Consider the following 71855-nt stretch of genomic DNA (forward strand, 5'->3'; position numbering starts at 1 on the left):
TAGTTTGTGACTAACTGTTTAACTCCAGCAAGGATCTATATACACTTCAAAGGATTGATTAAGCAAAGAGTTGCAATAACTTGTTGTCAGTTTGATTTAATGTCACAGTGTCAGTGGTCATATAACAACCAGTCTATTACACAATATTAAGACAACCAGCCAAATATTGCTATTGTTTTGGGCTATTTGGGTCATAAAGGTTTAGCGCATGGGTCACTTTAGGTTCCAGGCCACATGTAGAAGCTCTCTGAGGTTTCCTCCACTTAGAGAGTTTCTACTCTCCACAGTCACTATCGTATCTTTTTGGGAACTGTTGTGTTGCTCTATAACTGTGTAAGCCCTCGACTGCACAATGTCGATAATATGTGTAATCTAACACATTTGGACCATATGGTGGAGCGGTTCGGGATCTGTTCCAAAATAGCATCGTTCCCCCAGTGCCTTGGTTTTATTTCGCTGCTCGTCGTTCGGTTAGGATTGTGAGTGTGCATGTGTGCGCGCTCCTCCTCCTCAGTCACTCACCCACCGGTCACCGGAGAGAGAGAGAGAGAGAGAGGGAGACGCACCGGGAGCCGCAGGGAGAAAATGACCGTGGAGAGAATATTCGACGAGCTCGGACATTTCAACAGGTACCAAACGTTTCTACTCGTCTGCAGAGTCGTGACGTTTCCACGTTTCCCTTGATCCGTGCGCGAGTTGCGTTGTTTTTGTCATTTTGTGGCACCATCAACAAACCGTTAACTTCCCAAAGTCCGAACTTGCGATTGGGGAAACGAACTGTAAGAGTTCCTGTCCCCAGTTACACTTTATTCACTGTGACTGTTTTGATAATAAAATTATCTTCGGTCCGATGAAAAGTTTCTACAGAAGGCAATGCTTTTAAAACGTTAAATTCTTTTAATGTTTTTTACATATTTTTTCACAATAAAAGCACACGTTAAATGAATTGAGTTTCGTGTGCAGTCAGTTCTCTATAAAAAATAGTGGAGGAGGATGTACTCCAACATTTCACTCGAGCAAAAGTACAAGTTAAGAGATCAAATTGTACAGAACTAAAAGTAAAAGTAATTGCAGAGTAAATAAATATACTCAAGGGAAGTACAGATATATGAATAACGTATGACCAATGAACAATATATCAAAGTTACAACCACTAGAGGCAGTTTTACATCCTTTATTTGGTTAATTAAAAGTTGCATTTTACTTTTCTTTACAAGTAAAATGTTCACTCTCTCTCTCTCTCTCTCTCTCTCTCTCTCTCTCTCTCTCTCTCTCTCTCTCTCTCTCTCTCTCTCTCTCTCCACTCTTTCCACATACCTCTCTTATCTCCTTCTCTTCTCTCACCCCATCTGGTTGAGGCAGGTTGTGGCCTCCCACTTTTTGACTTATCTGTCATATATTAGACCGCGATCATCTCTCTCTGAATTTTAGGTCAGAATTTTTTTAATGTATTCTCCTCTCCAGATTTCAGGCATGTCTGTATTTTGCAGCAGTCTTCCAGGCCACCGCCTGTGGGATCCACTACCTGGCGTCAGTTTTCCTGGTGGAAACCCCAAACTTTGTGTGCAGTGGGCCCAGCAACATCACGGATGTCCTGTATGGTAACCTGTCAGGATCGAGTCTGGAGGATTTCCTGCCGGACTTCAAATCAAGGACTGGGGTCATGGTGGTCAGGACGGCTGAAGGGGAACAGTGGGAGCTCAGCCGATGCCACTCTGCCCAGCGCATCGACCCAATTGGCTTCACATATGACTTTGATGGAATCAAAACAGTGACAGCCTGTGATGGAAACTTTGTTTACGACCACACTGAAGTCGAACAAAGTGTTGTGACGGAGTGGGACTTGGTATGTGATAAAGAATGGCTGCCCAAGCTGTGCCAGCCCACCTTCATGATGGGGGTGCTGATCGGAGCGTTGGTGTTTGGGGACCTCGCTGACAGGTAAGCCAAGATGAGGGGGGGGGGGACTTCTTGTTGAGTAAGAATTAATGCATGATGAGTGATATCATGTGGGACTCATCGAGAGAGTTTCTCCGTACAGCAAAGTTATTTTCATATGTGCGTGAAAACAAAAGCACATGTTCTCTGACTGTGGCTGAGATAGTACTATGCTATGTTCATATCCACATGGAGGCTTCAGGAGACATGTTGGCACTTCTGCCTCAACATCAAACGAGACACGCCCCTCTCAGATTCTTAGTGGTCGGTGTTTGAGTGCAAGACTTGAGTGCACGCTCACAGGCCTGGAGGTGTGGTAAAGGCATGATGAGAGTTAAAGGATGAACGGCTGGGGTGGATGAGGGGTTATTATTATTCACTGCTTGTTTCGGTCATACTGTATTTTATATTGTTTTCTGTCAGTTGGGGAAGCAAAAAATAAAGATCACACTCGTCTTTTTCACTGTTTTCTGATGTTTTGTAAAATGTATCATCTAATTGAGAAAACAATTGGTAGATTGATTGATATCGATTGATAATAACCTATTATAAAGGTGAACTTTGTTGGTCTGAGGACTTTTATGTACAGAGTGGAACTGCAGCAGCAACTCGATGTACGAGTTTTCCTCTGTTTCTCTCTTTCACCCTGGTCTTTCTCCCTGAACGTGTCTCTCTCCTCCAGAGTTGGCCGTGTGAAGATTCTGATGTGCACCAGCATCTGTCAGTTTGGGTTCGGAGTGGCTGTTGCGTTCTCTGGAAACTACTATTTCTTCATGGCAGTCCGTTTCCTCCTTGCTATGGTGAGTATGGCACGTCTCCCTGAGAAGGTGCATTTCTTTTTAACCTTTGTATGCCATGAATGAATAATCTATCAAGTTGTCACTCATATGAGATTAATGCAGTTCCAGACAAGGACTTAAAGGTTCAGTGTGTAGAATTTAGTGACACCTAGTGGTTAGGTATCATGTTGCAGCTGAATACCCCTCACCTCACACTACCCTTCCATTCATGAAGGAGAACCTGTGGTAGCCTTCAGTTGTCATAAATAAAAACAAAAGGTGTTTAGTTTGTCCAGTCTGGGCTACTGTTAAAAAACAAGGCGGCCTCCTTATAAAGTATTTATCTATAAAGGCCCATTCTAGGGTAAAGAAAGAAACAATTTGTACAATTTAGATGAAACCCACCAGTGAAAAACATCAATAGGATGATATTATGTATAATAGATTAGCCGATAGCCAATAGATTCCTTTCACCTAAAGCTCACACACGAGACCTTTAAGCTGAATCCAATGTGAACGTGCACTTTGCGAGGGTTTTAAGTGACAGTCTATTAATGTATACATGTTGAAGGAAGTCTATAAAAGCTCACAGGGAGTGAACTATTTTCCACTTTGGGCTTGTAAACAAATATTCTTCTTCATGTTCTCTATGTCCCCAGTGTGTGGATGTTTCACTGCGAAATAGTTTCTCAGCCAGTTGCTAATGTTCTCTATGAATATATTAGGAGCCTCCCCCTGTTAGTCATATTACAGTGAAGCCAACATTCAAACCAAAGCAGCATGTTCGCTCCAGCTGGGTATAAAAAGAATATGAGAAGAACTTTGCAGCTCTAACTATACAGTATATAGATATATATATATATATATATTTATATACTGAATTTCCTTTCCTCCTCTGTACTTGACAGAGTAGTGACTGTCTGATAATGTCTTATCCGAGACACCATTCATTTCTAACAAGGAAATGACCGAAAGCAACAGCTTGCTCATGTTTTTCAGGCCTTAAAGTATATAAAATAATTAAGCATCAAAACTTGAAGGCAAGACAACCATAAGGAATAGAGCGAGTAAAGCAAGCAGTGAGTCTTGGAGTAGTTTAGTGTGTTTGTTGTTGTTGTTTTATTCACTGGGTTCATGAGATCTGTGCTCAAGAGACCGTTTCACTACAGTTACAAGGCTGCGTGGCAGTGGAGTTGAGCTCACAGAGACCCTACAGTCCGTCCTCTGTTTCACTTCCCGCTCCGCCTTCTCCCCCCCTCCCCAATCCTCCTCAGCTACAGCTGTTGTTTGTCTCACAGTCAGATGCTCAGATGGTGAAGGCTCGTTCTGCACAGCCACACTCAACACAGGGCAGAAGTCTGTTTTATAATCAGGGTGATAAAGTGTAATCGTTGACGTAAACATTATACTTTGATTAAAAGTTTTCTCTTTTTAAGAAGCACTGAAGCTGTTTACTTTTAAGTTGCAGATATATCAACATATAACTGCTGTAAATACACGTCTCTGTTTTATTTGCAATTCCGACTGTATACTGTGTGTTAGCTCGATATCACAAGCATTTATATTCCTTTCCATCTTTGCTCTGGGCAGGTGTCCAGTGGCTACCTCGTGGTGGTGTTCGTCTACGTTACCGAATTCACCGGCATCAAGGTACGCACATGGACCTCCATGCACGTGCACGCAGCCTTTGCAGTTGGGGTCATGGTGGTGGCTCTGACTGGTTACCTGGTGCGGGTCTGGTGGATCTACCAGATCGTCCTCTCTACCTGCACCTCGCCCTTCCTGCTCTTCTGCTGGAAGTTCCCTGAGACGCCCTTCTACCTGATGGCCAAGGGCCGTTACAGGGACGCCCAGACGCTGCTGGACAAGATAGCCCGCTTCAATGGCCTGGAGTGCAGCCTGAAGGCTGAGGAGCTGCTGGAGCCGGAGGAGAGGGAGAATGGCACAGCTCTGCTGGAGCAGGAGGAAGGGAAGCAGCCGGCGAAGAAGCTGTCCATCCTGGACCTGTTTCGAAACTGGAGGATGGCGGGCCGTACGTGCACAGTGTGGGCGATCTGGTTCATCGGCAGTCTGGGCTACTACGTTTTCTCTTTAGGATCCGTCAACTTAGGAGGAAACCAATACATGAACCTCTTCCTTGCTGGTAAGTGACAGAATCCTGCTGAGGTCAAGGAATAGTGGAACACATTTTGAGACTGTAGACAACTAGCATACTATGCATATTGGTGGGCCTATGCCAAAACCAAGATCAAAGAGTAAAAATAAATTCTGATGCCATTTTTAACTGGAAAAAAGTTGTTCCTAGTCTTTTTTCCTCATAATTTTTTCACAATATTACTATTTAATTCTTGAAATCTTTTTTACTCCTTTGATTGGCCCTAATATTCTGTAATAAAAACAGATATAATTGGTATTTTGAAACCTTGGACATTTTCACTGTCAATTTTAATATATAATATTTCTTATATTTGTACACCATAAACACATTTTGGTAATACATTTGTTACTATGTAATGTGTGAGGAATTCCAGAATTTATATTAATCATATAATTTAATGTGCTTCCTTTAACACCCAACCAGTAGGGCCATTTATAATCCTCACCCTTTTTCCTCGAAAGATTCAGCTGAGCTCAGAGATTTACTATCTGGTTATTTAAGTCCCACTATATTGAATATCACTGGGTCAGTGTACCAGAGCCATGATAAGCTCTGACTGGGAGCTGCTCTGATTGGCTGTTTTCAGGTGCAGTGGAGCTCCCCTCTTATCTGGTTGGTTGTTTTGCAATGGACAGGATCGGAAGGAAGAAGACTTGTGCCCCATCCCTGCTCCTGGCGGGGGTCGCTTGTATGCTCATCATTGTGGTTCCCCCTGTATGTACAAAGAGCAAGTGTGTCTCTGTGTATTTGTTTTTGTGTGTGTCTCTGTGTGTGTGTATCCACATTTGTTGCATCCTATGAAGCATATTTCAAAAGTGTTTGTCTTCTGGGGTTATAAATCTATTAATTTCAACATTTTAGGTTGATGTAAAAAAAATCATACATTTGAGTTTCAAGAGAAACGTTCTTTGAACAATAATTAAAACTAGGGCTAAGTTAGCTCTGCTCAAAGTCGGGTTGAGTAACAGCAGGTACTTAGGGTCCAAGTAAATAAGACCTTTGACCTCGAAAGCTGTTTCTGAACAGAGCGGTCAACGAGCTTGACCTGAAAAATCGAGGCATGTAGACAGTGAAAACAGCAGAGGCAGCGTCTGAGTGTAGTCACTCCTGTGGGCTGCTTCAGGAAGAGAAGACACACAATCCAACCTAACCCCCTCTACAGAATTTACACACGAGCGCAGAGTGTATGTGACTTCCTTTGGTATATAATGTGTTCAGCTTCACTTCACTGACTGAGTAGAAAACTGTACATGAAAGTGTTTGTTGACAGTTTCACATACGACACACTGCATTTTACAGTCAGCAACTTGTTAGCTTAGCATTAAACAAAGACCGTAAATATTGGCTCTGCCCAAAGGAAACCAAATCCACTTGCCTCCACATTTATCAACGTGTTATTTGCACTTTGTTTTCCCGCAGGACATCAAGTGGCTGGCCATCGTTCTCAGCATGACGGGGAAGTTTGCCATCGCCATCGCCTTTGGTCTCATCTATCTGTACACGTGTGAGCTCTATCCAACCATTATCAGGTAAGAAAGAACACAATCAACACACATACATAGAATATGTCTGTAAAAAGTGTTTTGTTCTTTATGGATGTTTTAACAAACAGTGGTTGACCTTCTCCCTCCAGGTCTCTGGCAGTGGGTAGTGGCAGTATGATGTGCCGCGTCGGCAGTGTGGTAGCCCCCTTCTGTGTGTACCTGGCTGAAGTCTGGGTCTACCTACCTCAGGTATACTTATTCTCTTGTGGCTGGTAGTATTTAATTACCGGATTTCCCCATTCAATGTCGGCCTAGTGCCCTGATCCTATGTCTCACATTTCATCTACAAAGGTATCCTGGCAAACAATTAATTTAAATCTTTCTCCATGGCCTCTCTGTAGCTCATCGTGGGAATCCTTGCATTTATTATCGGAGTGCTCACATTGCTGTTGCCTGAGACCTTGGGCAAACCTCTAACAACCACCTTGGAGGAGGCAGAAGCTCTGGGGTCTAAGAAAAAGGACGGGATGGAGATGAACCAATTTGAGGCCAAGGCCTGAGCTGCACACTGCTGGAGACAGACGCACCTCCGTGAAGAAGCTTCAGGGAAACAGAATGAAAGGAAGAGAGAGAAAAAGATGGCTGCAAAAGGTGAAACAGTAACACCGCTGATATTTTGGATTATTAGAAGAACAATTTAAGAAGAGCAAGCGTTTATCAGAACTCTCGAAATGATCCTTCATCGAAACTGTCAATCAAGAAGTCATCCAGATTATACCAAATGCTGCATAGTGATATGTTTACCTGTTATATTGCATCACATCCTGTATATTATATTATCACAATAAACATAATAGCACGTTTTGTTCTCTTATCAAAAAAGTGCCTTACTGTTTATATTAAAGTCCCTTTTTGTCATTTTGTCAACTTGTATTTGAATCTCAGGGCTTTCATTTCAAGATGTCACTGTGAAAATATGAAGGTGTTTTAACTTTACACTCTGTTTGATATGAGTGTAAGTCAGTGTCCTAGTTTCCATGAAATCGAGATGCTGGGCATATGGAAGGAAAAAGAATCTGAAGTAATGTATGAGTCAAGGTGTGTTCTCCAAATGTTTGGACCGAAGACGGGAATGAACCACAACAGTTGGGAGATGTATCCACCTGCTTTGCAATATTGTGGTACAGTACAAGGATGTTTTTGTTTCATATCAGACCATTACGTGATCTGAACTTAGCGAGAACTAAAAAAGTTCTGTGATAAGGTGAAAAGTCACAAAATCAATCAATACTATGATTTTTGTTTGTATGTTTAGTCAGTATTATTTTTTTCTGAATAAATATGGTGGCTAAAACTGACGTTGTTGAGTCCCTCTTTCTCCTAAAGTGAAAAATGGAGGGGTTACCCTGATGGTTGAAAAATATGGATTCTATTTAGAACAACCCACAATTACAGACAGCTTCCTATTCACCAGCGGAGTAATAATAGCTTCTTCTGCACCAGCCAGCACATGAACTGGCAGTTTCGACTCAACCCCTTAACCCTGAACCTGATTCCAAACATAACCCTAAACATAGCCTTAACTCATGCCCTAATCATAGCCTAACCGTAACCCTGACCCAAACCTGATTAGACCCTATAGCAGTCACTCATCACTGATTATTTCGGGTAATAACTTATGTCTTAGAGCTGCAAAAACACTGCACTCAGTTAAGTTCAACAGAACTTGACAATCTATTGACTGCAACCTAAGTACTTTTTTTTTTCTTCACTTAAGCTTTCCTGCATAAGTGGGAAAAGGACGCCGCCTGCTGGACATCTTCAGGAATAGCATGGGAAAAAAAACTGATTCAATAATAAGTCACATTTGTCTATATAAATAAAGAATGACATAAGAGGATAGCTTTGTGCAGCCTGCATTCCTATTTTCTATCATAGAGATTGAGCTACGGCTTATATAACATCTGCCTCGAGCAAAGAATTCCAGGACTGAGGCCACAACATCCTATCTGCTCAGCACAGATCGCATAAAACTGCATTAAACATTATTGAATAACAGCTGTTTTGCATTATGTGTCTTCCAGACTGGAGAGGTAAGATGAGGCGAGGTTGTGTGTGGAGAGACAGGCTGCTGCAGGGAAGAGAGAGCTGCGTGTCCTGCATCATGTCTGTGAGTAGGGACACGTGTGTAACTTTAAGATGAGGCACAAATGGCCAAACACACATTCATCCATCAACAAATCATCCTCACGGGGACATTAGCTGCAATGGTTAAAGGACATTTATTTTGAAGGCTGTAAAATGATCGACTGCATTAGTTGTTAACCAGATTTCAGCTGTTGTTATAAACCCATTAAAATGCCAATAATCGGTTCATAGCCGCCAGAAACCAAAGATACAGTTCATAAAGTTATTAAACATTTTTTTATCTTTCCTTCCTGAGAATCTTATCTGGAATGCAAATGAATACAAAATAATAAATTAAACTGGCAAAAAAAAAAAGAGGAAACACTGAACACACACACCAGGACAATGAAAAAGGTACAGACAATGGAGGATTAGGATGGTATAGTGAAATACGACTATCACATACTAGCTTATGGTTACTGTTCCTCTGCATGTGATGAAAGAACACGCACTCTGACTAGCTGCTAGCTGGGACTGGTGACACAGACAGAGAGACGTAATCCAGTTTTGTGACCAAATCCTTCGTTTTGCTGCAGAATCCCAGGAAAAGTCCTCTCAGAGATGGAAAAGTGGAGTGTTTGTAATGCATCGCAGTAGGAACACTGCTATTTGGCAAGCTCAATCTTTCAAACTTTGGATTAAAACTAATTGCACTCCATAAATGCCTTTTTGTTGTGTTATATTAGCCTATATTTTCAACTAATGACCCAAGTAACAGATCTATGTTAAAATACGCTGCTGGTTTGGTCAAACTCAATCAGTCATGCACGCTTTGTTGGAATTCTTTGAATTCATAATCGAGTGCTCGCTGTTTAACCCTCATTTGTACCTAATATTTAAAAAAAAATTATAAACCAATACTGTAACAACAGACACGGAGCTTCCTCTCACACCGTTGCTGTAACTCTCGACAAGGTTTGGCACTTTCATCCGTCCTGGACGACTAATATACATACAAGACTTTTGGCACTTTCTTTTGTATTCAAGGACACAATTCCCAGCTCCTAGGACGTGAATCCGTTGGTGAAGTAAGATCCTCCTTCTTGGGCGCTGTCTCTGAAGTCCGCTCGTACAGTAAACACCCCAGCGACCGACATGTAGAACATTTATCCGTCAACATTTTGCTCTAATCTCTCCTGGAGATCAGGTTTTTTTGTTTAATTTCATGTAAACACACCCAAAGAAACGTTTATTACAAAATTTGAGTCAAGCAGAATGAGCTTAACGTTATTTCCCCATTGTCCTTGGTCAATTTTTTAAATAGAGCATTTTGTCCTTCCAATAACTCGACCCCACAGTCCTCAGTGCTGAGCCTGCCGTGATAGGAGCCCGTTGCAGATGGAAAACACATCGTCAAAAAAACCCGGGAGCGCCAGGATCCGCACACCCCTAAACACCACCTCACTTTAACATGGGATTACTCAAAGACGGGGGGAACGCTCCCCTTCGCTTTCAGGCGGCCTCCAGCTGTCTCTAGCCAATTCTAGCCAATCAGCTTTATTTATTTATCCTGGCTACGATCACCGATCATCGAACAGCCCCTTAGGTATGGACCAGCCAACTGTTGGCGTCCTCGAGGTCCGTTTCCAGCTCCTCATCTTCATCCAGAGGCTCTGGGGTCCGGAGGGCCAGCTCCCGTAGGAAAGTGGGTGAGTAGGCGGCGGGCTGGGAGACGGACTTGAGGCCAATTTTCTTCTTCGTCAGGTGGAATTCATCCCGGATGAAGTTGTAGAACTCGTACTCGTAGCGCATGCGGTGGTACAGGACCTGCAGGGCCTCCAGGGTGGGCGTGTGTTTACGCACCGTGCCTGTCATGTTCCCCATCTTCTTGTAGTCTGCACAATGAAGGTAGAGGAAGTCAGAGATGTAAATATTCATTTTTTTAAGATATAATACAGTTAACACCTAAAATTTCATAGCGATACTTTGAAAAAAAGGTATTTTCGATTGCAAGTGTACCTGGGCTCTTGTAAATGTTGAGCACTCCAGTAAAGTAATGAGGTAAGAGCCTCTCCAGCATGAGCAGAACATCCTCCAGCTCCTCCAGGATCCCCACCAGGAGGTAGTTCTCCAGAACGTTCTGTTTGGCCCGTTCCAGAGCCCACACCCCCGGCTCCCTGGTGGAAGAAGACGAGAAGAGAGTGAGAGGCCGAAAAGCAAAGACATATAGACAGAAGACGACCTTTATAGAGGAGACATCAAATCTTTGGCTATCACCAAATTACCCCGACGTCTCAGGGAGCAAAACAAAGGTAGTAACCGTACCTGCATTGTGGATGCTGTCCACAGAAGTAGGGGATGATGTAGAAAACTCTGGGGTTGGAGCACTCCGGGTAATTCTCTAGAATGCACACGTTGATGTCCTGGAAGCAGAAGAATACATACAAATTATTTAATTAAATGCTTTATGCCTTCCTTTCAGTGTTTTCCATATTCATTTGTCCTTCTGACATTTTACTGAGTAGTCTTATTTTATTATTGTACATTTTATTTTGTAAATACTTAAATCAGCATCCATTAGATTTTTTTTTATCTGTCTTTTACTCAGCAGAGTTAAGCATTTTCATAGTTTTTCATATTCATATTATTCTGTTTTTATTACCTAACTACTTTTTTTACTGAATTTCCCCAGATGATTGTATTAGTGCCGCCATAAAGCGTCTTCTCTCAAGGAAGACAAATCTCAATGAGAATTGCAATGATTTGCTTCTGCCACTAGAGTGAGCTCTTCCCTAGCTCCTCCGTGAACTCAAATTCCTCATTGGTCTCATCAGAGGAACCCCAGTCCTGAACAACATCCTGTGCTCAGAGATAAACTCACATCAACAGCCCTCAGAGGCTGATTCCAAAGCAGAACAAATTAGTGTTTGGGTTCAACTGGAGGATTTAATGAAGGCCACGAGTTCAGGGCTGAGAACCCTTCTCTGAATGTGGTCGCCATTAAATAATGAAAAGGGGAAAATAACACAGAGGAAAGATTAAAAGCACTCTTGCAGGGGTGAAGCAGGCCGTGCACCGAGGGTTGCGGAACCAGAAGTCAAATCCAAGTCAGGTGACGTAAGCTTTATGGATGGAAAACAAGTCCTGAGCAACAAAACACTGCGAGAAAGCATGACTCACACACAGGGGCGCTCGCAGACACACTAAAGGCTTAAGTTTAGATACAGTACCCTCGCACAGTAGCAGCATGTTACAACCATGAGGCAGAAGGCGTTGACAGGCATGTGAAAGTGAACAGAATCTTGAAGTGGAAGTGAAGTGAAAGTGAAAGGATTACATCAGAGCGTGCCCTTTAGATTCATGCGCCGATAAGTCTGTAACGACAGAGCGATTTGTCAGAGGCGGCGCTGAGGCCAGCGTGGTCCATCACAGAGATTAAGTCGAGTCAGACAGGACCAGGGGCCCAGACCTTCCCGGGGGACGCAGACTGGGCTGAGACGTGAGGGGCCTGCGGGGCCGACACTGGGAACCAGGGGACGGAGCTGTGAGAGAGGCCTCACAGACAGGAGCGTAAACACGGCTTAAACGGCAAGACACCCCGTGTATATGAGAATGCATTGTCTTGGATTGTGTAGCGTAAAGTAGGCTACCATCATCTGATGTTAACACAAGCATAAGATAAGATAAGATGCATTTATTCGTCCCAAACACATGCACAGTCATACTCATGCAGGTAGGGAAATTTAATCTCTGCTTTTGACCCATCTTGTGCAGTACACACAGAGCAGTGAGCAGCCGCGTACAGCGCTCGGGGAGCAGATGTTGGGGGAGTAAGGTGCCTTGCTCAGGGGCACTAGACACGGTAGGGAGACTCTTGGATTTTTGGACAGATCAATCCAGGTTCGTCTTTTGTTGTCTGTTCGTGGAGTCGAACCAGAGACCTTCCCTGCCCATAGTCCAAGTTTCTGCCACTAGACCACCGCCTCTCTCTAAGCATTGGATGATGATAAAGAATAATGTTATGCTTTGTTTGTTCGAAGACAAAAAAACTACACAGAAACTGTGAATGACATTAATCAGTTCTTTTTTCCCTGCAGCCGAACACTGTGGAACAATCGTGTCTCTGATTCAGCGGCTGTGGGGTTTGATTGAACTTTACGTCCGAGCCGCAGGATGCACGGGGAGCCGGACTTACTGCTGATGAGTGGAGCCAACCACTGGAAAGCTCTTCAAAAGAAACCACAACAAAACCCCAGAGGAACCTTTAGAACACTGTGCAGAACTGCGCTTTTGTTCGTGTGTACGGGTCGTGTCCGGACTCGCGATGCGTTTGCCACGGCTTTTCTCGGATTCATAATTTCCAGAGCACTTTGTTGTACTTCTTGTCTTTCGTTAATCAAAGAATGGTGGAGTCAGTGGAATCCAGCGTTGTAAGTTATCAGAGCATCTTCCTGCCCTGCAGTTAGCAGTGTTCTCTTTGTGGTGACTGTTGGATTTCTTTAAAATATACACAAAACTTTTCCAGCCGTGTGAGAAAAGATAAAACACTTGCAGAGATTTCAAAAGAAACTCGAGTTACAGTTGTTGAAGTGTTGTGCGTTTGAAGTTCGCTCCTACATTCAACTCTACACTCCCTAAAAGTCTAGTCGGCTACAAACAGACACAGCGAATAGACTCCGAAAAGCCCTTTTCAACCCAATGAAGCATGACACAAAAAGCTCCTAAGAAATTCATTAGGAGCCAAATTGGAAACCGAAAAAGAAACAAGGCAGTAGAGACTCAGAAAAGGGACCAGGAAGTGACACGTGTGACGCCGCTCCCCTTCACGATTGGCTCGCAGCCAGGAAGTCCCTCCTCCGCCTCGCCGCCACGACACTTGAAACCTGCTGCCTCCACGTTTAGGGGACCTCTGGGAAACCGGCCACAACTCATTTATAAACATCTACGTCCCAATCGGAAAAAAAACCCGCAAAGACAATTGGCAGTTTCTTTAGAAAGGCCCATTAGTATTTAGAGGAGAGCTCCTGTGTGCACACTCAGGCTCATTGTTCCTATTCTTACTGTGGATTACTGAGCAGTCCCAGAGACTGAAGCTAAATAATCTCCGCAGCGGCCTCCTGGTCCGCTCCATGGATTGTGTGCATGAATTAAATCAGGAGTAATTGATGATGTGAACCTTTCCCATGGGACGCTTTGACTCGGCTTCCATCAGGGAGCATGGGAGTAGCAGACCTCGGTCAGATCCCTTTCAAACCGGCAGTAAATGTTTTCTTTTTGCCACTTGGGAACGGTCGGAAAAGGAGCTGTAAACACATCACGGGCACATTTTCACCTTTTAAATGAATCTTTTCATCGAGTGAGCAAACTGTGACAGCATCCAGCAGTCACAGATCATTCCTTTGGAGGGGGAGTATGGCCACTAGAGGAGATGAAGCCCATTCACTCTCCTTTCAGCTGCTGTGTGATAGATAACCTTCTCCTCCTGCAGTTTGGAACTGGACAGGTAGAAAGTTTAGCTTGATTTATAGGTTAACTTAAACTTAGGTTTAATGTTGGGCTCTAGGGGCGGCTGTGGCTGAGGGGTAGAGTGTTTGTCCTCCAACCTGAAGGTCAGCAGTTCGATCCCCAGTCTGACCCATCTGCATGCCGAAGTGTCCTTGGGCAAGATGCTGAACCCTGAATGCCCCCCCCCCATAGAATAACAAAGTGCTGCGAATAGATGCACTGTGTGAATGTGTGTGTGAATGGGTGAATGTAAAACTTTACTGTAAAGCGCTTTGAGTGGTCATCAAGACTAGAAAAGCGCTATATACAAAATACAAAACCATTTACCATTTTAGGTGGACGACAATGTTACAATGTTATTTAGCAAAGAATGTATATGATGGGGTTGTGATGTTATTATATATGATTGCAGATGTGTGTTTATTTAGATTTTGCACATTCAAATTATAAGGCCAGGGTGGAGTTGGCATGTTTTTCTGGTCTCGGCGTGTTTTTTTTTCCGGCTTCCTAACACAGTCCAAGGACATGCAGATCGGGGTTAGGTTCCTTGGAGACACTAGGTGTGAATGACAGTTGTTTGTCTCTGTTGACAATATGATAGACGGCGGCCCTGCCTCTAGCTCAATGTCAGCTGGGGATCGGCTTCAGCTCCCCCCTTAACCCTAGAGGGTAAGCTGTGTAGATATTGGGTGGATTTTAAGATGGATGGATGGATGGATGGATATTGTATTCAAGTTGATCCTATATAAAGATGCGGATGTTGAGCTTGTTTGTTGGACGTGTGGACTAAATGTGTGTTTTTGCTCTTTACTGTGTTGTTTTGTTTAATATACAGTTGTGGATTCCTCTTGTCAAAGTGGGTAATGTTGAGAAATTTCACTTAAGTATGATGTAAAATTTTAAAGCTTCGTTGAGCTGCAGGCATGAGTCAGGCGACCTTTACGTCACATCGTCAACACCTGATTATACGCAACCGTGTTGTTGTCGGTTGCACCTCGGGCGATTCCCTTTGTGACTGACTCCCCTCCTTATGGTTTCCAAAGTGGAGGCATGTAGGGACACGGCCAATGCCAGTAAAGCCTCTATTCTATGTGTGTGAGTGTGTGGATGTGTCATTGTCAATGTCAGTTTAGCCGAGAGACGATGATTTTCACCTGCCGTGGGAATCTCACCTGATCGGACCTGCGTTGTTTTTTTTTTACCGTGAGAACTAATCTCCAGTCGAGGCACTGGATTGATTTGAGCGTGCACATTCATGATAACACACACATGCACACATTGTACTAGCTGAGGGAAAGTAAATACAGACTTAACTCTGCAAATAAAGCGACCAGAGAAGTCTGGGTTGGCATTTTTTAAACCGGCTGCATGCCCGGAATAAAAATAATTTAAGTCTTTAAGTGACACTCCATGCATGTGCTCAGTTACATGTGAGAGTATACTTAGAACACTCTGCATTCAAGTGTCCAGTGCATGCCTCTGTGTAGCGTAGTGTATGCGTGTGTGTGTGTGTGTGTAAAAAGGGGTGTGGGGACCGACGGAAAATCCAAGCTGACCACAGGAATGTCTCAGCAACACGTGCATCAGGTTCCCTCGGCCCCGGCTGGAGAACTGACAGTGTTCTTTCATTGACACCTCACATATTCACCCACTGCAGGGCAGGAAGGGCTAATGCACACCAGGCAGGGGACACATCCGAGAGCAGCCTGAGCTCTGTTCACACCCCAGGAGCCTCCTGCTGATGCACACACCCGTTGTAGAAAGGCTATTCTTGTGAGGACATTCACTCCTGGCTGTAAAATCTTGATCATGGAATGGGTGTCAGTGTATTGTTTTGCTTTGTCAAATTGTTTTGGCTGAAACTGAACTAAACTCGCTGCTTTCTAAAAAACGCAGAGTAAGGAGGTTCCCAGCATCTGAGTTAGTTTTGGTCCAGATCCACATGAGGGGCTGGATCCATGAAATCTCTCCCCCTTTGCTTAGAATTTAAATTAATGGCTCTTTTCTTACATTTTGAGTAAAACAATCTGGCATATTTAGTCGACTGATATGAGTGTGTGCAATTTGGTGCAACATGATTAAATTTAAGTGGACTGTTGGGCCTTTGCAGAGGTTTGCTTGTTATTCACACATTCTATTACATATAAAATCCTGAATAGGCTTTTTACACTATAATGTGTCCGTGACTCTATTTGCTGATTTTTTTACCTGGAGTTATTGTGTCAGTGATGTTTTCTGCAGTTTTGGGTGTATATATTTCTAAGTAGCTGTATAACTATGCAGATGCTAGGCTGGTACATTCTTGCAGCCACTGTTTACATTTGATTTAGCCCATAACTGGAGCTGTTTAGCTGATTAGGTTGTTGCTGATGTTGCTATTAGCGAGTGGATTTAAATAAAAGAGACGGGGGAACAAGGCGAAAACACTTGAGTGACTCAAGGGGGGAAAACATCACATCCTGTTTTCTAACTTTCTGAACTAAACCAAGCAAATAGGTCATTGGTTTGGAAAGCTTTGGGTTTTTAACCCTGTCCAGAGCATGTGGTCCTCATAAGTACAGGAGACACACACACAGACACACACACAGACGCACACACACAGGTAAGCCAGTCTACAGCCACACGGCCCTCTCTTGCCCCCTTTAACTCTAGCGAGGGGCCCCCGTGGTCTGCATACTTTAATAACTCAACTCACATGGTCCAAAAGTCCAAAGGAAAGCAGTGCAATACTTAATTACACCCAGTCAGACTCAAGCCAGTATGACATTCTGGCCACGGCCTCCTGAGCTCTCAGGGTCTCTGGACTGGGGGAGGAATGCTGAGGAGTGGAGTTCACCATAACAATCTGGACCAGGTATTGATAGAATCATCTTTTTAGTGCCGTGATATATTTTTAGAAACTGTGTGATTTCATCCAATGTATTCTTATCCAAACTGTAGCTGTTTGTCAGTCTTAAGCTCATTCGATTATAGGAAACTACAAAAAGACATTTCACTTCATGTCCCGGCTGAGGCTCAGTTTATGAAAGCACTCGGACCGGAGCCAAAGCAGATACGTATTCAAAGCACCGTTACTGGCTCTGTCATAAAGTAACTGCAGCTCTTTTAAACACTGCAAACGCATTACTGTTTCCAACCATAAACAACCGTGGCATTGATTTCATTAATGTCCATATGAGAGTACATTTTCTGGAGGGCACTGGGACTGAGATGAAAAGCAGATAAAGGCTGAAGGATAGAATGTAAGTTGGACTCTTTAGATAGAAGTTTATTATTTCCCTCTTGGCATCACAGCATGGTGACCACATGTGGGGCTGTATCAAAGCCACAGTGCACAGCGTGGAGTAGAGTTTCATTGTAACTTCTATGGTTTTGCAAATGGTTAGGGTGGACGACATGACAGCTAATGGTATGTTTACAAAATTTCTGGATAGTGGGGGGAAGTGGAGACATGTCATCCATCTTTATATACATCTATCTATCTTAGGGCCTCACTGCTATTTAAATCTAAAAGTTATTAAGCTGTTTAAATTACAAGACTAGACATGACTTGTCATCTATATCTCACTCTCTGAAACTGTGTTTTAAATCTCTACATGATTTTGTCAAATGAAAAATACATCTGCTCGGCAAAATAAACCAGATCGATCAAAAGACGGAGACAATAATGAAGTGATGCCTGAAAACAAAAGGTCTCACCAGGTATCTCTCATCATCCTTCATCCCGGGCGTGCGGATGAGGTGGTTCTGCTCGCCCCTCCAGTCACCAAAGCGGCGGAAGAAGTAGTTGGAGAGGAACCGGTTGATGGGATCCCGGATTATGTTGATATAGACGGGCTGCTCTATCCTGAACCTGACGGAGGCCAATGAAAACGTACGTTAACACCGTCCGCACGTATGAAACTACGTATAACATGAATGGCACTAGGAGTCTATTTGTTTACTGCACCTGGTGAAGTTGAGGAAGTGAACATGCCGTGTGTAGAGGAACGGCTGAGGGATATTGCTGATGTTCTTCATGAGATCCACCTGAAAGTAGACACACACACACACACACACACACACACACACACACACACACACACACACACACACACACACACACACACACACACACACACACACACACACACACAAACACACACAGGAATCACATGATTAGAGAGATAAAAAACCATCCCTTGAATTCAATCAAAATGCACAAGATCTCTTACACTCATGACTCATTTTCTCACCAAGCTCCATAAATGAATCCTTGGGAAATCAGTGAAATGTCCCCCCCAAAAAAATTAAAGGGGTGATAAACAAAATCCTGAATCCGCCCCCTGATCCTGATTTTGACCAGAATATCAGGTTTTCTTTCCTGACCCATAACACATCTTTCCACCAAGTTCGGTAGTAATTTTTACAGTAGTTTTTGTGTAACCTTGCTTACAAACTAACAAACGTACAATCCCACAAACAAACAAATTGACAAAGAGCTGCTGTAGGTGTCGTCAAATAGAAACAAAGATAAACACGTCGAGTCGCAGCGCTTGATTGTTTGAAATGAGGAGGTGGATAGAAAGTCCTTTGGCTGTAGATTAACCTGGCGCCTTGATTCGATTAGAATAATAATCCCACATCGCAGGCTGGCCTCGCCACAATTTCCATCTTTGCCTTGAGTGCAAAAACTTCGTAAAGTAATATTATTGTTCTGCTCATCTGGCAATACTCATCACCACAGCTCGTTTCCCCTCAGTCATGTCACACACAGGAAAGCCAACATTTAGAATTCCGTTATTCCAACGCCGTGTCCCAAAAAACCTTCTGCGTGGAGAGACGGGCCGACGGCGGCCAAAGCAAACGTGAGATATCGCAGCAGTGCCACATGCAGGTTCAACAGAGCCTCAGCTGGATGTGTAGGTGGTGAGGGCGAGGGAGAGAGTCTGGTTATTCCAGGGGAAACAACGAGATGTGACAAATCAAAGGGATTCATTGATGTAACCTGTCTTTTGGTAAATTGGCTGTTCTTTACACAAACAAAGACACAACAAGTCTTCCTCTCTGTCTTTCTTTCTTTCTTTTCTTCTTTTTAATTTGAAGTCAAGAGTAAATCCTGGAAATGAGGTAAAAACGTTAAAAATAGGGGCATTACTTACAGACAGCATCTTTAAAATACCAGAATCACTCAATGATTCCACCGTAAACTCTTCCTGATCGCTGCCCAGCTTTCTTTCATTTCCCTTGGTACCTGATTCTGTGCTATAACCTGTTGAATCCCTCTCTGTGTAGTCTAGAGACCTCTCTGGCCAAAGCCATTGATCCGCAGAGGAACCTCTTTGAATGTGCTGCTCTTAGAAAACCGTGCACAGGCACCTGTTACGTCACAGCCGGACTATTTGGACAGCAGCAGTAATATGTGTACTTGTTTATGTACACAGTTAATCTGAGGCCCCAGTCAGATTCAAGCTTCACACCGCCCCCCCACCCTCCTCTATAAACTCAGTAGATTTCCACTCGCTCAGCTTCCACTTTCTGTGGATGTCTCCTGCTGTACAGTATAAATTCTGAAACTTTCATTAGCGCCGACCCGATTTATTCCACCACTCCGGGTCCCACAGTATATACACTCTCTCTGTATCAATCCATTTTAAAAGAGGTTTATATTGAGAAAAAACTCTCACCCTTGACCGTTAGTCGAGACCAATTAGCCAAGAGCTAACCTCTGATGTCCCCTACACCCCCCCCCCCCCCCCCCTCCCCACACCCAGGTTGACGTCAAGACGCTGTGCACATTGGGATCATTTGATGCATGTGTGTGTGTTTGTGTGTTTTTTCTAACCCACCCCTCCCCTCTGGTCAGTCTGGCCAGCCCCCCCCTCTCATTGACCAAGCAGAGCTGCAGGGAGACAGAGGGCAAGTGGTGCAGGACAGTCTGAGATTCCAGGCATACCTGCCACCGACCCGACCCCTGCCCCCCTCCGCCCCACCACCACCGCTTCCTGAGCCCCCGCGGTGTCCTCACAGGGTTTATAAAGGGAACCGGAGGAAGAGCTACCACCGCAGAACACCATGACCCTGCATTCAACTTTGTTTCTGCGACTTGCATTGAGAAACGAATGGGAGCCTGAACAATCAGGACCTGTAGGGACAAATATGGCAGTCAGATCACGGGGCTGTGTCCACGGGTTGAGCTCGTGCCCTCTGGCGGCGACAGCAAACATTTGATCTATTGCTAAAGACAATGATGATGAATTGTTTGTCGCTTGTGTCCTCTCTGCTGCACGTGTTAAACCCGGAACTGCCCAACTTGTGCTGGAGGGTACCACCGGATTATGAACAAGGGTTCCAGGGGGAAGGCACCAATTATGGTAGAGTTGGAGGGGGGGGATTGAGTGTCATTGGAAAAAGTTTGTTTTAATTGGTTTTGAGGTGTATCTTCCTATTTGAAAATTGATTATTAATTAAAAAAATGTTGGTAGGACCCAGCCAATATAAAGGAGGAGGCTGGAGGTTCTAATGGGGAGAAGTGGTCTTACCTTCCTTGAATAGAGTCGAGTCAGGAAGACTGCAAGGGCCTAACTGTTAAAGGGGCATCGCCTATAATGCAGAGGTTTTTTGTGTGTGTGTTTCACCAAGTCTACTTTTTACTTTTGTAGTTTTGTTACCAGTATAATTTTTTATTTTTCCATCTGTCTTTATTTTCTTCCAAAATCAGGTCTGTACTCTACATATTGCTGCACAGGGAATTAAGTTGGAATCGAAAAATAAATATACTTGGACTGAATAAGTGGGTTTGTCTCAGTGTTTGGGCCACGACCGCTTGTGCCAACCCTACAGACTCCAAGAGGATCATTCCGGATATTAGAGATAACTGATAAACTTCCCTCCAGCTCCAAATCAAATATCTGGTAAGTGACCAAAAGCAAACAGCCTCATGAGGCCTTTTTCTGACTCCGGAAAGAAAAGTTCCAAAAAATGTCTGGAGCAACTTACTCTTAAGAATCATTTCTGGAAAATGTCCAGACCTCAGTGCGTGTCTATTTTAGTGAAGCTGCTGAGATGCTTCTGGGTAGGAACTTATTCCAGTATTTGCTTGTATGGGCCCAGACACTTTTTGGTGTTGGGTGTTTGTGTATCTGTGGCTGAGTGATGCAGACGTACACATGGTCCACGGCTGCACTGCATCTGTCTGCTGGTTCGTGTTTTTGGAGGCCACAGAATCCCACATCAACACGGACATACCAACAATCAAGATGCTGTCTTTCTGTCTCTGAGGGTCTTTCAGGAAACGTCTTAAACTTCTCCAGCCCACTAAAGCCCCGGGGCTGAGAGGTACAGATGGGTCACTATACTATAAGTCTCCCATTTGCAGGAGTTCTGCAAAGTTCCAAGACGTTCCAGGGGGCCAACTCCTCTTTTTGGCAAACCACAAACAAGACATCAACCCCCGGGCAAAACCCATTAGCGGGACAACTGGGAGAGCTGGCAGGAAAGATGGTCCACTAACTGTACCCCTGAGCCATAACCACGGCTGATGAGAACAGCATTTCTAAACTTAGGTGACGTCTGGATCTGCATAAGTCAACAAGCGGAGAACTACATGGAGACAGAATACAGAATCACTCACAGACACCAGCACAGACGTACACTCTTTAAACCGAGCCCCCTTGCACAGACACTGGAATGCACACTGTTCCTGAGGAGCTCTGCTTGGGACCATTCACAGAGATGTTGTATGTCCAGAAAATGAATGTGTCTAATGGTGTCCTGCGCCCTGTGTGTGCAGCCAGCGATTCAGGGGTTTTGATGAATGGGCAAACAAGTAGCTGTTTCAATATTGACTCTTAACATTTACATCAAATCGGTCGGTAATGGCCTGCACATATTTAGCTCCTGCTGACCGTTCACAGACTGTGTGAAGCAGCGGCGGCTTATCCCACAAGGATCCTGTCAGTGTAGCGTGATGTGAGGATGTGAGTCATCGCTGCCGTGCTCCCACACAAACACACAGTTAGTCACTTTCTCACCCCGGTGATGCAGAAGCAGTTGCATTAATGGGAAACGTCATAGACAGGAGTGTAAGTGAGGAAACAATCGTCAGATGTTACCCAAGCAGTTACACACAGTTTGGTTAGTTTTTTGTATTTGACAACAAATCTGAGGAACACTTTGGTTTTAAGTTTACTAATCTATGTGATGCGAGGTTAGAGATATAACTCACAAATATATAAAATCGTTAAATCCGCATTTCCTCAACCAACTCCAACCAATGATGGACAGTTTAGACCAATTTGTGCAGATAATAAAAGACAATAAGTTGGAACATTATTGTTTTTAAAATTGCACAGTATGAGAATGTTTAATATTTGCTTTGAACTGATTATACAGTATTTCAAGAGGCCATGGTTCTCGGGATTATACTTCCAAACCTCAACCTCCTCGCTGGCAAAGTTTGAATGGTCAACATTTAATCTTCCTTATTGTGGTGTTTACTCTAATGTCAGCAAAAGGCCTGAACCTGGATCATCTGGTCATGTAGGCATCAACACACACACACACACACACACACACATACACACACACACACACACACACGCAAACACACACAGAATCTTCTCCCAATGCAGTCGAAAAATCCTTCACTTCCGTTTTCTATGTTTATTTAATGAATGTAAAAAATAAATTCTTTGAGGTTTGTGGGATGAGTCAGAAGAGAAAGATTAAGAGTCACATTAGCATTTGCGTTGGCATTCCCATGGGCAATTCTTCTAGCTCTTTTTTTTTTACACTAAAGCAGTTCTCCCTCTGTGAAGCCAACGCTCATGCCCTCCAGATACTCCAGGAAATAATAAAGGAGGCTCCTCTTCCTTTAGCCTTTTTTTCAACCTGAATGAAAGACAAACAGTAACGAGTGGCTGCTGCTGTCGTGTTCACTGCAACCGCAGAGTTAAGAGCACAACAGAAATCGAACATGCTTTTTCCCTACATACGCTAAGTGTTACCTTCAGTTGTCATCTGCTTTAAATCTGAGTGTTAAAATGAAAGTTCAGAGGTGTTAGCCCGGCTGAGCGTTATTATAGGTTTTATAGAGACGATGAATGTCAACTCGGAGAGACAACGAGAGTCCAGGGCTTTTGGCGATAAAGGCAGACGGAGGTGTAAACAAAAACATGTGATTTCCACAGCTGACTTTAAACGTCACATCCTCTTAGTCTTTGAACTGTTACATCCAACAGTCGCGCCCCCGCTCCTGAGCTGTACCTGTTCATGTTTCGTGAGGCGCGTTTTATTGTGGATGTCGGAGGAGACCAGGTTGAACTGGTGTTTCTCAGCCAGTAGCCTCAGTAAGATGACCACCGTCCGGCTGCCGCACTTCCCCACGCGGTTATAGACCACCTGGCTGGGGAACGGGAGGACCTGCAAACACACGAACACGCAAACATGTTACATTAATATTACTGAAGTGCATTATTATCATTGTGCATTTTTGAACACAGGAACAGTGGAGTCACAAAGTGTTGGAAGGGAAACAAAGAGGAAAAAAGCGAGGTTAAAAACTGTAATGCCTCTTTCTTTGGCCTTTGACCTCTGCAAAAGGTCTCTCAGGGGCTGCACTCTGTTGACCTGACTACATACACCCCCCCAACACACACACACACACACACACATACACACACACACACACACACACACACACACACACAGAGACACAAACGGCATGCATGCTCTCATCTTCTCTGCTCCTCTCAGCTCCATGAGTCAGAGTCTGTGATGACTTCAGCAAAGTGATAATGATGCAACTTTTTAGTTAACACACACACACACACACACGCGTCCGCACGAGCATACAAACACAAAAAACATGAGTCACCAGTTAAACAAGTAGCATGATTCAGACCTTCAAATGAAGTGGATGCCATTGTGTAAACACTGATTTGCATCCGAATTAAATGGAACTAATTTTTAGAACAAGGGCAGCAACAATGCACTAATTTGTCAATCACCTCATGAGGTTTGCAGAAGTGGCCCCTCTTAAGAATGATCTCCAGCCGTGGGAATTTACCAAGAGAGCAAGACTGACAATAAATAAAAGGAAGTTAAAGGAATTAATGGGAGCGAAGAAGACTTTAGGGTCTCTTGAAATGACATTTTGGATTGGGTCAGATCGCTTCTCCCAAACCAAGCAAAGACGGATCCTGTCTGTCGCTGCCATGAAAACAGTTCCCCTTTTTTAAATGAAGCCTTCCAGTAAATCTGATTGGGGGGGGGGGGATGCAGCAGTGATGAATGCTTGTTGGTATTCTCAGCCTGGGAGAGTCATTGAACTTTTTCCCGGGGGGGGGGGGGGGGTGACAGTGTGTGTGTGTTTGGAAGAAAAGTCTGAGTGACTGAACTAACCGGTTCATTGGCTCATGGGGGGGGGGGGGGGGGGGCCAGTTTATGAACAATTTGGATAGTTTTCTAGGTGACTGGCTCACTGACTTTTACAGGATGAATTTGACCTCCGACCTGCTAGCTTCTCCCTCCACTGTGATTTAAAATCCCCTCACATTTAGTTAGCATCAGGGCTCTCACACACACACACACACACACACACACAAACACACACACACACACACACACACACACACACACATACACACACACACACACACAAACACAGGCTGATTTGGTTCTGTCTTACCCAGGTACAGGCTCAAAAACAGCAAGGGATTCTTGACTTTTAGTACGATCCAGGGAAAAAAAGAAAAATCAAGAAAGACAAAGGGGGATGAAGAAGAGGAGCTATATGGAATCCAAACAGCAGGGAAGAGAGGTATGAATTTTCCACTTAATCCCATTTCCGCTTTGATTTCCCAGAATCCCTGCGTCTACCTGGACGTCATTAGAGGCTGAGGCACGTGGGCACACTTTCCCTCGAAGGAAGCAGCGTGATCTTGGAAAAACAATTCCCAGGGGAAATATGTGCTTATACAAGCTTTGACAAGTTGTGTTGACAGACGTGCTTCAGCTTGTGTCACGCGCTGAGACGTCATCATCGGCCAGACGTTTCTTATATAAAAAACTAGAATCACCTTCTAATCGCTAAAAGTACTTTTGTAGATTAGACTCTAATGGCGTCCAAAAAGAAAAAAAGGAATAAACTAATGGTCAGTGTTTGTAATTTCACTCAGTTTTGAGAAAAGATTAGGATCAGATGATGCAACATTCCTCAGTGTTTTCAAAGTAAATACAGGATTCTTAACTTTCCACAATGAGGTGGCGGACCAGTATTTTGCTTAGTTTACCCAGTTAGTACATGTTTCATGTTTCTGTAGTTTACCTAAGTAGATTTCTTTTCGAGAACTTTTACTCCACTACATCTGCAAATATCTTTATTTTCCTTCTACTCAACTACAAAGCTCAAATTGTTTTTCATTGTTCAAAAGGTATCAATTACTGGAGTGGAATTAGTTCATTTAGCCAATCAGAGCGGGCAGGTAACATTAGACCCCGCCTCCTGTAGCAGCATCACTGGTGAAGAGGAAAAAACTAAAATGGAGACTCAGCTATAATATGAAGATTTATGAACTATTTATATGAAACTCTTGTACTCTTGGGAACAGGCTACAGGGAGCAGGCTACACCCTGCATGTTCACTTTTAATACTTTGAAATATATTTTAAACTAAATACTTTACTCAAGTAGAAAAGTTATTGTGGTACTTTTACTTGAGTACATTTCTGTCTATCTAGTACTGCCTCCACCACTGTTTAATAGTCTGGTGTTGTATAATACAAGATAAACATCAGAGATGCCATCAAAGGTCCAGCCAGCTCTGACATCACCGACAGGACAACCTCTCAGTTTGGTTGTTCCCGACACATCTTAGGTTTCTGATGCACGCTGTGAGAAGTGACGTGATTGTGTCAATAGTTGATCCACAGTGTTTTAAAAATACAATTATGTAACAGTGCTGTTTTCCACCGTGTCTGATCTGGGCGCTCCTACTCCCGAGAGTCAGGCTGCTGTTGTGGTATTTACAGATACGCGAGCCAAAATCCAGCCGACTCTGAGGACGCCAGTTGTCCTGCACCTTTACTCTCTCTCACGCTCTCCTCCACTTCTAGCTTCAAGTCTATTTTTGCCTCCTGCACCAAAAAACCTTCATGCTGCTTGGAGACATTTTCAGATGTGACATTAGTTCAACAAACACGTGCAAATTATTGCCTGTGTCTCGTGGCCTGACCACCCATCTCTGCAGAGAGCCAGCTGAACACTGCTTTCACTCATCCAACAGCGAGTTTCAGGGCATGTCCTGGTTTGCCACACATCACGACCACCACGCACCCGCTCATCCATCTTCTTCCTGCAGGTCCTGGAAAACCGCACCAGCAGCGCTAACCTGGGAAAGGGCGCTCGGCTGGTTTGAGTTAAACCCTGCTCTGGGTTCGTTGCTCTCGGCTGTGAACTGCTCATCCCACGCTGAGTGGAGAACAGCATGTTAAGGTTTCGGTCGGGGCAAACTGCAGATTCGCAGAGTTTCCTGTTATTAATTTTCTATCAGTTCGTCTCCACTACCACTCGGGAGGGAGGTGGAGGGAGAGTCTGTACTTTCCGTGCAAATGCATTTTTTCACAATTAAGATGAATTCATTTTTGGAGCTTGAAAGAAATTGGGAAACTTACAAAAAATTGCAGAAATGTAATGTGTGCAGCAGATGGAGATTGTTTTTTGACCTGTTTGTTTGTGCGTTTGTTGCTGCATCTTTCCACCATTTTTCCACAAACAAAATGAAAATGACAACATCACCTCCTTAGCTGAGGTAATGAAAAGACCTCCTGACATTGCCCCAAGAATGTTAGTGCATGAATATAAAGTAAATCTATTGTGGCTATAAACAGTCTCTCTGTTTAGTGCAATTAAAAATTCAACAACACGATGTTGGAAAATGTGCCCTATTAAAAGATATATTTAAAAATATGTATATATAAATGCAGACATTCTTGCCGTTGCTTCCATAAAGAGTCTCAAAACTTTATTCTGAGAGTTGTGTGGTTTTTCCATACGCTTTCATTTACGTTGAGCTTTCAACTCACTTTCTAATCTTTCCCTGCATTTACCAGAACCCCAGGCCTCTGTGTGCACATGCTGCTACGCCACCACCCCTCCGCAGAGACATTCTCAAACAAAATGATAATGGGAGATGTGGCTGGTGAAGCGTTTGACGCTGACGAGGCACCGGCATCTTCTGTCTGGATGAGATGAGACGGGAAGGGAACAGCTGATGTATCATCAATGTCCCAGCCTATAGTCTCTGTGAATGGAGGCTGTGTGTAGTGAGTAAAGCCTGTAAAGATAATGTGGCTGCAGAAGACAGCCGCAGTCAAATGATACGTGAAAGAGCCAGAGTGAAAGGAAGGAGAAGACAGAAGAGCTTATTGATTTCAAACTTGGGAACTTGACGGGACGGCAATGAAACCTGAGGTAAAAAATAATATTAAACCAGAATATAATAGAAGAGCCCATAACTCTGCCAAGGCCAAATCTGATTAAATTCAATCAAGCTGAACCGAATTTTTACCAAAACAAATCTGATTAATTATTTCCTTTGAAAATGGGGAAAATGTCAAGAAACACACATCTCGTAACATTCAATAAAGTGAAATCCAGATCCGCAACAAAATGTAATGTGTTCTTCCCTGACTCATACAGCATCCTTCCACCAAGTTTAATGGAAACCGGTTCATTTGTTTTTGCGTAATGCTGTTCACAACCTCACAAACACTCATGAAAACAAAACCTCCTCTGTGAAGGCAACACAACTTGCTGCTACTCGTGCAGCTCATTGCGGTGAGACTCCGGTATTTACCTGAATGCAATCCAGCTTAACAGCTCAGTTTTACACTGAGTCCATCTCTGCTTGTGACACACAGAACTATTCTTTAATTATGAAACAAAATTTTCAGAGGACCATGTTTTATTCAAACGCTAAAAAACTCCTGCAAGTCAATTATTCTTTATCACTCCCTTGTGCCTCTTGGAAACTTTTTCGTCCTCCATTAAAATCCCACTTTTCTCAGTCAAAATTAATTCCAGAGCTTCTGTGTTTGTATAACAATGTAAATATTCAGAAGTCAGTCGCCGCAGGACACAGTCAAGCTGCTGCTCTCCCAACTCTGTCTGCAACGGGGAATGGAAATCAACTTGTATTCATTGAACTTAATTTCCATTAAATCTTTGCAGGCACTGTTATAGAAAAAGTTTGGCAACCTACAGAATACGCTTTAGAGACTGAGAAGTAAACTTGGACGTGTTAAGTTAAAAATAAAGCTCTGTATGAGATGGTGCTTTTCCCTGAAAGATAATGGTGGTATCAAATTCCAGCAATGTCCGGCCTGGTTTGGTTCATCGAAACAACACTTCCCTGTTATCTGTGAGAAGCCAGCACTGTGGTTACTTGGTTTGGCCTGGTGGCCAGAACAGGCTTTTCAAAGTAAACACATAACTCTGCAACAAAGCCCTCATGTGACCCACTGCAGCTGAATCCAAACAGCTGCTCACGACAGCCACAAACAAAAACCTGCAACCAAACTATTAGGTCTAAGGTTAGGTATGTGCTAAATGCCTCAGCCAATAACTCCTTTAGACCAAAACAAAATGATAAAGTGGATAAAATAGGTTGGAAATGAGGTGAAGATGAGTTGGTGATTGATTAAAGAACAAGATAATGAACAAGGGTCGGACGGAGGAAGAAAGCAGCTGGCAGAGCAGGGAGGAGAGATAGTCGTGCAGCTGGATGAATACAAGGCTCCTGTGTGTGTGTGTGTGTGTGTGTGCGTGTGTGTTTGTTTGTGTGTGTGCGAGAAACTGCTCAGAACATTACTGTAGCACTAAAGCCGAGTCTAGTTGCTATTTGGAGTGGGTTTGCGAGCAGCCCCTTCACACAGACCTAACCCTTATCCCGACTGGACTGAATTGGCTTTGGAAACATGGGGCGGCACATCAGAGACAGAGAGAGGGAGGGATGGGGGGGAGGAAGAGCGAGAGAGAGAGAGAGAGAGAGAGAGAGAGAGAGAGAGAGAGAGAGAGAGAGATTTGGATGAAAAAGGAAATACTCACTCTTGGAACAGGAGGTCCGTGGTCATCCAGGTATGTGGATTCACCTGCAACAGGAGTAGATACATTAGGGTAATGAAAAAACGCTCCATGATCAACTACCTAGAAAGAAAGCGACTGAAGGTGCAAAGATGGTTGAAGCAGGACAAACAAACATTTAAGTTCACATGAGAGAGTGACCGTGATGTAGCAGCAATTCCCAGAAACAAACATACGAAAAAAAACATATTCATTTGCAAACAAGAATTGCCGCCCTGCAGTTGAACGCCTCCACTAACAAATTCAGTTTCAGTCAACACACATGTTTTTTAAAGACCCACGAAGTCCCAGTGACCTTTGACCTCTGAAATCTGATCAGTTGAGTCCAAGTGAAAACTGGTCAACAAAGGCAGACTTGAGATGTCGCATTGTCACGTTCAAGAGGCCGAAGACGTGTTTTGTGAGGCCACTGTGACCTCGACCTTTGACCTTCAATTACCAAAGTCGATATCGTTCATATCTGAGTCCAAGTTCAAGGCGTTCCTGAGATTTGGCCAAATGTTTGTTTTGGGAGGTCACAGCGATGATCAGTTCATCCACGAGTCCAAAGTAACGATTATGCCAAATTTGAAAGGATTTCCTGGAAATGTTACTAAGATATTGTGTTCTCAAAGGCAACAGACGTATTTGTGAGTTCAAAACAGGATCCAACATAAACCCTCCAGCCACTGGCGATAGAGAAGTCCCCTCGTGCCACAACACAGGTGGCTCTTCACCTCGAGACCTCCACCCTCCATCTCCTGCCACCCAGAGAAAACAGTGGTAGCTCTTTTCCACTTAGCGAGACCATGTCATTAGGAGTGTCGCAGCCCATTTATACAATATATATCCAACCCTGCATGGGAAGCTGTTTTATCTGGAAATAATGGAGGTCATTCACATGGCTCCACACTGAGGGCGCCTGTGCCCCCGCTTCCCTAAATCGAAGCTCGGGCCTCCACACAGCGGCCTTTTCTTTGGCTGCCTGTCCAGACACACAGAGACGCATCGCTTCCCATCACATTTACAACCTTCAGGTGGTGCGCCCAGAGAGAGAGAGGGAGGGAGAGAGAGAGAGAGAGAGAGAGAGAGAGAGAGAGAGAGAGAGAGAGAGAGATAGATAGAGAAAGAGAGAGAGAGAGAGAGAGAGAGAGAGAGAGGGAGACACATTGGACAGCGTAGGAGGAATAAGACTATAAAGAGAGGAAATACTACATAACAGAACAGACTCTCTTTGTGTGTCTGAAACGAGAGCCAGCATTGTGATGAGAAATGCAAGATACGTTGCATGGACACACACACATACACACACACACACTAGTGTCCCACATGGCACACACTCATTTATGTTATTATATCCTTTGAGCTGGAAGTGTGTTGTACAACTTTGACAGTAGTGTTTATGCTTTAGATACTGGTGTGTACTCTTTGAGTAATTAGTCTAACACTGAGATCCGATCTGCCTCGGCTTGGCTCTGTTGCAATATCACACACAAACACACACACACAACCACACACACGCACACACACACACTCACACAGAGTTACTGTATATAGCTTCATATTGTGGCTTATTAATTCATCAGACGCTGGATGTATAAATACTGACACAGCTGCACTTTGCCCAACCCCAGGAGGAGCTTTTTTTTTTCCACACTCTCTTTTTCTGAGCATCTGCCTCCGTCTCTCTTTCATGACTTCACACAGTTTTCCCGAGGAATGAGAGAGTCGAGGGCTTTGTGTTTGCAGCTCCTCACCGAGGCATTCGAGGTCACGCCGGGGCGAGGATGCAGGGAGGCAAACGTCTCTGGGCCTTCCTCCGTCACCCATCACGGACAAACGGCTCTCCCACCAACCCGCTCCGACCTCCAGCCCCTCCCCACCTCCCGTGTGTGCTTCTCATTAGCGTGGATAGAGGATTGGAACTAATTTTTTCCAGGGCACGGGGCTCGTAAAAGGCTGACAGCTGCCCTCCACCCCCGCCACTGGCAGAGAGAGGAAAATGAACTCAGCCACTGTACATTAGACTGCTCTACCTCGATGTACCCCTGATCTCCTGATGAGGAGGACGAGGCTCTCACGAGAAATATCTTCAGACATCCTCCGTTTAGGACCCAGGAGCCAAGGAGTACCCTGACCAGTGTCAAAGCATCACTGCTTTCCAGACACCTGTCAGAGTACAACACAAAGTAGAGAAAACCTATTTGAAACACTAAAAAGCCAAACGTTATCTGTCCCCAAACAGAGATTTTAAATTGGCAGAAGATCTCTAACCTGTCAGAGAGACAAAGCACAGACAGATCCTAATCAAGTGTTGGCTCAGTGACCACAAGCCGACAATCGAACGAGGAAGACGCACAAAAATCATGGCAACCGGGAGAAAACAGCACACGAGGAAGTCGCACAATATATCAACCTGACACAACCTGACACAACCTGACACACCAAGTTAGGACGCTGCATTGACTGTCACTCATTTCGGGCAGCCTGATCACAAACCTCACTTAACAATGACCGTGGAAATTACGTTTGGTCTCATTAGGGCCCGGTCACTGTTTTGAGGGAAAAGGTCTATATATGTACACATATTTATATAATTTATGGTAAATACATAATTATCCATCTTGGTGTTGATTTTTTTGTTCTTTCATTCTCAATTCTGAAGCTGCACTGGGGGCTTTAACGCGACTCAACACACGACTTCATGTTGACTTCTGATTGTTTCCTCACCCGTGTGTAAACATCCTGTAAAGAAAAAATACACGGGTCAGGAAAGGTCAAGTGGAGAAATGGTTGAGGGCTCACTTGAGAAGTTGAATTAAATGAAGGTCAGTGCTCCCTTTGAACACTACCTCAAGTCGGATTGTATGGTGTGTGTGTGTGTGTGTGTGTGTGTGTGTGTATGTGACTGAGGTAGAAACTAACTGGAGTGTGAGCGTATATGCATCGGCCTGTAGCTGATTGGTTAATTGGATTAACGAGTCACGAGATCCATAAACTTGCCTCTCATTAACAACGCCTGTGTGACCATCCTGATGCACAATTATCTAATCAATAATGGAAAATTAACGACATGTATCATTAATGTGTTTTCACTATTTAACCAGTGAATTCTAAAACTGTCTTTATAGCTATGAGAGGGAAACTAAAACCAGATCTATTGAAGGCCACACAAGAACAACTGCTTTTACCACCAACACATATTTGTCTTGACCGAATTAAGAACATTGTGGAACAGAGCAGCTTTGATCTGCATAATAAGAGGTCTTTAAAATCGTGGAGCTAATAGTGTGCGTCTTCAGGGTGAGATCTTGAGTGATTTATTCAGCAGAACAAACTGTGAAACTGTGAGAGGCTGATTATTTGTGCCATGATTGTTTTTTTTTTCTCTGCATGGTTCAAATATACAACAGGAACTGATTACAAACAGTGATTTTCCCACAAGTTTGGGGACAATAAAATACACAACGCCACAATATATCATGCATAACTTTAATATGTGGACACAATGATGACCGTGAACCCTGCATTTACATAAGCTTAAGTATTTAATTACACACACGTATACACACACACTCACACACACGCACGAACACGCACACACACACAAGGCCATCCACTGTTCCTGTCCAGGATCCTGTTAAAGCAAATTACCACCCACATCAATTAGTCACCTCATTAGTTGACAGAATTTATTTTTCTCCAGTGAAAAAACTGAGTTATTTGATGTTGCTGACTCGCGCCTGCTGCACACTGGAGGGTTTTCAAATGTGATTTTAAAGATGTGGGAGACCGTTTTACATAACGACAGATGTAACCGATTTTTAATCTGTTATTCCACACGCTTGGTGTTTAAACCCATGATTTCTGATTCCTAACAATCGAAAAACTTGTGTGATCAAACCTGGCTTCAGAATAAAAGTTTGGAGGTGGAGTCAACTCGTTGCACTTGTTCGTGTAATATTCTACACTGGAAAAACGTAATAAATGAAAAATAAATCACGCACTCATACCGTTCCAATTCCCACTGCTCCGATCTAGTCGGTGACATTGAGGTTTTGTCTATGAGCACCAGATATTGATCTATTTATCACATGGGAAGTTTCACTGGGAGTTGTTTTGTGTCCTGATGGTTTTTCTAGCTGCTCTTTACCAGAATAGGACAGCACCATTGTTCATGTTAAATACTCTGATGATACAGGCATTGGAAGGAAGCTAACAGAAATGTCATCGTGCAAAGGATACAGCTTTGTGTTTTTCAATAGAACATGGAAAATATAACGTAAAGATAGATTCTCTGGCAGTGAGAGAAACATAGATATGCAATTAATGTAGATATCAATAAAACACAGACACCTATCTACATTTCCAGAACCAGGCTTTGACCATCCCAGAATCATTCCTCCCTGTGGAATTCTCCCCTTGGTGTTGGCCTGCTTCAGGAATGCTACAGTAAGTTCAGGAAACTTCACAAACATGCATTTAGAGCGCAGACCGTTTCATTTGCTTTGTGAAACTGGCGACCGAGCTAAGTAGAGCTTAGGAAAGAACACATCCCAGAATAGGCCGAGGTGGGAGCGGAAAACCACACAGGAATGGCTGTTGAGCCGAGCGCCAAGAGGACGGGAGCAAGGGCTGAAGCTGGAGGGGCCTTCGCTTTGCTGTGGGACACGACTCCCGAGGCAAAAGATGGAAGGTTTGCAGAGCCGCTGCCTTGGAATGTTCTGCAAGTATGTGAGCAGTGAGCAGATTGCAGGTTTCTCCGACTGTGAAAACGAAACTTTCTCATTCTTAACCACATCCTGTTTCTCTCTGTATCACGGAGGGAAATGAGAAAATCAAAGGGCTGGTGTTTGCTTCATGTTCTTACAGACAGTGCTGCAGGAATAAAGAGGGAAGTGTGATGGAGAGGGAAGAGGAAGGAAAGAGTGCGGTAGAGTTTGAAAAGAGAGATATGAGTGTTCGCTGCAGTCGACAGTTACATAACTGTGTAAAACACACCCAGGTCTGTTGTTATGCTCTTTACTAAACACATGAGCCAAAATAGAGAGCACATGCAAACAGAGTCAGTGTCAATGGGCTACATACATGCTTTTCTGTGTGTTTGTCTGTGAAATGTGAGTGTGTGTGTGTGTGTGGTCACCCAACCCTTTGATTAGGCGTGTAGGAGTGGCCCTCCATTACGACCCCTAGCTCCACCCATCCACATAATTACAGAAGGGAGTTAAACTAAAGGGTCAGGGTCTCCACCCTCTTACGCCCAACTCCACATCGCCCCTGAGACACTCGAGAGTCAACAATGATTAGACAGGTTTCTGTTCCTCCTGCTGTGTTACTGGAGGTGCCACATGACCAAAGCCTGGCAGGGGGGGGGGGGGGGGGGGGGGCTAATTTGTGGACTTTTTGCTGCCCTGAAGTTTTGGGTTGCTGTACAGATGGTATGTACAGGGGACTGCAGGGTGACTGTCATGGTGGTGTTTGTGGACACTAGTCGTTGCTACTGTGTGCTCGGGATGAACCACTGAGCTGGAGCAGAGCGGTGTTGACTCAAGTGGCCGCAACCGCCAAATGCCCATTGAGCCCAGAATAAAAGACAGACTTTGCAGAAAAACTAAAAATCCTAATCATTTCAAATGCTTCAGTGAAGAACTGAGGAAACAGGGTGACTCAACCGATTTGTGAGGGAAACCGTCCATGTGAATGCCTGCATCCTTTTCAACCAGTCCTGGGCTAAAGAAGTGCTGCGGCTGATGAAGATGCCGCATGACAACCCAGCACATTCATGGACAGACACACTTTGAAGTAAAGAACTGACTTGAGTCAAATCTAGGATGTTTTGTCAGACGACGGATGATCGGTCATGTATTTAGCTACTGGTGCATTTCTTTGAACAGTCACTTTCCAGCCCTTGGAAGATTTCACACTTGATGAAGTGAATCAGTGTACGGGACCCCAGCGGAGTCGTTTGATGCCTCAAAACTTGAAGGGGAATCAATGAGACCGAACGAGGACAAGCAAAGTACATAAAGACAAATGGGGGCTGTTCATGCATGCGAGGAAACCATGAGAGGAGCGGGAGAACATCACCTTCGTCGAGCCGCGTGGCCTGTTCGCTGCAGGAATCAAACTCGGTCGGACTCAAACGCCTCAGCACAGAGCAGGCACAGCTCTATAGGTACATGCTACACAAAGCAACACATTGAATTTAGGTGAGTGAAGGACTTTTGGACCTGTTCTTAGGGCCACAGGAACCTTTCCACTTTCTGCCCACTGATTTCAGCACAAACACCTCTTAATCTTGAGCTGGCGTGACCCCCCTCAGTCCAGCATGCGGTCACTGACTCTGGAAATCAGGTTCAGCTTTGAAATGAAGAAATGAGCCATGAAGAGCTAAATTGGGGAAGCGGTGGAAACCCTAATAGACGTCTGACGCCATGAAGTCCAAGTAGAAGTAATCACTCGTCAGCTAGAGAGGAAGTGATGCGATGAACCCTGCTCTTCCTTCAGCGGTGCATCCTGAGGGCGACAGGGGCCGCCGCCGCTACAGTTCATGTGAAGCTGAGAAAATTGCTCGTCGCGGGGATTTCTGGTGAGCCCAATGCTCCGTCAGCTTTCTGCACTTCCGTTGTTTTAAAGTGCTTGTACAGTTATTTCTTTACATACCTCGTCTCTGCCTGGGGACATGTGGACTCAACACCAGTTGTCTCGCTAGCCTGTCCTTATGGATAAAGGCATAGTGACTGACCAGTGACTTTTTCCACACACTCCTATAAAAGAAGTCAAATGGAGGGGACCTTTTAAGTCTTAGTTTTTTATCTGATGAAGACAATTAGGTAAAAATAGAAGAATCTATGGGGAAAGTTTCAGAGACACACACACACTTTAATTAAAGATGCTAACCTATAAACCACAGAAGCTTCACAACAAGTATACAACATTCAATGAAAGGACGTAGTTGTGGTGAACCAAATTAACATGAAAAATATGTTTTGACTCAAAGTCTGAAAAACCCAAAGCCATGTTATTTCCGGGTATTTCAAGATGTAAACAATGGTGGACGCGTGTGCGACAACAACAACAAAAACAAACAACAGCAGCAGACCCACACAAAGACCGACCACAGCTGGGACAATACTCTGCCTCTGTTGTTAAACACCAGATCCCAAAACACGCCAGATGTGAAAGACACAAATAGAAAATGCACACAACCACACATACACACACACAAGTTAAATCTGTGCCATAATCCAGTGGTAATACATTGTTTTAGAGAAAAAAGGAAGTTGTGTGTCTTGTTGTGAGATGTTACACAAGCAAGATGTTTTCGCTCCATTAAAATACATTTTAAAATAAAAAAAGAAATGGATATTAAATGAGAGGCTGTTAATTGAAACTGTAAAATGGGCGAGAGACTCTTGTCACCCTCGGACAAACTAAACTTTTGTACACTTACTAGTATGGCATATAAATCTCATTGTAATATACAACAGTGATTGGTCTTGGCATTTGAAATAAATATAAATTAAAATACTGTCTCTTGAAAAAACTGTTGTTGTTTACACCAGTGTTCCTTCACAGCATCTTGATGGACTGCTCTTAGTGCAATACACTTTGGCTTCGACTACAGTGGGAACAGAAGGCTCTGCCTGAGTGAAAGCTCGGAAAGAAACACCCTGCTTCAGACGCTTGTTTACAATCCCAGTCCCCTGGCACGGAGTCTCAACCAATCTAAATCAGTTTTTGACAGAGTTTTTTTTGCAGCTAACAGTGATTTAGTGCTCTGAAGCCTGTTCCTGTTTTCTCCCATTATATCCCCCATTAAAGCTCCCTTCTTATCCTGGTGGCGTCTGCACCAGTTATCCCAGGTCAGCGAGGTGCCTTCCCCTTGTGAAAACACATCACATCTATCTAATGGGAACTTTCACCTTTTTCAGCATCGACAGACGGAATGAAAATCTCCCCCGAAAAAGAGCCTCCAGCATGTGTTGAGCTCCTGCTGGTAACCATCAGCAAAGACAAGGCCAGAGGAGTAGGAAAGACAAAAATAAACACACAAAACAATGTGTCATTACGAATCCTTTCATCGTGAAACAGACAACAGCTGCTCGCGGAAAACCGTAAACATCTGCCACCCTTGCTTTGAGGAGAGCCGTGATTCTGCTGAGTCACAAATGAAGCATGCTATAGATACACTCGAGGAGCCGGGTGTGTGTGCGCCACGCCTCTCTGCACAATCATCACCAAACCAGATATTGTGTCGGTGAACCCACTCTTAACTTGTATTTGGATTTTCTGCTGCTCTGTCATGATGGTGAGGTTTTTTCCTTTCCCTTCCTCCTCCACACAAAAAAGCTGCCATTGGAAACAGTGAGGGTGAAAGACTGCTGCTCTCACCGGCCAAAATAACCTTTCAATCTTCCATCTTGAATCTTTTGACTTTTCCCCGACTTCACAGTGAGCGTCTGCTATCTGCTTGCTTTAGGTTTCATGCTTGGATGTGCATGTAGCCACTGAGAGAGCCTGCACTGCACTCATGGTCCGTCCCTGCAGCACAGAGCAGAAGTCTTTAACCCCACCGCCAACACACGCACATGAAACACACATAAAAAAGAAATCACATGTGTGAGGAGCCTGAATGAGGCTGCAGATTACAGCGAGCTCAAAGGAAGGAATTTGACAATTTGGGAAATGCACTTTGCTGCTTTTTTTTTTTCTTGAGTTAGATGAGAGAATCAATACAACTTTCATGTCTGTGCGATGGAGACAGAAAGCTGAGCGCCCCGGACTATAAACACGAGTAAAGAGCCTGTAAGAAAATGTGCCTCTGAAGCTCATTTATTAGATTTAGATGTGCTTATAGCTCAGGCCAAGCTACGTGGCCGCTGCCTGAAACTTCCATAGACTTTATACAAAGATTGACGACGTGTCTTCGCCAAAATTACGCCAAAAGATCCTGGATATGAACGCCCCACCGCCATGAGCATCTGGAGAAGGTGCCTGTGTAATAAAGGTGTCATGTTCCCGTTAATACACAAGCTCGACCAATCAGGAGTCAATCAATCATCCCCGTTTTAATAGTGTCAAACAACCCATGAAAACCAAACTTCCATCAGTGTCAGACATCAGTCCTTTGAGGAATATATTATTTAAGGTTGCTCCAAATGATATTACCTCTATTTTGTTTGATCGGCGATCTTCCCCAAAAAATCCTAATCGGAACAGCCTTAATATATTATTTAACAGCAAACTTTTAAGGTGCATAACCAGCAGAGTTCAACTTTTCTCTCCTCCCGCTCTCTCAGATGTCTTCTTGTGGTATCGTATACCCTAAAAAAAAAAAAACACACATGTGGAGAGACAAATGACAAATGGCCGTGCACGCTCATCTGTGGTGTGCTTTGTAAATCAACTGCTCCCCCCAGACAGGAGTTTGTGGGGGTGAGCTCTGGACGGACATGGTGAAAGAGGCAGAATGGGGGCAACAGAGGGAAGTAAAAAAAAAAAAATTGAAGGAGGGATCAGACAGAAAACCAGGGAATTCCTACAGAGCACCAGAATTCCTCTGGGTCCGTCATGTGACACAAGAGTTACATTCAGGAAAAGCATCTGCTGCAGTGCAGTGCACAGTGAGGAAATGAAAAGAAGTAAAGACAGGGGCGGAGAAACGGAGAGGGTGAGAGCGGAGGACAGCGAGAGTGAAACAGGAACAAATAGGTATCGAATTGGTTTGTGAAGAAGAGAAAGAAGAAGAAGAAGAAGAAGAAGAAGAAGAAGAAGACGAATGGCATCGTTTGGCTACTGGAGCTTCCTCAATGTCCTGAAATCCCTTCATCAGAGACTAATGATGATTCCACCAGGAAGCACAGATTTATGTGCAAACAGACACACAGAGAATATAGCTTACTCTAGTAGAGCACATGAACACACACACATGAATGGCTCAACAGCTGGTTCCAGAGGTAAACATCACATTCATTTTCTGAAAATAGATTAAGATGAAAAGCGATAATATTGCAAACATCCAATGAAGATTTATTACAAGCTACGAGTCCAGCTGCTTTTTAAGAAAAAACTATTTCATTCCCAATGTCAAGGAGAAGGTGTAATTGTGACGTCTCTGATTGGTTGAGGAAATGTTGGCTACTATCACATGGTTCAGCGTTACTTTACGTTTACCACAGAGAAACCACTGTTGGTTTTTTTAGAGATGAAGACAACAAGGGTAAACTCAAGGGATCATTTGCAATGGTTTATGGGATGAGTAGTCTTTTCGCTCTTAACAATAACATAATTATTATGCACACAGTCTTGTTGCTTCATCTTTTTCCCATTTTCCCAATATTGGTTTTGCTTGGAATCAAATGTTTTAGAGTCTTGACTCATCTCGTAGCTCGGCAACTCTTTTTATAAGGATTTTCTGAAACATCAGTTGGAGAATATGAATTTGAGTTTTACTTCTGGAACAAGAGCCATTCATAAAGTGGGCGTTTACTGTTACATTCTACATCTAATGTGCCAACGTCATGACGAAGAGGAACCATAACTCATGACAATGATGATTAAGAGCTATACTGGAAATGGCGTATGATGGAATGTTATTGCTTCCTGACAGGGAGTGTTGGCTCAGGGGGACTCGTCCAGCTGTTTCTGAAGGACCCTTGTGGAAGGGCCTTAATCGTCACAATGTGCGTGTCCATGTGTGTATGTGTCGACCATGTGTGTGTCAAGCACTGAGAAGCAGCAGAGCCATCGATTATAAATCCTAAAGTCCACAATCTAACAGATAATCTCTGTCCCTGTCTCAGCAGCAGCAGTCCTCGTCAGACTTTGCTCAACAGCGAGAGTGGCGCTGCAGAACAAACAGACTGCATAAAGGGAGCCTGTGTGGTGCTAGGTCTCACACTAGAGTGAGGGACAGATGAGAGAGGGAAGACGAAGCCGATGGAGGGAGAGAGAGAGAAGGAGATGGCAGGAAACAGACAGTAAAAAGTGAGATAATGAAGGACAGAAGGAGAACGTGGAGCGGCGCACAGTGGGATGATGGAATGGAACCGGAGACTCACAGTCCAACTTGGGTTGTAAGAGCTTTATGGACGGCCCTGACAGAACTGAGGCCATGTCGTAAAATATTTCCGCGGAGGGGAGAAAGGCAAGAGCTCCACACAATGTGTGACTGTGGTCCACTGTGTGCTACTTTTCTCATGGGCCTCAACAATAGACCTTTATAAGGCTGCATGTCGGTGTGATTTCAGCACAGAGACGATCCATTCCAGACATGAGGTAAATTACTGCCACACGTGAAGGTCAGGTAGTGTCACAGGCTGTCAATTAGAAAGGCCATAGGAGCATGGCATTGAATTATTATGGTATTAATACCTTTATTATGCAATGGTACTAAAATATATATAAAGGCTACAGGTAAATCCTCGTTTTTATGCAAAAGTCACATTTGCTTCCCAGCTACGAAAGGAACCCATACACAGATTTACTGTGGTATTATAAACTAATAAGAAGAAATAATAAATAGTAAATTACTTGAGCCAGAATTGATAAATAGTCATGGAAATAGTAGCTGGGTAGATGAAGTATAATTGTGCCTCTGTGGTTTTAAAATTAAATATGCAAAGGTGCAAAAACTGGAGAAAACACACATCAAATTAAGTGGGAAAGTTGCCTCGACAGTAAAACCCAAACATAACTGCAGCGATGGAAATTTCATAAATAGCCACATTCACCGTGAACTGACAGGAGAGTCAGGTGCCAGCGTCTGAAACAAAATGCTCCTAACCATCGCTGACAGGAAATCAGAGCTGAAGCCGGGCCAACACCGGCTAAAGATAGACCGTGCCAAAATGCCAGAGTGCGTTTTCCACAAATTTTCGATAGCTGATTTACTTTAATCAGATAATTGCTTTGCTTAATTGGACTTATACATCATCATCATAATCATATTTTCTTACCTAATTACTACTTGGGAGGAATTATAGTGGGCCAAGCCATGACGCTCCCTCTCCGCCCTCAGCTGTTTTCCATGCAGAGCAAGTGGTGTGCAGATGCAGCGTATGTGCCAGAGTGCTGCTGCTGGTACATAACCGCATGTGTGTGTTTCTGAAGTCTTCACAATTGGGGGAATTGAAAAAGCTTCAGCGAGTAAAGCTTTTTAAAAACGCTGTGTGTGCATGCACAAAATTGCTTGCAAATTACATGTATGTGCTTTATCTTTGTGCACATGTGTGCTTTCACGTGTAAAAGTAGAATCTGCTAAACCCCAAAACTTTCACAAATTACACAGGAGATGGTGGCAGAGCCCTGGCCTCCATGTCTGCTACATAAATACTCATCTGACGGAAACGGCAGTCAGGCTCCATATTGGACTGCAGCTCTGGTCAGTGCCCGGTTAAACCACCGCTGGACCGGACCCTGCCCCTCCCTTGTTTTGCGCTCAGTTATTCCAGCATATGTGAGTATATGTGAACATGTGTGACGTGTGAAAGACGGAACAAAAACAGATAGAAAGTGGTTGTGTGTCGATATGTCCACATTTGATTGCATATGAGGGAGAAAACAAGAAAAAGGGAGAGATTTGGATTTGTTTAGGTCCAATGGCGTGTGTGCACGTGAGGAAAAAGAATGGAAGAGAGAAGTGCATGCATGTGTTTTTGTGTGCGCAAGTGTGCAAGGACGTTTTACACTGCCCATTACCAGAAGCCACAGGATGTGCGTCTGTAGCAGACCACCTCGTACCCCATGACATCATCACTGCGCCCTCTTAAACTCCACAAACACGTGCACACATGCACACACACACACACACACACGCAAACCAACATGCTGCTTTTCCCCTAACCTCATCAGGTGCCAAAGGAAGTGCGTTTGCCATGTGTTGAGCACATGTTGTTGAAAAAGAGGAGAACTTCAGTGTGTAGGATTTCGAGGGGATCTATGAGAATAAATAGAAAATAACATTCATAATTATATTTGATTGTGAAGTTATGTAGAAGCCACTGTAGGTTCTCACACACGCATGGGAGGCAAAGGGTGAGGGGACGGGGCCTTCTGTTGGTTGCAATCTGCACCCTGACCACTAGATGCCACTAAATCCTACACACTTACGGTATCACATGCATAATCAAAAACATATTTATTGTCTACATTACAAAGCTTTTCTTTCGAATGGGGACAGAAGGGATTTATTAAACTAAGGTGAGCTGATTTAGATGAAGTGACAGGGCTTGAACAGTTTGGTGATAATGCCGCGACAGGAGTTTGGCGTCCGACTCTCCCACAGTGGCCAAGAAAGAGAGCAAAGAGCAACAACCGAGCAATAAACAACAGATGGCAGCTCGCACTTCCAAGAACAGCAAAGACGTATTTATAGACAAAGCCTTTGGAACAGGCTGCGTCTACTGCAGTAACAATTAGGGCTTTTAAAAATCAATCCACCACCATCATGAATCAGATTCAAAGCCGCAATATGAAAGCAAACCATAATCTGTGTGTAAATACTGCAGAGTGTGGTCAACAATAATAATCACGTCCAACAATAACACGGGTTTGCCTTTTATAATTAGTTATGATGCAAGATCTGAAGATGTGGAAGTAGAAGTAGTTTGTCTGGTTAAATCAGGACAAGTCAGAGTCAGCTGCACCACAGTCAGTTAATTAGACCCAGTTAAAAAAAGCCTGGACCCTCTGAGGCTGCCACCCACTGGAGCACATGACGCAGGTGTTGACATCAAAGGCAACTTATCGAGGAGATAGTGCGCAAGATAAAAGCTGATGCATCATTTCAGCTTCCTGTTCAGTCAAATGATTCATTCAATCTGTGGCACAATCTGATTTCACAGTGTGGAGAGACATGATCTATGATCCAGCTTGAGCAACACAGGAAGTTGCGTCACCACACCGTTTCTGAGAGTCGACGAGCAAATGTCAGGAATGTGTCAGAAGTTTGAACATGATAAGACTAAGAGTGAGTAAGTTCTAACGGGTCGGTGAACAGATGAGCATCTTCTAAGCAGGGCGGCTGATTAGTTTCAATTTGAAAATACCTATGATATTTGATTGTTTGGGAAAAAAGACCTTAGAAAACCGTGAAAAATACCTAATCACCATATCCTAGAGCCCAGTGTGACGTCTTTAAATGTCTTGTTATGTCCAACTACCAAACCAAAACCCAAAGATAACCAAACTGATAAATAGATAGGCCTAATCAGAATTTCTGATGATTGACTGATCAGTGAACAGTCACTTAAACCGTAAATGTAAGTCAATCATTGGTTGGAAGATGTTTTATCATTTTACTGATGGAAATAAAAAGTATAATCAGGTAAGAGAACCACCGCAGAGTGTCATACTTCATCCATTATCTATACTGCTTATCCTTTGAGGGTCTATAGGGGGTTTAGCAGGCAAACCGCAGAGCTGACAAACAGACACAAACAACCAACTCCGGACAAATTAAAGACTCCATGCCTGTGGACTGTGGGAGGAAGCCAGAGTACCTGGAGAAAACCCACACAGACATTGGGAACACATGCATCTCAAAACAGGAAGATGGGATTCAACCCAGTAACCTTCATGCTGTGAGGCGACAGTGCAAACCACTGCACCATTATTTAAAGAAAGACAGAAAGAAAGAAAGACCCGTGCTGTTGAACTTTCCGACCTCTGTGGCTTCTCCGGCCTCATTTCCAATCATCGTTTCTTATCTCCAAACAGACGCCACCACAACAACAGCTTCTGGGAAATCTCTCTTTCTCACCCTGCTGCCTCTTTCAATAACAACGTTATAATTAGAGCAGAAATACGATAGCATTAAACGATCGCCTCTTAAGCTTCCATAAATCTGACTGGTTATGAAACAGACACTTCATTAAGCTAATAAACATGCAAATGAGCAAATTCCTCCATGCTGGCACATGCACCGTAAGCTTCTAAGAAAACGGCCACGTTTTTTTCTGTGCCGTCTCCAGCAACAAAACCCAAACCACAAGCTCTCAAGGAGAAGCAATAAAGAAATATACACCTATTAAAGGTCATTAGGAGGCTAATTTTCTTCATAAAGCAGGTTTCCTTACAGGACGAGCAGAGTGCCAAGTGTATTCCGTCTCTGTTTCTGTCATCAGGGGCACGGACACGGCATGTGGGGGGGTTGAAAGAAGGAAATCGGCCTCTCCTGCTGTGTTAGGGCAAGGTCACATAGTACATCACATCTCGGTTAGAGGCAGCACACTGAAACCCTGTGCTGCCCTCACCCTCCCAGCAGCCACCCTGCGGAGACACACACACACACACACACCACTTCTATCTCTCTCTCTCTCAGACGCACACACACACAGCCATTCTACACATGCGTGCAAGTGAGCGGCAAGCAAACACGGCATCCACACGCCGACGCTGTTGACTCATGCTAATGCAGGCCGGTGGAGCCGCGCGGCGTTGAGGTGAGGGAAACTCTCTCACCCTTGACTGGCCCCTCAGCTTCAAACTGGGGCCAAACACTGGCTCAATACAGTGAGAGCGATAAGTAGCTTTCATTCATAAACACCGTCTGACGCTCAGCTCATTGTCATTTGAGGGCAGCCGGGATGATTAGCTCCCAATTGTGGTCAGGACTCTGAATGGTGACAGGCAGTTTTCATAAAGTTCATAAAGTTTTTTTCATAAATGAGGGTGAAAAATGAAAACCAGCAAATACTGAGATGATCTGCACAGTAAAAAGCAGAGTGGGAAAAAGTACTTTAAGGCCAAACTCTTAAATTCAATCAAGCTGCAGCAGATTTCTCACACTCATAGATATCAGTTCCCTAAATGTACCACAAATTATTTTCTGGGAAAACAATGAAAATGTGGAACAATGCCCTGTCTTGGCTGAGGGGGGGTGAAGCGTGTATTCTGGCACACAGACTAACTGACATGGGTGAAAACTTGGTGTATATAACTCTCCTGTATCTACACCCAGTTTGACTCTTTGGGTCAAACTGGACCGAAGTTCTATTTCAACCTCCGTGTGTTGCTGACATCTTAGAGACGTCAGCACGGAACCACACAAGAGGTCCGCTCACACATTTGTCCGAATGCATTTGTGCTCAGTCATCTCGGTCATTTTCTGTCCATATGCTACTGGTCCCAGTTCACAGACGCAGACAGTCTGCACTGGCCTATAATCAATGTGTCATGTAGGAGATTCGGTGTGGGCACATGCTTTTGGCTGCCTCTTTAAATATACAACCAGGAATCTATCCACCACCTTGAGGCTCCGGTCTGGGAGATGACACATCGTCAGAGGGATTGAAAGAAGAAGACAAAGAGAAAGAGAACAGGAGAGATAAAGAGAGACATCTGGTTGACGACAAGCGAGTGCCGAACAGGATGCTTTATTTTTCCACCTGTTTCCCCAACAGCACTTAATATTCCAAAGAACAGATGTTAACCAGAACACACAAACTCCTCGAAAGCCCAGTTTGAGTGGTGTGGCTTTTCCATCTCTGCGGAGAACAACCCACATGGGCCCAGTTTCTGCTGCTGCTTCAGCCCCTTTATTTAGACCAACCACACAGGGATCCTTTACGCTTATAAATAGAGGCAGGGCAGCTTGTACACCACAGTCCATCTGAGCATATGTGACTCACTCACACATGTGACTGAGCAATGTGTGCATTAATGAATGAATGAGCGCGTTGATGCTTGTTGGAAGTTTGGGAAGAATCAGAGGGACTGATCATTTTGAGTTACTTGAGTATTTTCCATATTAAGTAAGTTCCCTACTCTCTTCTGTCAAAGGGCAGTACTGTAGGATTTTACTTACACAACCTGTAACCATCTTTTGAACGATGATAAACTGTTTTACATAAAGAGGTGAATAGAAAAGTTTAAATTCAGAAGTGAAATGCAGCTTACAGTAGTCTACACATAATATTATATACATAATTAAATAGCCAGGATCCTCAGTGACTAACATTACACATGATAGCTGGGATTGGCTCCAGTCCCTCAAAGAATAAGCAGTATAGATAATAGATGGATGGATGCTGCTATACATGGAATTGTGGTAATAGCAGTTACCGGAAACAGGAAACACCAGAAATATAATTCCTACGTGTCAAATAACAACAACAGAAAAATGAAAAAATTTACTTGTTCCCCTTTATTTTATATGAATGTTTTGTTTGTTTACTATGCGCTGAAGTGCTGCTGTCTGTGAGGGCAGCCTTGAAGATGGAGCTTGTCTCTAATTTGGCCATGTGGGCTATAGGCTACACTAGCTGGTGGTCAGCGGTTCGCTTCAGGCCTCCAAGAACAGCTCATTAGAACAGGGCAGCTAATTATAGACAAACCAACACTGAGCTACAAACTACAGACGCACAGTCCGGCCTGTTTATGAAACACACGAGACACAGGGCGAGAGGATTTGTCCACTCGCGTAAGGAAGACGGACGGTTTCTAGTTTGGGGTCCAGCTCCACCTTAAGAGACTTTGTTTAATTTTCGTTCCTGGAGAGACAGTAAAGAACAGGCATGAGTTAAAAACGGACAGAGGAAACTGAAGATAAACACCCGGACGATGGAAGCGGTAGTAATGTTTGCTTTTAATCCCCGAAGGCTATGATCTCTTTGTGACAACATCTTTTATCCCTTTCTTTTCAATCTCTACTGTTTATAGTCTTTTCTTCCCACACTGGATTGAACACAAGTATGCGTTCCCTGAAGCAAATTTCATGAACAGACGTAAAGATTATTTAGTTTTCTCTCTCTCAGACAGTGAAACAGAAACCTTGGCCGATAATCAGTAGACCTACTTTTCATACCGACAGGTCAACAAGCACAGCAGCACCAAGACACACAAATATAACACTGTGAGTTGTGAAAGATCGAACTTAACGAGTCAGCAAACTTAAACACACACACACACACACACACACACGGATAAAACGTGCATAAACAGTAACACGTATGCACAAATGAGTGGAGAGGATACAGGAGAGCTCAGAGAGACAGCGGTTTGCAAATCTTGTGGTCGGGTGGGTAATGGAACTGCATGTAGTGATTAGAGACACAAACGTTCCAGCTGGCAGTTCCACGCTGCAGTGGCACAATTGTGTGTTTAGGTATGTGTGTGTGTATGTGTACAGTGTGTGTGTGTGTGTGTGTGTGTGTGTCTGTGTCATACATGTCAACTCCAGAGCAGAGGACAACAAGGAGCCCGCATCTGCTCGCCAAGTGTTTGCCGCCCAGGAAAGAATTTTCGTGGAAGTTTCTCGCACAGACGTCCCGGAGAGGAAACAGTGGGGGGGGGACGAGGAGAGGGAGACAGAGGCAAAGGGAAATGGAAAAAGAGGGGGAAAGGCTGGATAAACAGTGGAAGAAAAGCACAGTAATCCTCGGAGTGAGAACTTGTGGGGAAGTAGGAGAGCAACCTTCTGCAGTGATGGATGGATTTGCAGGGCAGGCCGGTCCAACTGGCGGGGATTCAGACCCGTCCAGACTGGTGCAGCGGAGAGAGAGGTGGTTCTGGGCCAGGCCAGTGGAAACGCTAAACAACCAGGATCTGGGCCAGTGAACCAGGCCTGGCCACTGATGGCTTTTCAAGAGGTGCAGCAACACTGTGTGTAAGGAGTAGCACTAAATTCTTGGGTTACTAACGTCAAGCGGGGTTTAACCAACATCCCGACATGACCTTTGACCTCTTGTTAAACTTCTGAAGCGTTACTAGTTTAGCAGATTACATTCCTGAACTTCTCTGGATGCTAGAGGTGAACCGTTGACTCACTTTCTTTTTCAGTAGAAATCACAAACACAACGTGATTAACACCGCTACCCACTGCTGTTGGCTCCTCCGCTGAGAATGAGGGCCGCAAACCTCAGCGGTGACCAAACAGGGAAAAAGAACAAACTTCTTGGAGGCTGCATGTTTGTGTGTCTTTGGACATAAAAAAAAAATATTAAAAAAAAACTTTGGACTGTGTCGCTCACTCACGCTGTCTCTTGAAAAACATCTGGAAAATGTGGTTTCTCCTGCAGACCGGAACACTTGTACAGGGTCAGGGCTGCAGCAGCTCACCACTACAGTACAGTAACGCTCATTCGGCTGAGGCGTCTGCTGTTTGCAGGGTAAACACGAGAGAAGACGGGGGGGGTTCATAAGTGTTACAGGTGATGGAAGCATGTGGATTTTCGCACCGGCCCTCACTTTTTTCCCACTCGTTTTTTTTTTTGTGCGTACGACCTTCTCTCAGTAGTTTGAACTCCTGTCTTCACATAAGAGGCAGGTGTTGAGAGAAAAGAGGGAGGCGGAGAGGGAGAGAGAGAGAGAGAGAGAGAGAGAGAGAGAGAGAGAGAGAGAGAGAGAGAGAGTGGGGGAGAGAGAAGTGGTGGGAGACCACGGCGGGTCTCAGGGACGGGGAGCACATTCTGAGACGGAGGTGCGAGATCTGGCCCAGGTGAGGTTTTGCTTTCCACGGGGGACGACCACATTCCGACTGAGACTGTCCACCCTCTCTCCTCTTTGCCATCAATGCATTAATCTGTCTCGGCGCAGCCAAGCTCTGGAGCAATAAATAGTTTTATTCTCTGCAGGGCGGTTTCGGTGGTGGTCCTTCCAAGTACTGCAAACAGGGGCAGGGAGGGTCACTGGTGATGATGGGATTAAGTTAGAACAACTACTGTGCAAGATGCTGTAGGGATCTAATACAAGTTGTGAGTTGCTTCATTTCTATTAATCTATATATATATATAAAGTGAAAGAGTGAGATCATGGGTCACAATGTGGAAATACTGGCGGCAGAGCACACGGCTCCACATCCAGCAATGTCACTGTTAAAAATATTGAGCTGTCTCTGGTGTCAGCAGACGATAAAGTGATATATAATAATAACTTGAAGTCAGCTTTATCTCCCCTCAAGGGTGTGGAAGCCTGTGGTGATCATTTTTAAGTGTATACCAGTCGACCCCGGGCTGTCATCTAACTTACTGAGTTATGGCTCTCTGAGTGACGGGCAGAAATGACATCAGCGTTTGTTTGGATGGGAGCTGAGAGGTGTTACTCGACATCTTTCTTTAAAGTTCCTCTCCGTCTAGCCCGGTCCTTCGGATGCCGGGTGTGTTTCAAAAGCTGAAGTGTAGAGCAGAGGACACCTTTTAAATCAAACTGAGGAAAAAAGTTTTCCGATGTATTTAAAGTTATTTCTTGCAAAACAGCAGCGTATTACCGAGGGAACAATTAGGACCGTTCATGTAAGCTCAGCAGCGGAGGAAAGAGAGTGCGTGTTCGTTTCCAAGTCTTCCAGTGCTCCTGCCTTCATGGAAACATTGCTTTATCATTATGTAATGGTCTTTCCTTAATCCAATCCCCATTTGGTTTCATCTGGGACCAACTAGGATCTTTAAAAGGCGTCTTAACGGTGCATATATCCGTGCACTTGCACCCAAATTAAATGAAAGTGAAATCAAACAAATTCATGTAGCCCATAAGCTTTCATGTTCAGGGCCAACAGAGCCGTGCAGAGCTAATGAGAGACCAGTTTAATAATAATAAAGGTTGACGGCTTCAGAAAGTGATGATCTGGGTTTTGGTATCGTTTTCTAAAAAAAGGGGAACTTCTGACCAACCACACACCTGACTCTGCCCTCGGGTTTCACTCGTGGTGTCTGGCACAAAATGACATTTAACATCTGTTTGGATTACGTGTGCATGTAGGGACATGCCGCTGACAAGTAGATGAGAGGGCTGATAACAAATGGATTAAAACAGCCGAGCAAGGAAAACAGGATGGTTAGTTCACCACCTACACTCGAGATACACACAGAGTTAAAGGCAATTTTTTACACGTTATGACCTGAGGAAAGGCACGTAGCCTTAGCTTGCAGTTAGCAAAATGCCAAAATCTAATCAGTCGAAGGTGAGGCTGTATTTCACTTGAAAGGATTCCGACATCAAGACGTGCAGCACAAAACGATTCGGTAAAGAGAGGACCACGTCAAACCTAACGAAGCACCAGGCAACCCGAGTTCTGCTGCTTGCGTGACCCCATGCGGAGCACACCAGCCGACAGCGTGGGTGTCCTCGGCTCCAGCGCTGGGGAGACAACTGATCAGAAGTTTGGAGATGGAGTATCTCTCCGTCATAGCCACTGAAATTGTAATTTAGTGTTACATGATTGTAGTTGGCTTTGGTTTTATGCTTTTTAAAACAGTTCTGCCACCGTTTGGGCACCAGTCCCACTTCAAAAGGTTTGATTTAGAAACCAGTATCTGAAAAAAACCACAGCTCCCCCGTAGATTTCAGATCCAAACAACTGGGTGTCTCTTTTGACTCAGCTGAACCCAGAGCGGGCGCATACAACTTAAAAGTGCAGAGCAATACGATTCCCCAAACCAGCACATCGTGGTTTTAACAACATGGGCTGGGCATCGCTGGTCTATCTGCCTCGCTGTATATTTAAAGCTGCTATTTTAAAACACCATATACTTTTTTCATTGCCATGAAATGAGGCTAGCAGACAGGGCTGCGGTGAACGCACTCAGAATAAAGATAGGCAGAGTTCCCTTGAACAAGGTATGTCGCTGACCACCGGGCAACATGTTTCCTTTTAACAAGTCCCATAACAACCAATTACTTGGCCTCAGGCTGTGTGTTTGTTCCCTGAGCCGCGAGGGGAAGAAAGAAAAAGAGGGGACAAAAATCCAGTTGTAGAATTCAATTGGAAAATAATTGCCCGACATTCGGTGACCGCGCAAACCTGCCGACTGACGACAAGTGTATATGCGGGCCGCTTGAATGGAAACAGGCGCTCGACATGTTGGGTGTTCGGTGGCAATAAACAGAGGAATGTGGAGCACCTTCAACACTCGCCAAAGTAAACAAAGAAACTTCCCAAATAAGCGGAACCCACCAGGGAACGGAGATACGAGGAAGGGTTGAGCCGATCCAAAAATCAACAGCTCGCGCAGCACACTGGGTTTATTCTGCTTCCAGGAAAAGACCTCGATTCAGATTAGAGGTCCCGTCCCCTCCGTGTGAGGAGAGAGGAGCTGATTAAAGCACAACTTTGAGTTTACATGTCATGAGCAAATACCTCATTTTCTCCCAGGACCTCTATTTATCCTGGCGCTGATCTATTTAAATTATGGGATATACGTCTCACAAGCATTAGCCAAGGTACCACCCAGTGGCTGCGGGCCCTGAGCCACCCACCCGTTTATGCACCACCACAGGCGATGACATAAAAGCCACCGCAACCAGCCGTCATCAGTGCCTTGGCAACCGCTTAGAAACAGCACACAGCTCCTCAAACCAACCCCCTTCTGAGCCGGGGTAGAGTGTGTATGATGTTGACAACATGAAACACAAAAGGCTGAAATAAATACACCCGTTCACGTTAGGGTTAGTCGGTTATACAAGTTTTGTAGGGATAATTGGCCATTTTGGGAAATATACTTTATCGCTTTCTTGCCAAAGGTTGATCAAATATGTAGCACGCTCACGTCTTGGAATTAAAAGAACGGTTTGACATTTTGGGAACTGTGTCTTTTGTAGAGTTAAAGAAGAAAAAATGGGATCCTGTTCAGACCCAGTTTCAGAGATAGAGATGCATGTATTAATCCCACACACACTCATGCAAATGGGGGGGAAATTGTCCTCTGCTTTTGACCCATCTGGTGAACACAGCAGGACACACAGAGCAGTGGGCAGCCATGCACGGCACCCGGGGAGCAGATGTTGGGGGAGTAAGGTGCCTTGCTCAGGGGCACTTAGACAGTGGGTAGGGAGAGTCCTCTTGGACTTTTTTGGACAGATCCAGGTGTTGTCCATCCAGGTATGTTTTTTGGTTGTCACTCCGTGGAGTCGAACCAGAGACCATCCAGCCTGATTTTCTGCCCATAGTCCAATTTTTCTGCAACTGGTCCAGCGCCTCTCCCATCATCATCCATCCTGAGTGACCACACTAAGTACAGGTGTGAACGCACCCGAATTCATCCTCAATGCGTTTTGAGACTCAATCCGTTCGGCCTCATGTGTCCGGAGTTGGTCTGAATAAAATATTTCTTCATAGCGGATCTTCACGCCTCTCATTGATTCCTTCAGACCCCCCTGACTCGGCTCGTTTCCCCCCCGGCTCAGGCCGAACACACACAGCGTCAGACGCATCTGCAAACTGGCTTAAAACAACAGCATCTGATCTCCGTGAACACAAATGACCCAAGTGTTTATTTGCGTGTAAAGCAGGGACGTGAGATAAGCTCATAGTGACCACAGCAGGCGCATTTTAATGCCTGATGGGAACAGGCGAGTTTAGAGTGGTCCACTTGTAAGGGGATCTCTCAGGACGGATGTTAATATCTGGTGTGAACGAGGCCGGATTTACATCTCACATCTTCTGGTTAAATATATACAGCCAGCGGACGAGTAGCTTAGCTTAGCAAAGAAGAGTGGAGACAGGGGGTTTCCTGTTCCCTCGACTCCATCAAGTGGCAACAAAGTCTGTCCTCCAGTTTGTGTAAAGCTCAGCATGTAGAAAAAACACAAATTAGAACTGTTTGTGTGCAGCAGACAGTTTGCTTAGCTTATCAGAGCCCGGCTCTCTCCAGTACAAAAGAAAAATGCGGGTGAAAAATGAATCCCACAAAGCTTGGATATAAACAGAATGTAAATGATTACGTTTAGAAGCTGCTGCATTGAACTGAGGATATTATTTCCATTAAAACATATTGATGTTGCCACACTGTTAAAATAAGTATTTTATCCTGTGTTTATTTCAATGTGCAGCGACTCAACTAAATATGTAATTTAAAGGTGAATTATTGTGCATCTATCTGAACAGTCAACACACCAACAGGTTATTTTGCCACTATTTGTAATATAGTCTTATTTGGATAAGTGTTTTGTGGCAGTTCACACATCAGCTCATTCACAAACCACCGCCCACTCATTCCTCTGGGTTTTCTCTTGGGTTAATAAGCATCATTGTTCAGTAATCCTTGAGTAGCAGTCACAGCGTACAGCACGCGTGTGTCTCTGTTTTGTTTTCCACATCTTTCTTTTCTTTTTCTGTGGTGAAAACAAATGCACTAATGGAGGATAATCACCCCGTGTTGTTTTAGCGTTGGCTCGTCTCTCCGGAGAGAGGGCAGCGGCAGCCTCTCAGGCACGGAGATGCTAATTGGTAATGCTAATTGCATCTGTTATGTAATCATGGCGTGACACGAAGCCAATCTCTCAAATTATTCCATTTTGTAATAACCCCCGGAAATAAGGAACGCAACAGATCATCATTAGTCAAATGGAAAAAGAAAAATACATGCGAATCCATCTGCGTTTGGACTAAACTAGAAATATACATTTGTGCTTTTTGTTTTCTTCCGAATCCTCCAATTAAAATCAAATCACTGTTGGTTTTTCTGTCTTTGGTTTCCCCCCCCTTTTCTCCTTATTGACCCTTACACCCAATTAACAGGCTGGCATGCGTGTTAGAAAGCAGGTAAACAAACGGTGGCTCGCCTGTGCTCAGCGGAGGGGGGGGGGGGGGGGGGGGGGCGTCTGCTCATTTTACCAAAGCAGAGCCAATTACAACTCGCCTGATTTGTTTTGGCGTTGAGGAGTTGCTCTGGGGTTTGCCTCCGAGTTGTTCTGGTGCTTCCTGTGACACTTCCATGAAAACCATCACACTGCCGATGGAGGGAGGAAAGGCCAAGTCCTCCTGCTCTCACCTCCTAATGAGTCTGGTCAGCTCCAAGACTTGGATTGACGTTTAAACCTTTATTTTCTGCCTTTCACCCATAAACGTGACATCATAGTGATGCAGCGGCCTTGAGTGTTACATAGAAATGTGTGTTTTTGCTTTGGTTGATCACCTGTTTTAACTTTACACGACTAACAACTAAAAAACTGACAGTTTGACCACTCTTACCTCAACGCCTGGGACCATAAAAAAAAAACTGAGTGGCAGCACTGGTCATGATTTTTATTTCATTCGACACTTAAAAACACGGCACTGTCACTTCTCTCAAAGACTGAAGAAGAAAATATGACCCGATGAAGTAAAGACCTTGTTTTTAATTTCCTCCGACAGGAAGCGAGGGCGCAGCGGTGTGTGAGCGGGAGCCGCGACCCCGCTCCAGGAATCACACGTACACGTCTGGCCCGCTCAACAAAGCTCCTCTGCATAATGTGGAGTTTGTGTGTCCGTCTCCTCGACGCGGCATGTGCAGGTCTCAGCGGGCACGTTCCAAATACCTGTGTGAACGCTCTCGTGCATTTTAATGACGTTTGGGCAATCGGGGGGGGGGGGGGGGGGGCAGCAGGTCAGACGTGAGGTCGTTGACAAAGGGTTGGGGGGGTTGAGTGTCTCCAGTTAAGAGACACTGAGCAAATTCAAGGAAACGAGAATAAGTGCCGGATACCATTTGTGATTATTATTGTGATGAATGGAATTGTGTGTAGCGAAGCAAAACACAACATGGTCAAGTGTAATTATATCTCCATTAGTGGGTCCAGAAGTGTTGAGCAGTTTAAGCTCACGACTGTAAGTGTTAAACTACATTTGTGATCAGCAGAGTGTGTGTTTGTGTCATCGTACAACATCGGTTGTGTGTTTGCACGAAAATTGCAGATTTTCAAGCTGCTTTCTATCGTTACAATATCAATAGTGTGTGAAGATGAACTGTTTAATTTCCAAGCGTGTTGCCTGGACCAAGATATCACCTATATTTGGTATATAGGGGATACAGGGCCCCCCCGACAGTCTGATGGAGAGAGCAGTGGCGCCAGAATCAAGATAATCAAAATGAACCAGTTAGCACAACTAGAGGAAGGTTATTCACAAATATATAAGTGTATTTCTGGACCCAGACATTCCGGGCGACTTATATGAGCTTGAATACGCAGCGAAGGAACAACAGGATATGAAGGAGGAAGAGGACGCAAAAAGTAAATACCACAGTCCTTTCTCTCTGTTTTCTCTCTGTCATTTTGCACCAGTTTCTTCCCGCCTCTCCGCTGCATGCATATATACTTAAGTTTTATTAGAAGGCCATCCTCCCAGCAGTGGATTAATCCTTAAAGTCTCCCTTCCTCCATTACTTCTGTTCCTATTCTCTCTCCCTTCTTGTTTACATACATGTAAAATTGTTATTGCCCGCAATGCTCACACTGGCCAAACTAAACTTCATTTGAATTAATTTGAACAAAACGTGCGTTCACCCACTTCCTGTCGAGCTCTGCTGCACACAGGACAGTGGCCGGCTGGAGGAGAGGGATCCTGAACCTCCTCCTGTGTGTGTGCACCTGTGTGATCCCTGAACGCCGCCCTGCAGTTTACAGCTCGCTCACTCCCACCCGACACTTTCTGGTAGATTTATGCGTGTGACTGCTCCCGGGGTTACAGAGTTCTTTTCAGAAGCGGAGACTGACAGTCGCACAGGGTTCCATCGGCGTTTATGATTTATGGTGAGGGAGAGCGGGGACAAACACAGAGGAAGACCTGTCCTAAAAGAAATCTATTCCGTCCATTGGAATTGAGCACTGACTAATCCTGAAGGGGTCCAGCTCAGCAAGTGGAAGATTGGAGAGAACAGAAACAAACTATTTTACTTCTGTTTCACTTTTGTGGCTCCAATGAGCTACAAGAGGACGGCTTGAAATATAAGTCATTATTCCATCTTGGCATTAAAACCCACTACAGAGATATAATGTGTGTGGTGCATGTGAATAGTGAGTAAACCCCAAACACAGGCTTAATGGTTTCAAACTCTGGTCAGGTCCAGTCTTCACTTTACTTTTATCTTATATAATATGTTATATACATTGAGTTTTAAGCAGGAATGAAGGCAGCTGCTTCGATATAAAGATTCCTGACTAATAACAGCTCATTCGTCAAATAAGCTCCACACTGGTGATTATGAACAGTCAGGTTCCCCTTAAATGTATGTGTTTATATAAATTGAACTTAATTACGTTTCAGTCAGAGACGTTCCAAGTCAAAAATCAGGAGGAATAACTGCCGCACAGTCTGGTGTGATGGAATGGAGGTTTAGAATATATGTGTGTGTGTGTGTGTGTGTGTGTGTCTGTGTGTGTGTGTGTGTGTGTGTGAGCCAGTGAACACACAGCGGTAGGTAGGCGGTAAATCCAGGTCTAAAGGTCTACACGCCGTTTTAGTCGCTGCAGCTATACGTTGAGTGACACCCTCAAACACCAAAACCCGCGGCAGGCCCGAAAACAAAAAAGGCTCTGTTCCCTGTACGCCGTGTGTGACCGAGAGAAGCACACACACACACACACACACACTTTAGACACACTTGCACAAAATCAACCTAGTATTCTCTTCCACGTAGACTCCCACTTTCACTCACCCCACCAGGAATCCTCACCTTCATCTTGGCACGGTGCAGCCAAAAGTAACACAAGTCAGCTGAAGGTAAATAAATCAACTAATCACTGGTTGCTCATAAGAGGCTGCTCGGCCGTCCGTCACACATACTACGTACAGTGTGTAGGAGGAGGAGGAGGAGGAGGAGGAGGAGGAGGAGGAGGTGCACTGATGCTGAATTCCCTCTTTATTTCCTCATGTATTGCTGTTTTTTTGGGGGAAAGCAAACCTCCTGTAAGCAAACGTCAGTCAGAGTCATTTTCCTTAAATATCAGGAGAATATCCGGAATTCGGTGCATGTCTGGAAAAACCCCGGGCACACAAAGTTCTCTTGCAAAAATAACTTTCTTCCACAATCTCTTTCAGGGAACCCTGGAGGCAATATCTCCACAGCACCAGAGGAACCGGCCCAGCGAGCTCTCCACCTTCCTCCCAGGTTTCTCTCTCCACTCTCCTCCAGTGTAAATACCACGTGTGTGTTCAGAGCGAAAACAACTAGAAGACCATCTGAAGCCCGTTCCTCTGCTTTCTCCATCTCCCCCGACCGACATCCAGCCCTCACTGTCACTTGACTATAAAGCTCAGGAACCAGAATACGACCCAAATATAATTTAACTATAAACCGCTGCCTGTAACCTCATATTGGCACTTCAATGGCCTCCCTCCTCTTAGTCCAACAAGAAACACAAAGGCTCCTCTCCTCCAGCATCGTAACGAGCTGGAGAAGATTACTCATGCAGAACCCAGTGGAGGTTCTCCACTGTAGTTGTGTCACTGTTACATAAGGAGCCCCCCCCTCCTCTCGCTCCTGAAGTCGGCGGAGTACAGAGGAGTCAGTGTTTGACAGGACTCGGGCCCCGGGGGGGTCTCTGTGAAGCTCACGTCACGCAGGTGGGCCCAGACGCTCATTCATCTTCTCGCAGAGGAACCATTGGCCCTCCTGGTTCCCACATGGCTGACTGCTCGTGGCGTTTCACTCAGAGCAACACGCCAGCTCTCTGTGTCATGGCACTCAGACCCTCCTCCATCCTGTGCGATAGAGTATCTAAGATCCAGCTGATAACCGTGACTTTGGTGTGTGCAGGTTGCAGAGCACTTCTCAGAATCCTGATTCCCAGTACGGCCTATCACGATCTTCCTGTTTGTGCATTAGCTCTGTGCAATCACTCTAAAACAGAACGAGCATCGACTGCTGCAATTTCTAAATCACATTAGGCCGCAGAGTTCCATCAGAGCGAATGTGTGCCGTGGAGATAGAGTCTGCTCCGGAAATCAAATTGTGTTTCAGAGGAAAGTATCTACACTCTCCTTGATACCCAAATGGAATGATAAATAATGAATTTCCACGGAGTGACAAAAGTTTCTGTGTTGCTGTTTCGCAACACTGGACCCAATTATGATGATTTCTTTCTTATTGTGTAGCGTTGTTGTGCAGGTATTTGAACAAGTGTAAGAATGTGTCTGTGTGTGTGTGTGTGTGTGTGTCCACAGGAAACCAATCTGACCCAGGGGATTAGTGGCCGACTTGGTGAGTGACTCTCATGCTGTTCCAGATGTTTATCACGTCATAAAGGCCTCCAGCCCTCAGTAGAATTAGGTAGGAACACACACCTCTTTTCAACACACACGTTTTTGCTGATGCATCCCCATCGGTAACTGATTTTTAACAACACACGCATGATCACACACTTCCTCTCCTGACCCTGGATACATCTCACCTTCGCAAGTCGACACAGACACCCAGGCAGATAGAGCCACTCCACTTTCTCCTTGTAATCACACAGTGTGCTGATGACAGTCATCCAGCAGCGCTATCTGAAGTGAACACACTTTCAAGTCTTCCCCCTCGGGACATCACAGTTTAAACTGGAAACCCACCCCACCGTATCATTTACACAAACACACGCGTGGCTGTGTCGGCGTCTCCCGCCTCGAGGACACCGGTGCGCCCCGCTCCGCCCGGTGCCAGTCGTGCGTAATGAGCGCGTGTGTGAGGCCGGAGCGCAGCAGCTCCCTGGCTGCACGCGCCGAGGTGTCAGTCCCCATCCACGCACGGTGTCGAGTCTTCCCCAGTTGCTACGGGTCTGCCTGTTACCATAATAGTAATCTCTCGATCATGCTCCGACAAGTCAGAGCCGAGATTCAAAGCGCGCAGAGGAGCGCGCATTCCTCAGGGTTCTGGTCGGAAATGCGTTTTTGGAAAACTTTGGGATAAATCTTTAATGTTAAAATGAGAGGTGTGCGTGTGCAGATGGAATCGCGCACGCTCTGGTTAGGATGCGTGTCAGCATACAGTAACTCCACCAGCCCAGGTGGGAGGTTAGACAAGAGGAGATCTCCTCCGAGGTGAATGAGGTCGCTGCCCTGGATCTCATAAAAAGAACCCACGGTGCACGGGAGGTGAACGTCTTATTCATTCTCTGACTTCCCCCGTGCACCTCCCAGCAAAGAGGGGAATCGGACTGGTGACGCGTCTCGGAGCGTAGGAAGGAAAAAAAAAGTTCTTACCGAGATACTGTCGGATGTCCAGCAGGACTTTCGGGGGTCCTCCGTTCAGCTGGTAGAAGAGGGAGGCGAAACAGAAGAGGAAGAGCGTAGCCATGCAGAAACCATAGCCTCGCAGGGAGAAGCGCAGCGGGAGAAGAGCGGAGAGTGCGCTGTACTTTCGGTTGTTTCGCTCTCGGACGTGGTTGGGAGTCGGGCTGTTGCTGTGAAGGGGACTGCCGCTGAAATTCTTCATCATCTCCTCCTCACAAAGCGCCGCGGAGAGTCTCCCATCCGCCCGTGGGAAGCGTAACTTGTCGCCCTGAGATCATCGGAGGTCGGACGGTGAGTTGTTCTGGAAGACGCGCAGGGGGAACCCAGCTCTCTGTGGCTCTCCTCCTCCTCCGCCTCCTCCTCCTCCGCTGCCGCACAGCCACGGAGCTTGTTTTGTCGCGCACGAGCGTTCGGCCTCCTGCTCGGTGCCTCTCGTCCTGCGCTCGTTGGATGACTGCTCCTTCCTTCCGTCCTCCGGGCAGAGTTAAGGGTCCATCCTTCTGCTCCGTCTCTTTCTTTTTTTGGGAGGTGCGGGGGGTGTCAGATTACTGAACGTGGAAAGAGGAAAAACTTCTACCTCATGCAAAGGAGGACTTGCGTCCGGGGTGCCTGCGCGTAAAACAGCGCCACCCGGTGTCCAGGAACAGCATGCAGCCTGTGGTCATTCATTGGAACGAGCCTCCACACAGTCAGGCTGGAGTTCTGTGGCATTTAAAGTTCCAATTTCCACAGGAGTGAAGCCTTCTCATTTGCCCAAACTCTGACAGTTTAATGACAGTGTGGGTCTATTATATTCTATTTATAATTCGGCAAACAAAACCTAAGACGCCGACAGACACAAGGTGGAACAAGTTGTATCATCGACCACTTGGGAAAAGATTTGTAGATCTGCTGTGGGCTGAAAAGAAGCCAAAGTGCGATGAGTCTTCATGAGGTGTTTTGAGCTCATTCTTGTGTTTTGTTCCCATCATGCACCAGGTGTCCAGAGGGCGGGGTCTTGTCGATGACCCTAGATAGAAGCCATTGGCCTTGATGGTCCCATCCAATAAGAAATTGTATTTTCCTGGCCATGATTCCAAGAGTGAAGGGAAATACAATTCTGAAACCTCAGAGAGAGTCACATGGGAGGGATCCCTCTTCCAGGACGGATCTTCAACAGATGCCCGAGTAGCAGAGCAAATCAACAAGATGATATTTACAACAGTCATGAGAAAACACGGCGTCTAACACTAATGAAGAGGTTTATCAATGGTTCAAGTGTTTATACGAAAGATACAGTCTGACGCAGATCAAGGGAGTGTCTTCATCACATTCCCTCTGGTGGGTCGGCCTCAGAGGAGGGGGTCTCGTTATTTAAAGGTCAAAAACAACTGATGACCCTGAGACACACATACATCCCTGATATCTGCTGGAGGTCGGAGACTTAACATCAGACCAGTGTCGAGGACCTTCAATCATTCAAGGGATAACAGCTCTGGAGGCAACAAATCTATGTGGACAAAAACTGACGTCTCCATGGGTCTAGATCCCTTTGTGAGGGTTTTCACTTAGTTTCAGGGTTAGAATAGGAGTAAGACTTTGGGTTGGGTACTAACTTGTGATGCCTAAGGTTTAGGGTAAGGGTCTGTCAATGAGCTGCCACGTGTGTCTTTAACTGTCTCCTTCCCCTGGGGGCCGGCTGTTAGGACACTGAGTCATATATCTTTCCTAAGCACGGCCACAACCCACCATTAGACGACACCTGCACTTAAGAGGTGAAGAGAAGCCGTTCAGCTCAGCAGGCACACTTTCACCGGTGACAGCTACAGAAGTCGAGGCAGCGTCTGCGGCTGTAAAGAACCATTTGGCTTCCAGGACCAGGAGTAATAAAGAAGACGGGCATCATTCAGTTGAGGGCCGCTGCCTTGGCTTTTCCACAGGTACCTGGATTATAAATAGAAGAGCACAGAACGCTGCATAGTGCAAACGAGGCACAATAAGGCTGAATTCATTATAGGTTTATAGCCCGGCCAGCCCACTGTGTCCATGGAGCAGGGGAGTCCTATAGATGTCAGTGAGGTCACCGCAGTCTATCAGGTCAGATCAATCATAACACTTGGCCATGGGATTTAAACCGAATCATATCTGCTCATTTCACTTTTATTGCACATCATCCATCAGGCCGGCCGGGAGGGAGGACAATTAAAACAGTAGCACCAACTCTGGACATCAGAGGAGAAGTGGAGCGCCCGGAAGAAACTCACTCAAACTTCTCACAGACAGATGTTTAATATGTAATAAGTCCAGATGTTTGATGTAGGTTTGAGCTGTTGACTCAGGAAGTCAGAGCCTCAGGATGTTCCAGGTCTCTGGACGGTAGGTAACGTCCTGTTAAGAGTCGGATGGAAGCTCCTCTGAATTTGTCAAATCTCACCCAGGCTCAGTTAACGGTGTCTGTAATTCTGACAAAGCACTGGAACATGTTCATGCAAGTTTGTAATAGGCAGTTTGTATCCGTGCATGCTGCAGGGAAAACAAGTTTAAGTCTTTTAACCTTTTTATTTTAAATTGGATGAGCAATTATATCTGTTGTTGACGGAGTAGAGAGGTGGAGACGAATTGCTTGTTACTGCTGCGTAAAGCAAAAATAACTACTAGCAGCTACTAGCCAATAGCAAATTAGGACAGAGAATACACTTCCTCCCACTCTCCAGAAATAAACAGTACATGTCAGCGGTCAATCATTACGTTTTACCCTGAATTTATAGCATAAAATAACGAATAAAAAACTAAACTTATTGGAAAATGAACATTTGGCAAACATTAGTGTGATAAAAACTACTTAAAATGACAGACGCCATCAGTGAGAACATTTTATTTGACTTTTTAATTTGGTCCATGTCCCATCCAGTAACATGGATAAGGCCGGATTTATGAGCCACACTGCAACCAAGTATCCAAGTACAAACTTCTCAGATTCTGTATTTCATGCAATTCGGGGTCTTTGGTTTGGCGAGTGCCTATTTGGAACGAATCAAAAAAAAACTTTAACTTATTTTCATTGTCACCAGCTGCACCACGACCAGAGCCAAAGAGCAACTGTGTGTGTTGCTCCAGAGAACGTGCAGTTTACTAAATGAGGAATTACAGGCTAGACGCAACAAGGAAAAGTTTTAAAGCTCCGTGATTTCAGAGGTTTGTACATATACTGAACTTTACACGTACAGCACTGTAAGAGAAGCATATTGGTTATAATTTTTCCTTTTGACCAAACCCAAGAAAATGTATATGGTTTGCCATTTGTAGGAGCTAAGAATGAAATAATAACATGTTTGACAGACCAGTTAGAATCAAATCAGGTCTGGTGTTATTAGTATTTTTGTTGTGTATAGATACCTTTTCCTTTTTTTATTATAAACTATATAATTAAGATTTTATTAACAGGGCAGTTTTAGTTTACCACAATGACCATAAGAGGCAGGAGGCCAGAAATCTATCATTTCTATTTCTGTGCATGTTCTTATTTGTATTATCTCTTTATGGACAGCTGAATAAACCTGCGTGTGTCTGTGAGAGTGTGTGTGTGTGTGTGTGTGTGTGTGTGTGTGTGTGTATGTGTGTGTGTGTGTGTGTGTGTGCGTGCTTAGCGACAAACTGGAGGAACACAGCGTTTGGCAAGAAACAGTTTTTTATTATATTTAAGAATGACAAATAGTTATGGACATTACTTTTGTTGTTTCAATACACAAGCAAATCTGTATGGACAATCATTAGGCAGATGAAAACCAAATAAAATAATTTGTACACATATTTTACATTACATACTGCAGCTCCTCACTGGCTAAAGCAATATGCATTATGCAGGAAGGTATTGCTATTCATATAGTACAGCTAATTACAGTTGATGTGGAAAAAAAAAGAGCAAAATAATAAGTTATTAATTAAATATCAATTACATATACAGAATGTGCAACTTCTACTAAGCATTTCGTATATGTAATCAAGAATTTGTATTTTTTTATAAGACTGCAAAAACAAACTGGAAGTAAGTCACTGGAACTGGTTAACTCGTGAATGGTTATTCAAACTTGGCATTGGGAACTCAACACTAAATTAAAAAATACCAGCGTTACCCACTGAAACCCTTTTATAATACCTGACAACGAATGTCCATTAAATGAAGCCAATTTCAACCTATAAAAACAGCTAGATTTACCCTCTAAAGTGCATTTACAGTGTCAGTATTCTCATTCATTACAAAACACTTTTTTTCTCTAATAGTGACCCCCCCCCCCCGTCCTCACTTTCCCAGAGCACCACTTTGATTGAAGAAGAAGAAAAAGGCATCAAACATCTATCTATCAAGTGCCCACTGCAAAAAAAAAAACAACATTAACAATAACACTTGGTCAATTTCTTTTTCAAATATGAAATCTGTGGAATAACCAGTTCAGTTCTGGTTGTAAAAGATCGAACTTTACTGGGAGGGGGGGGGAAAAGACTACACAAAGAAAAATGTATTGTTAGATCAATTGTGTGCAAATGAAAGAGATTCTGGTTGTGTTAAGTTTGTAGATTTTTGGCCCAAAGTAGTTGTTTCTGCAACAGACCGACCTGACTCAGCGTTTCCCTGTACAGTCTGTGTTTCCCTGATTCCTCAAGACCATAGAGTGTGAAACCGTGTGCCGACCTCGGAGGTCACCTGATACGACTGCTCCCACCTTCCACCCGCAGCGCCCAGTGAAGAGTTTCCCACTGGCAACAATTACAGCTACAGTATAATGTGTTCAAAAAAAAAGAAAAAAGTCCCAAAACAGCTTATTATCCAGCTGTGAAGCTAATTTTTCATGTGTAGAGAGTCTGTAAAAATCCCCCAAAATCCAGTTATCAGCTGCGTCTTTGGAACATTCTCACTCTCTCCTCCCTCCCTGTGAACTTGTGCTCGAGCGGTGAGGACTTGTGTCGCCTCCTCCCCGTAGATTTGTGATTCATCGTCTGGGCTTCGCGATTTATCTGGCGTGCGTTTGCAAAATCCGCGCCTCGGTTACTCCTCAGACACATTCAGCACAGTTCAGTCAACTCTACTGTATGTTCTCTTCCAGCCATTCGTTCATATTGCTAAGGCAATTTAAAAAACGTCCATGTATACATAGGGGTATTTGTCGCTGTGAGAAGCTAATTGTGTGAGAAAAACCTGGAGCGAGAAACAGAGCTTTCTGTTTGTGCTCGTGTTCATACTGGAGGTGCATCCGAGGAACTGGATATAATGTGAAACATAAGGGTAGCGATGGGATGTCGGCTGTTTCAGCTTAGAAACGACTGAGAGCTGCAACATTCAAAAGGCAAAACACAAATGTTCTTTTAACATAGAAATCGTTTTTTTTTTTTTAAATGAAGGTATTCATTATGCTATATTACAGAGACATAATACAAAATAGGCCATCTCCAAACCACCTCTTCCTCCTTTGTTTGTCTTCAGTGGATTAGAAGTCCAGGGTGAGTTCTGGCCTCGTCTTTAGGGAACCACTCGGATAATGCTGCTTCACCACGAGAGGAGGTGAAAATGAAGCACTTATGAAATAGGCAGGAGATAAACCGTCTCTCTGTATTTAGAAAAAAGGAAAGAGATCATCCATCCTACAAAAGAGTGTGCTATCCTCCTTAAAAGGCAGATCCAAGTCTTTACTTTAAGACTTTGAGGGCGTCTGCAGAATGGAAGCCATCCCACAGTCTACAATCTAATCTTCAAAAAGGCCTCTGATAGCTTGTCGTGGCTGTTGAGGGGAAACTCCTCAGTGGCGTAAACATTTCATAAAGTTAGAGTGATGGGGACAAAAATCATCAGAGAGCACGACGGCTCCACTTTGAGTCTTCAGACACGAGACAGGAAGTCCTGCAGTCGCCTGGGGGTTCAGTTCAGTCCCGTGGCCACTTTGCCTTCAGCCGCCATCTTTAAAGGAGGCGGTACTGACCAGTGAGTCGACACCTGTTATCCAACCCGGACTCCGCCCACGTGGTTAGGACTTCACCTCTCTGGGCCCGCCGACCGATCTCGCCTCGCTGAGCAGCCGGCGGACGTGTCTCTGGTCCCGGACGCCAGCCTCCCACATGCTGCTCTCCGTCAGCGAGGCCACGCGACCCAGCGTGTCGATGCCCGCCGCCGCAAGGGGGGCGGCGTACATGGGCAGGCCGATGGAGACGAGCCAATCGGGGACTGTGCTGATGTTACCCGAGGGGAGGGGCTTTCGGCACATCTCGGTCAGACCTCCAGACGGGATCTGAGGGACAGACAAGACGACATCAGTTACTTGACTGAATATACAGAGATTTGTAGTTTACTTTTTTCAGATGACTTTAATAAATTGTTTTATTTTTAGTCTAGACACTTTATAAAGTCTTAAGTCAATTTTAAGATACTAAAAACTTTAACTTCACATGCAGCCAGGTTTTTAAATATTAAATCACAATTTGCTTTGTTCCTCATTGATTTTGCCAGAGTTGGATACAGGGAAAATTCATTTTTTATTTTCACGCCTGCATTGTTAGATTTCCTCATCTAAGAAACCCTCACTAAGCATTAATCTAAAGCTCTATAACTCAAAATTCAATCGTCATTGATTTGAAGCTCTGAAGGAAAGTCAGTGCTGTTGCCTTACAGCCATGCGGTGTTGTTTACGCAGCTCTTTGACTCGGAGCTGGTCCATGGTGGAGGCCACGTCCTTCGCGGGCTGCTCCAGGTCTTCAGAGTAACGCTGCACCAGCGGCTGGGGGATCCCACAGCGGCCATGCTGAGGAGGCACAACGTAAAGACAAGGTGAGAATATGGAAATAAGAATGAATCCAAACCACAAAAATCGATGTTTCATAGAAGAACTTCTGATGCATTAAAAACACTCACACTGTAATAGACAACCTTTACCTCTGGCAATTTTTTCTTTCATGCTTGTTTGCTTGTCTGTTTGCTGGATTACACAAAAACTGAAATCCATGAAATGTTGTTGAGGGGTGGAACGTGACCCAAGAATGAACCCATTCAAATTTTGGAGTGAATCCGAACAATCAGGCGTATCCAACATTTTTTCCTCTCTTTCTAAACACATGTAATTTGGTGCTGAAGTGGCCAATCAGCCCCTGGCAGAAGTTTCAACTCTCAGAAACCCGTTTAGTTGATAACTGCAGGATTTGATAAGGAAATGGGAGGAATCAGTTTGAAACCATTTGTTTCACCCCCGCGACTACATTACCCCTCATAACCTACGTCTTGCCTCTACAGCTGCAGTTGGCCTGATGTCTCTGTGGATCCAACTCTGACTGACTTTGTTGTGAGACGCTTCTTCTCACCTCATCTGTTATATGTGTGTTGTTTGTGTCGGGGGCTCTGCCGTGTTAAAGGGGCCCAGCCTGGGGTTTGGCGAGTGGCAAGAGGATTTTATAACCCCTGTCTGCCTTCTGTAAGATCCAGCCCATAAACTTAACAGTCTCAACCGCATCATAGTGAGACTCAACCCACAGTCTCTCCCCCCTCAGCTCCAGGCAGTGTATTTATTATTGTGTGCACACACACACTCACACACACATACCCACACCGCCTCACTCAAAAATACATGCCACTACACACACACACACACACACACACACACACACAAAGGCATCTGCACACAGAAAGTAACAGACTCGGTTAGGGTCTATTTTTAAATTAAATGAGTTCCAAAGCCAACCACTGATAGTGTTGGTCTGAACACAAAGTAATAAGGATCTAAGCTGAAGTCAAATTATGACAAAGTTAAGTGAGGCATGTTACGATGTCAAACCAAAACAAGTCTGACGCAGGACATGAAAAAGTGTCTTTGATCCACATTTTTTAAATATCCATGGAGATGTGACTTCATAGACTTTTCAAAAGATGAAAAGAATTCTTAAATGTGTCTATACACCTTAGTACCTATTGCTAAATTATTGAAGAAATCAGGTTAGTTATTCTTTCTGTAGATTTCCAGCATCCGCTTGAATGAACCAAATAGATACTGGGAAGTTATCAAACTGCAACACAACCAGAAGTCACCCTCTGTGTACTGTGGACGTTATTGTTTTCTCAGTTTGAGATGATTGATGCTAACCTTGTCAGAGTAGGGTTCCTCCGTCAGGTCGATGCCCTCGGCCTCCAGCCGCTGCTCCAGCAGGGTGAACAGGTCACAGCTCATTTTGTTATGGGAGAGTTTTCTGGAAACAGACACTTTGCCCCCGAGGTCCGAGAGCCAGGGAGGCTGGACCGCCGGGGGGGTGCCCGACTCCTCGCTGAACGACGAGGCCGATGAGGTGGTGCAGGGGCTGGCCGGGGTGCTCGGGGACTTGGCGGGCAGAGCGGGGGGGCAGGGGCTGCTGCTGCTACTTCGGATCTGGGGGCTGCTCGGGTGAGAGCGGGTGAGGGAGTGGGTCGGGGAGGGGGTGGGGGACGGAGAGGAGGGCAGGGAGAGAGGGGAGTGACGGAGGCCATTGGCGAGTCTTTCCCTGGACTTTTTGGCAGGAACGGGGGGTGGGACAGGGGGCTTTTTGGGGTGAGTCCGGATCACCCTCTCCCCACTGGAGTATGGGGGACTGGGAGTAGGACTGGAGAAGGACTCTGGGTGAGTAGGGGACTGGGGTGTGGGACAAGGGGGCCGGAGAGGCAGCTGGGAAGGTATGGGTGGTCTCTCAGCCCTTCCTTTAGGGCTCACTGGTGGAGTCCCATTCAGAGCTGGGGACCCCTCCCCTCTGCAGACCTTGGTTGCGTTACTGCTGTCTGATTTGGGTCTTTCCATGGGGGGTTTAACCTCCAGGCCCAGATCCTTCTTCTGCTCATAAGTCTGCTCCCAGTGCAGGTCTCCCAGAGAGTGGGAGCGTTTCCAGGGTCCAGTGGGCTGCGGGGGTCCGTCCAGGTCCTCGCAGCTGCGGCTTGCTGGGATCGGGGAGCGTCTGGGGGCTTTGCGCAGCCCCAGCAGGTTGAAGCCCTTCAGGGAGGGTTTGATGAAGAAGCTCTTCGAGAACTTTGTGCGCTGGTTCTTGCCGTTCTGCTGCAGAGCCTCAGTTGAAAGGGTCATGGGCAGGGTGGGGTAGTCTGGAGACTGGAGCCCCGCCGAGGAACGACTGGAACGGGACGTCTTCCTGCTCTTACCTGCAAAGTCAAAAAAATACTCAATACTCATCCCCAACCTACTGTGAACAAGTTTCCTCAAAGTGAAACAGGCTCAAAGTGTTTCCACCAGAAAAACAGATCCCTCAGTCTTCAATTTGTGATGTCTGTTCAAATCATTAGAGCGAATGTTAAAAATAATAAATGATTGTATTCCCTCAGTGTCACAGAGGGAACTTTTGTATTTTTCTAAAATATTATAACGTCTCAAACTTTCTCTGTAAAGTGCCTCGGGATAAAGTTTGATTAAATTGAAAAAGTAAGACAGAGGGAAGTGATATGAAAATTAATTAAGTGTTATCTATAAACCAACAAGTGGGAACAACTGGCTGATTGGTCGTTGTTATAGCATTGGAACAAAAAGGCTGAAGCAACTTACCATCTCTCCTTTGGCTTACAGAGCGAAATGGATGGAAGAGATGAGCGGCTGCCACATAGTGTGGTTCACCAGAGACGTTGAAATGGTTGAATGATAGAAAACTAACTCAAGATGAACATCATGAAGTGTTTCGACGGCTCCCGGCAACTCCAAAATAAAGTTATATCATATTGAGGAGATTATAATGAATTATGTGTCCGAGATACTTTACTGTATTGAAATCAATTTATAGTCTTTAAAATGAGAGAATGATTTCTGCAGCCGGTCCAAACTAAACATCCTTCAAGATGAACTATGCACGACAAGCTGTGGACATTAATGAGTGAGAGTTCACTGATTTAAGATTAAAGCTAAAGCTGAGTACCACTTATTTTTCATTTCATCGACCGACACATCTCCACATTATGTTTGCATTTGAAAATGACGCGCGACAGCAGATAGATTACAGAGGAGGTCATGTAATGATATGAGGAGGAATAAAGAGATAGTCACAGGAAAATATGTGGAAGAAAGTCGTTTGATTAAGAGAGCGAGACATTCAGGGCTCGACAGTGCCATCGTTCTCCCGAAGGAGACTAATACTGCTTTAGTATTTATCCTAAATACCTTCATAATGTAAATTCAAATAGATTTATTTATAGATTTATAGATTTGTGTTTGCTGCAGCACCGTGGAACCCTGAACCAGCGGGAAGAAATGCAGAAGGTTCACTAAATGTTATGTAGTTTGTGAAAAGTGTTTAGTGGCATGGAAGGAAAAGAAGAAAGAAACAGAAAAAACAAGCAAGCAGCACCAGTCTTTTTTTTTTTCTCTTTTGTGGTTTTTATTCCACAACTGAAATCTCTACCGTGGCAGATAGCACACTTTAATGTTGAACCTGAATGACACACACACACACACACACACACACACACACACACACACACACACACACACACACACACACACACACACACACACACACACACACACACACACACACACACACACACACACACACACACACACACACACACACACACACAAACGGGGGCAATCCAGCCGTTACGCTGGAGCCCGACAGATATAGAAAGAAAGACAAGGTTTGACAAAGCAGTGATTTATGAGTTATGGAGCTGTTGAAATAAAAAGAATGCTCCTTCAGCGGAGGAGGAAGTTTACAGTCGTATGAAGAGACTCTTCAAAACATAAACACGGAACAAATCTCACAAATAATCGACCTATGATCAGAACTCTCTTATAATCTATACACTACGATTGTTGTTAAAAATATTTGTATCCACTTCTCTTTCAGGCACATACTGTTGGATTGTTTGTGCAATATGGTCACTATAAACACAAGGAGTGTGACGTCTTCACAGACTCAAAGCAGCTGTGAATCATTTACCTGGCTTAGACATTTCTTTCTTAAAACCTAAAGAACCACCACTGCAAATAAACAGTCCTCGTTGACATGCTGCTCCTCGAGCTCTTTTCCTAAATTAAAAACATTTAACAGAAATACTCTCGGAGCCCGTTGGCGTCCTCCTGGTGTCCGTGTGGGGGCCCCGAGCCCGCGGGCGGGGGGGGAGCTGGGAATCTGAGTCCGTGACTGGGCAGTGAGTTTGTTCTCGGTGGAACAGTTCTGTGCATTGGGGAGGGTCTCTCCCTCTGCTCCCCCAGCAACGTGGGGCGGACTAGGCTTAGCGGTCTGGGGCCTGGCTCCCTTTCAGTTACAAGCAGACTGTGGCGCGGATGATACAGAACGCCTACGGGATGGAAAGAGCAGCGAAGAAAGCGGAGTGAAGGAATAGCAAGAACAGAAAAAGATAATAGAAGGTTGGAAATGGCAAAAGGGTCTCCTCCTCCGAGGGGGGGTGGCAGAGGGAGGAGCGGTTTGATTGGCGGATGCTGGTCCAGAGGCGTGCGATGGGCGGATTGTTAGAATGCAGGAGTTTGGCAAGAGATGGAGCGGAGGTGGGAGCCCAGAGAGGATGGGGGGGGGCGGGGAAAGGGAGGCGAAGGAGTCACTGCTAGACGCAGGCTAGGCCCCAGCTGAGCTAAGTCCCAGTAGTCCTCAGGCTAGGCTGGTCTAGACTAAGCAAAGCTATCATTACCATTCTCCAGGTTCTCGTTGCTCTCGTAGCAGCCGGAGTCCCGCGGGGAGTCTCCCACCAGGCCCAGTCCCTCGGAGAGCAGCTTCTCCTGGGAGCCCGACAGGCCGCTGCGCTCCGGATCACTGCTGCCTGAGAACACGGAGACACACAGAGAATAGAGTCATTCTCCACCGAGGGTCGAATGGTTACGGTTTTCACGCCGAAACTAAAACCCTCAGGTTTTTTATTTGATTTTTTAAAGTTTGGCTTTGATTTTCTTTCAAACTCTTGGCTGCCATGTAAACATAAAAAGTAACTGGAACAATTGATTCGGTTATATTACCGCAAAAACTGTCGAGGTTTCAAGCTGACGTCTTTGTTCCAGTATGAAGTATGTTCAGCTTTTAGTGAGATCCTCAAAATACTTTGAATAACCGAATTCAAAATATCGAAATACACACATTTTTTAAACAGCCAGAGGGGTTTGACGCGTTCCAAACCTCCACAACACGTGTGTGTTCAGTGTACTCACTGTCGTACTCCTGCAGCAGCTCTACAGCAGTGAGCAGTACCGCTCTGTGCTGAGGGTCTTTAATGTTCAGCTCGTCCAGGTCCTCCTCCTCGAGCAGCTTGAACGTGTCCAGGTCCTCGTAGCCGTTGAACAGGAACGTGGGCATGTGCTCCTGAGGTGAGAGAAACACAGAGCGGGAGTTTGAAGTGGTGAAAATAATTCACCAGAGTAAAGATAAAGACAGTTTGGATCAGAGTTTGTGGGACGAGTGACAGAAACTGTAGAGCAGGAGCATAAATATTAAACATCAAGTACAAACTGCTGATTTTCAAATAGCATGTAACCAGGTTAAACTGGGGCTAACTCGGTTATGGCTGCTTGAAATGTCATCAACCTCAAATACAACATGGCACAAAAACTCTGTGGAGTTGACGCCGGGCACAGAACGCTGACTCAGTGAGTTGGCTGCATGGAAAGTAATGACAGAGTGAGTGGCTCCAATCCCAAGCTCCTCTATAGATGTGACCGGGATCTGCAGACGAGGGTTTTGCGAAATGAAGAAGAACTGAAGGTGGAGACCATCGCATCAAAATGACCCTTCCACCACAGAGGACACGGCCTCACACACACACATGATCACACACACAAACACGATCACACACACAAACACGATCACACACACAGAGGAACCACGGTGCGATCCAAACGTGGAGACGCCCTGTGTGAGTCCTTCCACTTTGAATA

The 71855-nt window shown here is 44.8% G+C and overlaps 3 protein-coding genes across 6 annotated transcripts in view; 1 reads left to right on the forward strand and 2 right to left on the reverse strand.

The window, feature by feature from the left end:
* Positions 1-519: 519 nt before the first annotated feature.
* Positions 520-7717, forward strand: slc22a16 (solute carrier family 22 member 16). Its single transcript, XM_053445072.1, has 8 exons — positions 520-629; positions 1465-1941; positions 2621-2738; positions 4308-4860; positions 5462-5589; positions 6295-6404; positions 6509-6608; positions 6761-7717. Exons 1-8 carry the CDS (start codon positions 586-588, stop codon positions 6917-6919), a joined length of 1689 nt encoding a protein of 562 aa, XP_053301047.1. The 5' UTR covers positions 520-585; the 3' UTR covers positions 6920-7717.
* Positions 7718-8622: 905 nt separating this feature from the next.
* On the reverse strand, positions 8623-59436 carry usta (uronyl 2-sulfotransferase a). The gene is made up of 8 exons (XM_053444706.1): positions 58969-59436; positions 29079-29122; positions 23238-23393; positions 17941-18020; positions 17691-17844; positions 10812-10909; positions 10506-10663; positions 8623-10381 (listed from the first exon to the last, which is right to left on the reverse strand). Exons 1-8 carry the CDS (start codon positions 59201-59203, stop codon positions 10089-10091), a joined length of 1218 nt encoding a protein of 405 aa, XP_053300681.1. The 5' UTR covers positions 59204-59436; the 3' UTR covers positions 8623-10088.
* A 3211-nt stretch (positions 59437-62647) lies between these two features.
* The window catches only part of sash1a (SAM and SH3 domain containing 1a), a 149921-nt gene continuing 140713 nt past the window's right edge, over positions 62648-71855 (reverse strand). For all 4 annotated transcript variants that reach the window (XM_053444703.1, XM_053444702.1, XM_053444704.1 and 1 more), the window contains 5 exons: positions 71133-71283; positions 70622-70750; positions 67095-68128; positions 65634-65765; positions 62648-65255 (listed from right to left, as the gene is read on the reverse strand). In XM_053444703.1, coding sequence (XP_053300678.1) covers positions 64995-65255; positions 65634-65765; positions 67095-68128; positions 70622-70750; positions 71133-71283 — 1707 coding nt within the window. In that variant the 3' untranslated portion in view covers positions 62648-64994. The remainder of the gene's footprint in view (positions 65256-65633; positions 65766-67094; positions 68129-70621; positions 70751-71132; positions 71284-71855) is intronic.

Source organism: Pleuronectes platessa, chromosome 17 (assembly GCF_947347685.1).
Source record: "Pleuronectes platessa chromosome 17, fPlePla1.1, whole genome shotgun sequence".
NCBI classification, from domain to species: domain Eukaryota; kingdom Metazoa; phylum Chordata; class Actinopteri; order Pleuronectiformes; family Pleuronectidae; genus Pleuronectes; species Pleuronectes platessa.

Bases quoted from the DNA above. Each gene is read 5' to 3' on its own strand.
- usta (XM_053444706.1), bottom strand. From the start codon at position 59,203: ATGATGAAGAATTTCAGCGGCAGTCCCCTTCACAGCAACAGCCCGACT. The intron at 17,845-17,940 runs GTGCAGTAAACA...GGCCTCCGTCAG, and splicing joins CACTTCCTCAACTTCACCAG to GTTCAGGATAGAGCAGCCCG. The intron at 10,664-10,811 runs GTACGGTTACTA...TTCTTCCACCAG, and splicing joins GGACAGCATCCACAATGCAG to GGAGCCGGGGGTGTGGGCTC.
- slc22a16 (XM_053445072.1), top strand. From the start codon at position 586: ATGACCGTGGAGAGAATATTCGACGAGCTCGGACATTTCAACAG. The intron at 630-1,464 runs GTACCAAACGTT...TCTCCTCTCCAG, and splicing joins GAGCTCGGACATTTCAACAG to ATTTCAGGCATGTCTGTATT. The intron at 4,861-5,461 runs GTAAGTGACAGA...GGCTGTTTTCAG, and splicing joins CATGAACCTCTTCCTTGCTG to GTGCAGTGGAGCTCCCCTCT.